Source organism: Pholcus phalangioides, unplaced genomic scaffold (assembly GCF_987345545.1).
Source record: "Pholcus phalangioides strain wild (caught in Gottingen) unplaced genomic scaffold, Ppha-v1.0 ptg000004l_1, whole genome shotgun sequence".
NCBI lineage: Eukaryota > Metazoa > Arthropoda > Arachnida > Araneae > Pholcidae > Pholcus > Pholcus phalangioides.
In genome coordinates this window covers 31,121,204-31,182,959 of record NW_028301597.1, presented here as the reverse complement: position 1 = coordinate 31,182,959, position 61,756 = coordinate 31,121,204, and the positions used below count along the sequence as shown (strand labels likewise).

General features: G+C 34.4%; 2 protein-coding genes across 8 annotated transcripts; one reads left to right on the top strand and one right to left on the bottom strand.

The window, feature by feature from the left end:
• Positions 1-8,114: 8,114 nt before the first annotated feature.
• Positions 8,115-42,640, top strand: LOC149087092 (glycerophosphocholine phosphodiesterase GPCPD1). 7 transcript variants are annotated; one of them, XM_089231337.1, is made up of 18 exons: positions 8,115-8,393; positions 21,630-21,870; positions 21,968-22,164; positions 22,364-22,521; positions 23,823-23,900; positions 24,123-24,233; positions 29,042-29,192; positions 29,302-29,440; positions 29,828-29,882; positions 30,894-30,986; positions 31,099-31,176; positions 31,510-31,528; positions 32,782-32,912; positions 33,101-33,231; positions 35,740-35,875; positions 37,200-37,360; positions 37,626-37,703; positions 41,861-42,480. In XM_089231337.1, exons 2-17 carry the CDS (start codon positions 21,725-21,727, stop codon positions 37,654-37,656), a joined length of 1,815 nt encoding a protein of 604 aa, XP_089087463.1. In that variant the 5' UTR covers positions 8,115-8,393; positions 21,630-21,724; the 3' UTR covers positions 37,657-37,703; positions 41,861-42,480. The 7 variants fall into 7 exon arrangements, with proteins under 7 accessions (XP_089087463.1, XP_089087465.1, XP_089087459.1 ...); XM_089231339.1 differs by having other exon boundaries at positions 37,626-37,693; positions 41,861-41,948; XM_089231340.1 differs by lacking the exon at positions 8,115-8,393 and adding an exon at positions 18,211-18,457.
• Positions 42,641-43,194: 554 nt separating this feature from the next.
• U4-U6-60K (U4-U6 small nuclear riboprotein factor 60K) lies at positions 43,195-60,257 on the bottom strand. The gene is made up of 16 exons (XM_089231341.1): positions 60,020-60,257; positions 56,826-57,079; positions 55,149-55,222; positions 54,786-54,858; positions 53,857-53,987; positions 52,379-52,458; positions 51,859-51,952; positions 50,567-50,661; positions 50,393-50,451; positions 48,491-48,614; positions 46,988-47,080; positions 46,518-46,640; positions 46,297-46,404; positions 44,974-45,092; positions 44,489-44,538; positions 43,195-43,375 (listed from the first exon to the last, which is right to left on the bottom strand). Exons 2-16 carry the CDS (start codon positions 57,037-57,039, stop codon positions 43,232-43,234), a joined length of 1,581 nt encoding a protein of 526 aa, XP_089087467.1. The 5' UTR covers positions 57,040-57,079; positions 60,020-60,257; the 3' UTR covers positions 43,195-43,231.
• Positions 60,258-61,756: the final 1,499 nt, after the last annotated feature.

The window sequence follows — 61,756 nt, the reverse complement described above, 5'->3', positions numbered from 1 at the left end:
ATTGCTGATTTTTATGGAATATAACATAATTAAATTTATTGTTCCATGGTCCTTTCCGAAAAAAGTTTCTGGCTACATCCCTGAATTTCGGGGATGCTCGGACCCCCCCACACCACCCGTAGCTACGACGCCACTGGTATTCATAGTATTCTAATGTCATTCATAGCTCCATGGCTTTCCACTGAACTGAGAGGTCCTCGTATTCTTCCCTAACTCTAAATTCAGGCGAAAATATGAAAATGCTCCATACCACATAATTTTATAAGTGCTCAAATGCGGCCTTTCTATATATGAGTCAGAAATATAAGAAATAAATTGCTTAAAGAAATTTTAGAATAATAAAGTAGTTGAATGAAATATCCAAGGTATATTTTTATTTTGGACGGTAAATAATATTTGCCTGATAGAAATTAAACATCGCTTCTAATTTAACCTTGAAAAAATATGAGCACATGCATGTGATTATTTGAAATTTTTAATCTTGTTCAAAAATTGTGTTGGATTTCTATGGTAAAAGGACTTCGATATCAGCAGGAATCTATTTGACAAGATTATTGAAAACAAAGAATTTTACAAGCATTTTTTTCCACGTCTAGACACAAAAAAACTTCATATACGTTACGCCCGTCTAGACATAACAAATAATTTTAATTTCATGTCAAAAGGTCTCTTTTGATTGTGAAATTCACGAATAGAAGCTGTGATTGATTTTGAATATGCAATTGAGCTGTGAGCTATTGTAAATTAGTAATTCATATAGCATTTGACTTTGAAAAATATTGATGATAGAAAATAATTTTAACAATTACTTTGTAATCAGATATAAAATAGTTTTGCGCTATATACAAAAAAAAAGAGGAAAAAAAATTGTAAAATGATAAAGGGATGTATATGGTTTTGATTGTGCATATTAAGTGTAAATAGGTACATATATAGGCTGACCATATTTCCTCGAGAGAAATACGGAAATTGGGATTCCAAATACGGGAAAATACGGGACATCGCCAATTATCGCCAAGAATAACGCCAAAAGTGCAACAAGTTGCCAAATATTGCTGAAATTACGGAAAAATCGCAATATCGGGAAACGAAGCGTTACTGCAAATTGCAGTGGATTAAAATGAATTCGACAAAATAAAACATTCAACAAGACAAACGTGGGCAATTAAAGTTCTTATTTGTAGCTGTAATTATCATAATATAGTTTATGAGTTGAAAAATAATTTCAATCTTTGATTTCAATAAAGAATTAAAATCCAAGTAGGCGTCATGTAAAAAACAGGAAAAACCGGGTCACTTTTGATAAAAAGTCGGGACAGCCAAAAAAAGAAAGAAAACCGGGACTGTCCCGAGAAATACGGGACGTATGGTCACCTTAGCTATAAGGAGTATTTTTCGATATTTTTCTTTGTTTCTGCTACTGATGAAGGAACTTCATATAGTTCCGAAACGCGTATAGCCGTGGTTCTTTTGCAATTTTGGGTTCAACTACGTCGGTCGTTCAATTGTATTAAAAAACGGTTTGCAGGGTTGCATCGCTAGGTCACTGGAATTTTTTGACAGGAAAAAAAACTAAAAAAATAGCCGATAGGTGGTGCGAGCGACTTTGATGGAAATATGCAAATGAGACGTTCATAAGAACTTGCGCTCCTAATCCACAATCAGTTCACTGTTACAAACCGTGTGAACCTGCTCCACTCTGCCGTTGCTGTATTTGTGACTCGCCTGCAATGTGTTATCCCTCTGCAGTGGTAGTCATATGGAACATTTACTGCTGATTTGGCGGCATTTGGCCGTTATTTGCGTATCTTTTCTTTGACTTGTGTAAGTCAGAATCACCTATCGGCTGTTTTTTGAGGTCCCTCCCTGTCTTAAAGAAAATTCCCGTGACCTAGCAATGCTAACTCTGCAAACCGTTTTATATTTCGGTTATTTTTCCGGTTTCTATTTGAATTTTAAAGTTTCAATGAACTTTTTGCCCACCCTGTATATATATATGGTTTGTAATGTACTAACTGATATTCACAATAAGTAATTTAATTATATAACCGTGATTATGACTCTCAAAATGAGTAATCTCGGCAGTGTGTGGATGCCGTTCGCAGGGTGACTGTGGCGTCGGTCATGCTCAACAGGCTAAGCCACAAGCACTCAAGTCTTTCAGTTCGAAATAAAATTATATTGTACAAGATGGCGATCAGACCGATACTGTTGTATGCAGCACCTGTCTGGCTGTTTTCAAAGAGGATGAATATCACCGCATTGGAAAGATTTCAAAATAAAATCCTGAGGCGTTACACCGGTTTACCATGGTTTGTCAGAAACGTCAACATCAGAAAGGATTCTGGAGTGACTGATGTAATATCTTATGCTAAGAAGCTAGCGAAAAAACTATACGATAAACTTAGCAACTCTGAAATTCCACATCTCATGGAGATTTCCTCATATGACAGCAGAGATAAAGCACGTCTCAAAAGACCAAAAGATTTTCTTCAAATGCCCAGGCCTGCGAACATTGTACGAAGTATACAAAAACATTGCACATTGCTCTTGAAAACGAGGTGATGCTGCATGTCGGTACATCTATTTATATATATCAATACTCATATAATTATAATTATGCAGTGAGCGTACTCACCTTGGCCCTGATGAGATTCCTTTTTGAAGGGGGGGGGGGAATTGTAAATACATTTAATCATTTTCACTACTCGCATTTATTCGTAATATTCAATTTTATCCTTGTGAGATATGTCTTGCGAAAGCAAATTGCACTGGAACAGTGTAATACTCTCAGGAATATTCTCAAGTATTATTTCTCAAGAACTTATTTATCAAAAAAAAAAAAAATTTGCTACCCTTTGGGTCTCAGGTGAACTTAAGTCTTTCACCCACCTCGTTGATCTTTATTTTCTTTTTCATTTGCAAAGCGCACTACTGGCAGAGTCATGATGAAGGGGGTTTGATGGGTTATAACTACTCATTGGAACCCTGTTTCACCAATTATGGTTTTCGGTTTTCGGAAAATGAGTAATCTAACCTTTTGACATATATCGTAATCATAAATATATAAATAAAAATACAATATAACATGCCTAATCATAATATGCTGTTGTCTGAACCATATGTGTTTATAACTCCCTTTAGACCTGCTGGAAGGACTTTTTCAGTCCCTTGGGGTCACAAAGTGTATGTATTTATGTATATTTATGTTTGTAGTTATGTATGTATTTGTATATATGTCTGGTTTTTTTTGGGATTGTTCATTAAAAAAATGTAATTGCTGATAATAACCACATTTTTTTTTATAGTAGGAAAAATGTAGGTTGCTCACTGTAGAATGTTTTCTTTTGACCTCAGGGAGTTGAAAGCCCTGGCAAAGGATTATGTAAATTGAGTTAGAAATATGGTGAATATATGAACTTTGAGTGCTTCCATCAAAGGGCAGGACATACAGTTGAACTTTCGGGGGTTTTTAAAATGGCTTTTGGGAAAGTTTACGTTTGCTTACTTTTAAGCTGTTAAAAATACGAAGGTTTTTAACAGCTGGCTAATGCGAAGTTATATTTAGGAAAGAGAGGCCCTTGCGGGCCATTGCCCTTGCGGGGAATCGAACCTAAGTCCTCTCGCTTTCCGGGTGAGTGCCCTGGACCACTAGACTACAAAAGCAAAGGCAACGAATGTCTCAATCTTTCCTTGGAGCTCGTGTGCTCTGAAAGGGGACCGTACATGGACGGTCGGACCTAACTCAGGCCAAAAAGCTCGTAATTGCTGACACTGCCACGTCATGACAACTTATCCGATGATGATGTCACTCTCTGCTATCCATACGAAGGATTTTAATTGTTAAAAACCTCCATATGGATAGTGGAGAGTGACATCATCTTCGAAAAAGTGTAAGATTTACGACATAAAATTTGGAAATAAAATTCTGGAAAAAATTGTACGCGAAGATGAATATATCCTGCATCATCTTGGCTGAAAAAAATTTGAACGGAGTGAATTATTCCTCTCCAAAAATAAAGTAAAATATTGTAAACTTTTCAAAGATTTGCTGACATTTATGTTTTCAATTCATTTTTTGAGTATCAAAAATGCAAAAACATTTTGAAAATTCCAAAAAGTGAATTCTCGTGACTAAAAGGGTTATAGGTTTCTTTGAAAGTATAAAATCAGCTTGAGGAATAAATACCACAATTACATTCAAAGACATTCCATATTTCGGTAGTTTTCAAAATAAAAAGTTCAATTGACCTTCAAAAAAAAATTTCTTCGAATTACCAGCCTTTGAAGCTTGAATAATTATAGATAATCCATAAGAAATCTATTTTTCCCCCCATGCTTTACTGCGATTCACATTTCAAGCAGTTGCTCCTAATAAGGGATTCAAAAGTCGTACCCTTTTTATGATCAAAAGCTCACTATGTTTATTTTCAAATCTGCTTTTTCTTAACCTCCATATTTAAATTGAGTGCTACAGTATTTTTTTCGTGCAAAGCAGTTTTTTCAAAAGTAATTCATAAAATTGAATAAATTTTGAATCATCATTTTTTCCCCCCTAACTTGTAATGTTATTCAAGGAAAAAAAAGTAATCGGTGTTTATATTTTCTTTCAACAGTACAAATTGATAACTTTCTTCCCAATTAGATATCAAGATAAAAACCAAAACAGTTTTCACATATGTATATCAACAATTAAAATCGACTCGAAAACACTGGAACTGACCTTTTCTTATTTTTTAGCGTCTTATCGACTTGTAGTTAAATTGTCATAACAGCGTGATGATGGAAGCGGGATACAAGAGCATTGACCCGAATAAATGATAATAGCTAATTATAATCATGATAAGTAAAAGTAGGCACGCGTGTATCTGAATGTACTACTAGAAAAAATATTAAAATTTAATTTAATTCATTTCACAATTTTTTCTCCGATTTTTTTCCGAAATGCATCGGATCAAACGGTGAATCATTAAAAACTTGAGAGAGGATACTGTATATTTTATTATAACGAGTATGACACTTTTATATCATGTAATAAATTTTCTCATGTAATAAAATGTTATTACATGGCCTTCACTGACGCAGCTTCACTCGGCTCTAGTCAAAACCGCCTAGATTCTACGACTAGTCTCTCTACGAGACGTTGCTCTAGCCCGAAGAAAATTAGATGAACAGCAGGGGACGGCTTAAGCGAGGGGGCAGCGGCTGCGATGCACCCGGGCGGCAGCTTAGCCTGTAGTTAGACATCTTATAACCAGTGATTCTTATAAGCGGCGGCTACTGTAATTACCACGAAAAAATACACCGAACAGCGATGACCCTGAATCATGCCTTTATATTTTTGGACTTTAGTCAGGGACCTCCAGCCACTACGTGAACTGGCAGGCTAAAGCCCGAAATTCAGACATAGGTTAGGTCAGTTTAAAACGAAATTGGCCAATTCGCGAACTGACCGATTGCGGACTTTGGCAGTAACATTGTCATTACGAACGTGTGTGCGCATACACACACACACTTTTTTTTTTTAATAAACAAATCACAAAAACACAGACATATATACAAATACAAACATACACATAGGTACAAACATAAAAACACATGAATACAAACATAAAAACACATGAATACAAACATAAAAACACATAAATACAAACATAAAAACACATGAATACAAACATAAAAACACATGAATACAAACATAAAAACACATGAATACAAACATAAAAACACATGAATACAAACATAAAAACACATGAATACAAACACTTTGTGACCCCAAGGGACTTAAAAGTCCTTCCAGCAGGTCTAAAGGGGGTTATAATCACATATGTTTCAGACAACAGCTTTTATAAAGATTAGACATGTTATATTGTATTTTTATTTATATATTTACGATTACGGTATAAGTTAAGATGTCAGATTTCTCATTTTGAGAGTCATAATCACGGTTATATAATTAAATTACGTATTATGAATATCAGTTAGTACAATATATATGAACTATACACGCTGCGCGTCTTATCTGCAGCATTTTTGCCTATGGGGGAGAGAGAGAGAAATATATTTTACAAACGTAATTTTTAAAGATTTATAGATGACGTGTGTGACTTTTGAAAATCTGCATATTTTTTCTACGTGACAAATAGCCCTTATGATTTCTTTTGATGAACGAAATTTTCACATGCGCCGGGCTATACGGTGATACTTTTTCTCAGATTAGTGAATTATACGGCAGGAAAATACGATACTAATACCAAAGATGTCATAGGAAATAAAGATTAATTTCAGAAAAAAAACAACAACTTAGTAAACTATTTTGCGAAGGTTTTCAACAGCTGGCTGATGCGAAGATGAATTCAGCGAACGGATGCGAACGAGAAAATTCAGCTGTCCTTGCGGAAAATCGAACCTACGTCCTCTCACTTGCCGGGTGAGCGCACTAGACTACAGAGGCAATGATTCTCAATCTTTCCTTTACAATGGAAGAAGAAAAAAACATGTTTGGGCTGATTAGGAGAAAAATATTATTTTGTCCACAATGCGCAAAAACGACGAGTGATAGCTATGGGCTCCCACAACGATGGGGCTAACAGGGCTCCAGCCCTTGGGCCTGAGATGGTTCTTGTCAGTTTTTGTTTTTTCGCACTATAAATACACTATAAAGAGGCCCGTTTTAACCTGTTTCGGGGCTTGCCAAAAATGCTAACTCTGTGTTCAGATGGCAAAATGTAATGTCACTCTTTCAAATCTTCTCGAGGGCAAATTTGTAAACAACATTTTGTAAAAATCTGATACTGTGGCTTTTTGACTTATTGCAATTTGCTTCCATTGGTTCCTCATAAACCGAAAGAGATGGACGAAATTTTGATGAGCGAGACACCAGAATGCGAACAACTCAATTTTTTGGGAAAAGTAACTTGTGACATTTTGCCATCTGACCACATAATTGGTCCGTCACCAGGGCCTGTTTAGGTCGGGTCTTGGGAAAATATGAATTTTTGACCCCCCTCCTATATATATGGTGTTCTATGAGGTTAAGGCAGCCAATTTCAGGCCACTGAAAATTTGTGGGGCCTGGGTATATGGTAGGTGGTTCTGCAAACTCATTCTCATATTGCCTTCTCCCTCCACAAGAAAAAAATCAAATATCTCAATTGTGGGGCGTGGGTTCAACGTTGGGAATAACCATCCTAAAATAGGCAGAGACGTATGCCCTACCTGGCAAATTCTAGAAAAATTCAACTACTTCTAAAATTCTTCTGAGGACCCCACTTCTCTTTAGGTCCCCCCGGTCGTGCCCGGGTGAGCTCATGCTAATTAAAACGGCATTGCATTTATAAGGATCCACGGAAAAACAATGTCTCAGTGCATTGTATAAAGGTATTTCAAGGAGTTCTTCAGCAAGGACAAAATTTGGAATTGTTGAACGCGCACCTATGACACGGGTACCCCCCCCCCCCCGACTACATTCTGAAGCAGGGCTTCTAGAATGGGATTTCTAGTGTACTCCCCTTCAGACCAGACTTTCACGGGCCCTCCTGTAGCGAATTTATAGCATGAAAAAAAAAAAAAAATGATGGTAATTGTCCCGGGTCTTCGGCCATGTTAGTCTCATCTCCCCCCCCCTCCCCCCACAAGGGCAAGGCTCTAGCCCTGGGGCGATTCTTATCATTTTCTAGTTTTTTCACACTATAGAGAGGCCCGTCAAAGATCGCAGCCTAGCGGCCCGGCTGCAGGATGTGGGGCCCATGGTTAGTCCGTCCCTTGGGTGGGGGAAGCCATGACCACAGGTTGGGAACTATCCATCTTGATACACACACATATGAAACTAAAAAAAAAAGCGCCCTTGCCGTGGCGCCATGGTGTGACAAGTTTCCAGGAAATAAACGAATGAGGACAAACATCCAGCCGGGCAGGAAATTAATTTATGGAAAGAAAAACTCGTCACACAGAAGCGATAGAGGAGGGAGGAGAAAAAAAGAAAACACGCGACTACCCAATAGTAAGATGGATCTATCAGAAAGCGGCCGACGCTATTGGTCTTTCACCAGACGCTCCTCATACACGCCCTCTGGCGAGTTTGAATTTCCGCTCGGGATTGGTTAGTGGTTGTGCTGACGAGGGTCGCGAGGCCCTGTTCTGTAAAGTGATTTGGTCCCTCATTGTAGTGATCTGCTCTCCACCGCAATTGTTGTTTTTGCTGCAGTGATTTGACATATTTTAGGTTGGACTCGATTTTACCATTGAATTCGATTCTCGATTGAAATCAGTGAGTTTCAATCGACACAAAATAATTCTCTTTGAATTGATTCATCGAAGGCTTGACCCGTTTTTTTTTCGTGTCAAGGACAAGAAATGGCTGAGATGATCAATCATCATCTATGTGATAGAAGGTAAATTTTCTTTTTTTCGGTGAAAAAACATATGGAAATGATTTGATATTTGAAATTTTTATATTTTAATTTCATGGGAAAAAGTTATCAACTAATTTCAGAGTCTTTCTATTGATTGCGAAACTCTTGACAAGGTGTTTAAATTTTTAGTTTGTTTCTGTCACAATTATGAATAGAATAATTAACATAGTGTGTGTGTGCATTCAATGATTAGCATTTAATTATCAAAATGATTCCGTATTCGCGAGCGATTAGTTTAATTATTTCATCTTGAATGGTATTTGTTCAGTTCAAATGAATTCAAGCACATATCCAGGGTCCGACTTTGACTTGATGGGGCCATGGCCCCCCACACGGGTGGATTCCCATCATTTTTCGTTTTTTCACGATATAAATTCACTGTAGAGGGACCCGTGAACAGCCTGGCCTAGGGCCCTGGGCAAGAGAGGTATGGGAGGGAGGGGGGGGGGAAGCCTAGACTGGTTGAAGAGACTGTGAGTTAGCAAATATACATTCATGGTCCCTGGACAATTACCATCACTTTTTTGTTTTTTCATGCTATATAAACTCGGAAGAGCCCCTTGAAAATCTGGTTTGGGGGCCAGCTTAAGATTTCAGCCTGGGGTAGGGAAGCCATGAATACAGTATATGTAGATATAGACTGGTTTTTTTTCCTCAGCCCAATATATCAAAGAAACATATTTTCTGGATTTTATGTTGAGGTGAACTTGGAAAGAAACCTCATCTGGTCTCCTCTTGCCTGGACTGCAAGAGGCCGTCGATTCGTGTCCCAGCAGAGACCAGATGGCCTTTCTTTCCAAGTTCATCTCGGCATAAAATTCAGAAAATGTTTCCTTGACAGTGCATGTTGTCTCCAGACACACCACAAAATATGATATACACTATTTTAAATGAGAAATGCAATGGAAATTTCTCCACATGACATATACAATAGATGCTTTTTTGTCACACTCTTCTATCACGGCTGTCTTAAGAGTATCGTGGGCCCCCGGGAAAGTGATTTTTCAAAGTGTGAATTCTCAAATTTTAACCAGATCTCATTTTTATGAGGTCTTCCAGGCCGTGCGAAATAGACCCATGCATTAAGAGTCTCATATGAGCAAAATCTAATTTTTGAGTGATCTCAGCTTCAATACACAATAAAGCTAAAGATGACAGTTTTTCTTGTAAAAAACTTGAGCAACATGATGATTTTATCTTTTTTAATAAGAAGAATGATCTCTCTCTAGAACAGTTTGATATTGGTGGTGATGCCAGTGACGATTGATTCAATGCTGTCTCAACATTTGGAAACGTCTTTTCTAAACATCTAGCGCAGTGGTTCCTATCTTTTTTTTGCTATGCCCACCTAAACATCTTGTGGAAATCCTGATTCCCCCTCATAGAGACACAGAGGGGGGGGGGGGCAAGACTATCTGAAATTGAAAAAAATTAAAATATTGAATGAAAATTCTTTAAATGCTGTTTCGATTGATTTCTGAAAATTTAAAACACGCTTTGAAAGTTAAAAACTCAATTTTTTCCTGGAGAGATTCTCTTTGTGCTCTTCTGAAACCTCAAATTATCCCGTGTGCTTTCCCCCTAAAAAAAAGTAGGTCCTACTTATGCTTCTGACCTCTTGAGGCATATAGCACCTTGATATGTATACAACTCTCGTTAGAAATTTTGTCTGTTAACGAGGACTGTCTCTTAATGGATATCAAATTACATTGAGGCTTGTTAATGTATTTTAAAAGTGTTCGTTACTAGGAGGTGTCCGCTAAAAGAAAGTGTCCGTTAAGGGAAGAATTTACTTCAGCCATCATTTGGAAAGGGATCTTCTATCCACATGTGGAGGAAGCCCAAAAGACTATTAACCTGGTCTATAGCAAGTGTTTTTAACCTTTGGGATTGAGGCTGTACGCATACCAGTTAGACACGGCTAGACAAGACGGCTTCAGACAAGTTTAATAATAAATGTTTACATTGATTTTTGTATGGTGCAACACACACAAGCTAGTCATACAAATTGAAATATTGTGTCATACAAACCAATGTGAACAAAAATGAGTAAAGTTGTCTGGTGCAAGACCAGCCTGAGGCAGTGCGCTGGTCAAACATAAAATTTCCATAAAGCCCAATGGGGCCAACAAACATTATGTGGTATCTCTATTCACACAGCGGCGTCTTAAGGGTGGTATCCAACAGGCATACTTCATTGAAGAACTTTATTTATTCTAAGATAATTTTTTGTATTAAATATAAATTTTTCATTAATTCTGAGAAATCATTTTTCATTATATGTATAGAATTGTCGTAAATCTTGATTGCTCCCACTAACCCCCCCCCCCCCCCAACGTTAGGAACGAGGACTAGCATTATTTAAAATTTGTAGCATTGTGTCATCAACATGAACCACAACCAATGCATAAATAAGCAATTACTGTATGTGAATCAGAATAAAATAAGTTTTCACTATATCAAATGTGTTGTCCAGGAATTTGATAATGAAAATGGAGCATTTATTTATCTTATTTATCGCTGTAACTTAATTATCTCCATAATCTCCATACTTCAGTCTAATACAAAATACAAATACTGTTTTTTGCATGTTCTAAGATTGAGAAAATATGCTGTTGCGTTAGTATTACAACAACATGTTTTGCACCGCAATTCTTGCTCTGAGCTACTATAGGCAATTGCCCAAGGTAGTTGGCGAAAAATAAAAAATGGAGACGCCTTTATATTTATAGGCTATATTTTCATTTTGTAATAAATATTTGGATTTCTCCGTGGAACTAAAATGCTTGAGATATAACACATTTGGCCATGAAAATGTCATTCATCTAAGCATGGATATCATTTCTCCCACCAAAGTGAAAATTGTATGTTTTAGGAGCCAGGCACATTTTTTTGTCAGAGCTTGTAATCATACATAGAAAGTTTTAGGTTCCAATATCAATTTTTCAGTTGCCATGGCGACCTGGAGCCTGGGATTTGTCAACCTCTGCTGGTGTGTCCTTGTCGAAGCTGACAATGTATCAGTATTTCATGGCTAATTTTATACATACTATTGAGAATCTTGAATACTTTGATCATATCTCCCTAGGGCTTATGCTCTTCCAAATAAATTGTAAATTCAAAAGATTTAGTCTTTCTTCATAGCTCAAGCCCTGCCCTGCATACCAACTAGTGCTCTAGTGGCTCTCTCCAGCACTAACATGGCTATTTATACCCAAATATATTTTTTTGGCATTAACAAAATAGTAAATTTTATTTCAATCATTCATTATCTATTGTTCCTACATTTATTTTTGTTATAACTCATCACAAATAAAATTGTTGTATTTTTAATGGAAAATGCTAGTTATACCAATGAATACTAAATGAGAAATACTGTCATGCATGACTATTTTTTTTAATATTTCAAAACTGGCCTTTATTTTAATGAGTAGAAAGAAAGTCTCTCAGCTTTTTTACTTATGATACACATTAGTTTCTCCAGCTGGAAAATATTGTTTTCCAGATGCTTTTGATTCTGTTCTTTCATGTCTATATTTCTTGACTATTCGTTTAAACAATAGCTTATTTACACGTGTTGGGTAGTGTATAGCTGCTTACAAACGTTAAATATTGTATGTATGTTCTGTGATGTTAGCACAAACCTTTGCAAAACAGATGAGAAAAATAACATCCATTATGCCATATTGAGATATCGTCTTCACAAAATTTAGTCATAATGACATACAGCTGAAAAATGTCATTTTGGGCAATTTTATCAGGGTTCTCTAAATTTTTCTTGAAGCTTCATGAATCCTATTTATCATGCCGATCAATTATCACGTCGGATGATTTTATTCAATTTTTTTTTGGTAAAACGATTGCACATCGAGAAAAGTTCATCAGTGTCTGAGCTTTCACGATTGGCATGTCCTTCTAGGATAAAATAGAATCGTTTGACGTGCCGTAGCCAAATTTTTCATTTGGGGTAATATTTATTCAGCTAATCCATAAAAATATTTGTAGGCCTATATATATAATCCGGCCAGAAAACATTTACCCTTTTGACATAACAAACTAGTTGGTTATCTTTTAGTATTTCCAGACCTCTAATTTTTCACTATTAGACACTAGAATTATTTTTCATATGCAGGGCTTGACTTTGATACATGAAAAAAACTCGGCTTAGCAAGAATTAAGGGACCTCTGCAACTAGAGTCAAAAGTTATTTGACTTGTCGATGAATATACTGCAAAGTTCAGAAATTTCCGAAACCATACATCGAGAACCTCTCCCCCGTTTTTCCCGGCATCACAGTTTCGGAACCACTGCTGTAGGAAATTTTCAGTAAGGTAACTACTCAACTTTCAGAAGCTCGAAATTACCTGACAGTTGATAAAAACGATTAATACTCGTAAATAGCGCGTATAAAAACGTATTGACTTGAGAGAATCGCTGAAATTATACCATTGACATTTTTTTGTCAGAGCTTTCAATCAATGCAAAAAAAGAGCATGCTGATTTGCCGGTCGGTCGCCTTTTCTGTCCTGTGTATTTTTCTTCTCTTTAGCTGGCAAACAGCCAGTTGATTTGATCGAGTGTTTGAAGGAAAAATAAAAAGCTGTCAGTCTACCATTGACAGTCAGTCGGTAACAAATAGACTGAAAACTAATGAGACGAGACCGGACTCAAGTGTCGAAATGTTATGCCCTGAAGCAACATATCGAGACGTAAAGAATGTCTTCCAAGGTTTAGCTGTCATCATTCTGTAATTTTGAGAGGTATGATATGATAATACAGTAAAAACCTCCTCAGATGCGGTCACCCTTCCTTTACGGACAAATAATAATTTTCCCCTGTATAATTAAAGTATGCATTTCAAACCCCTGATTAAGGGCCATCCCCCTCGTTCACGGACAAATTTTTTTTTGTCCCGTCGTTGTCCAAAAAAGAGAGGTTTTACTGCAGTAGTTCTTTCAATGTAGTGGTTGATTTTATCGTGTGTATTCCGAATTTCGAAGTGCTTCCTCAAACTTGATTTTCTAGAATCCTCATCTGGAGCCAATTCATTCGACGTTTTTTTTCTTTTTGGTCTTTGTTTAAATTAGAAAGTTTCAAATTGGTTCCAAAGTTCTGCGAAATAATAGTTGGAAACAACCAGAATAAAAAATTATCGCGAAAATCTCGAGAAGACATATCATCACAGCCGGGATGAGAACGAAATAAAATAAAACTATTCACGTTTTGTGACCTATAAATTTTAAATAAAATCATTGAAGAATGCCGCGAGCGAGACTCGTGACCTTTCGACTTTCGAGCCGAGGAAGTCCGAGATAATATTAGTCAAATGTGATTGATACACGACTTCTAAAGTCGCTGGAAAAGATATCGCTTATCGATTTGTTATCCTTTTTGGAGTGGAATGAAGTTTTTATAGTTACTTTTTTCCACTTTTTGATTAATGTTTTTTCACATTTATGTCCTTCTCAATCTAAAGCGTTTAATGCGTAACGATAACTTTTATCTATATATATATGTCGTTCAGCGATAACCTTCAGATAAATCTGATGTTATTCATACGAATGAAGTACTATTGTGTAATATGAATTACAATGACCTTTTCTTTACTTTTTCGATAATTTCAAATTTTTTTGTTTCATTACGAACTTAGAGGAAAAATTTATTTTCATACGCGTGGTTAATGAAGTAAAATTTTTGAATCGCTTGATGTGTTGGACAAAAAGAAAAAAAATCAATGAAATAACCAGGGCTTGACAAATCTCGGATGCCAGGTCGCCATGGCGGCTAGAAAATCTGTATTGATGCTAAAATATTCAACATGTGATTGCTACATTAAAGTCTAAGGATGATGCAAAATTTTTGATTTCATTACATTACGTCTTTCAACGCGGAAAAGACGTGAATTATTATTATCAATGCAAGGAACTATCAAGTCCTAGAAAAGTTGAAAAAACATTATTTAGGACTATTTTTCTTGACCAAAACACCATGTTTGATTCCTAAGAAATTTGGCCTAAATATTTTTTTGATTTGCCAAGCCTTGGTGTAACCAAATCTCCTAGGAGTAGGAACCAAGCATTTTTTTCCCCTCGACAGTCAAAATAGTTTTTTAAAGCTTTTCCAGGACTTGGTGAGTTTTCTCCAAGTGTTGGTGAACTTGTCCTCAGACTCCTATATAGGCTACAGTGGAATCTTCCTTGACTACAGTCACCCTTGGGACCGAAAATTTTGTCCGCTAACGGGAAGTGTTTGTTAATAGGTAAGGAAAACGCATTGCAGCCCGTTGATTTAATTCAAAAAGTGTCTGTTAACGAGAGGTGTCCGCTAACGGGGAATGTTCCTTATATCAGGTTCCGCTGTAGTAATCACGCTCAGAAAATTTAGGCTCGAATGTTAATTTTTTAATTGCTATGATGACCTGGCATAGTGTATGTGCTATTGTCAGTTTTGTTAGGGAAAAAATTGTCTTAATGCGAAATTTCAGCCGTTTATGTCCATCCGGTATACTTGGACATATGCAAAGTTGCATAGAGTGGCAAAATACTATGTAGTGCGGTGACTTTTAGGTTCGTATTTTTTTTTTCCAATGCTTTCTAGGTTGAGGAGTCGTAAGATATTTGATCGCTCAAAGGACTTATACGAGACAATATATTGAGGTCTCTCTCTCTCGCTCTCTGTGTGTGCTCACGCCATTGTTAGTCGCTAAAATATGACTTTATAGATTTCGGATCTTACTTTTGGGATGAAGGCGTTCAAGCAAACATTGGTAACCCAACATTCAGCTGAGTTGATAAAATAAATCAGTTAAACTTCTGATTGAAGATTTGCTTTCAGTTGGAAATCGCTGTGGTGTTTTCACATCATTAAGACAAATTATTAATTCAAATTTTAACTCATTCTCATTTGGTTGGCATGCGATGTAAAAAAACTAACCCTATCAGTTCAATGAAAGGGTTGATTATACAGATTAAAACAACCTAAATTCCGTACGTGTTTATGCGTGGTATTCTGCTGATTACGCGAAGACGATTTGCTATCCTTGAATTATCGGAATTTTGTTTGTGTTTTTTTCCTCCTTGCTTTACCAAGATGCATTTTTGTACGTATATTGGAGGATGGCGCAAAGGATACTTAAGATCAAACCAGCTGGAAGGATCCATGAACTTTTAAACGTCCTTGTCTCTCTCCCCCCCCCCTTTTTTCCATATCTAGAACTTTGACTGTTTTTAAATATTTTTGTGTGTGTATTGAGATAGACGAGATTGTTTAATCACAAGCAGCTCTGTTCTATATCCCCTTACTAAATACTCCCTCTAAACTTCAGATTATGTGTCCAGTTACTATTTACTGTTAGCAATGGACTTACTGATTCATGAGTCAATTAACTCATGAATCAGTGACCCTAGATCAGTGTTTTCCAAACTTTTTTCGCCATGCCCCACAAAAGCATCTTGTGAAATCCCGATGCTCCCCAATAAAAGACACACACTGTGGGAGATATGCGGCCCAAGATGTTCGAAAATTGAAGGAAAAAAATTTTAAAAAGTTAAAATACCGAAAAAAGTCTTTAAACACTTTCAGTCGATTTCTGTGAATTTCACTGTTTTTGAAGGTTAAAAACTAGAACTTTCTTTGGATAGATATTTTGTCTGTGCTCTTCCGAAACCTTAAATTAGTCTGTGTTCCTCCCCCCCTCCTAGAATCTACTTGGAGGAAGCCCTGTAACCTGGTCTAAAGCATGAGTTTTCGACCTTTAAGACAGTGCGGGCCAAAAAAAAATATATATTTCCACGAAGCCCAATGGCCAATAAGTCATATTGAGGTATCTTGGTTCTCACAGTAGCGTCTTAACGGGTGAACCCAACGGGGTCCAGGCAAATGGGAAGCCCTACATTATTGGAGAATTTTACTTATTCTGAGATAATTTTTTTCAATACATATGAATTTCCCCTTTGATACTCAAATTATTTCCTCATTAAATATGATATTTCATTAATTTGTGTGAATTATTTTTTTAATTGATATAAATTTCTTTAATTCGGAAATTATTTTTTCATTAAGTATGTATTTTCATTAATTCTGAGATATGAATTTTCATAAATCATTACTGCCCCCTTAAAAATCATAATGTGCCCCCCACCCCCATGTTGGGAATCACTGCCCTGGATCTAAGATTGCACTCCGTCGCCACTTTTGATTCATTTTCATGGCTTTTAGGCCAGTGTCTTTCAATTTATACATATCCCTTTAGTCCATACATATTCAACTTATCTTGTGGCTTTTGGAGTCATCTGTATCCCATGACCTCAAACCTAATTTTGTAAAAATGAACTAAACGGGACATCAACAGATCATTTTAAGTAACCTTTGGTGCAGTTTCACATGCACTGACACACATTAGTGAACTGCCGCACATATGAAGATCGCTTGAGTGACCCCGCAACGAATTCCCAGATCACGAAGTGCCCGCGGCACATTTCCATATGACGCGTTTTCAAACTAATAAAGTTACCCGCACTTCCCTTAAGAATTTTAGCATTCTTTCCTTAGTTCAGTTTTCCAAACTTTTTGTTCCATCGCCGCCTCCTTCAAAATTTTTATTTTCATCGCCTCCCCCCAACCCAAGCCAACCCATAGGATTCTATACTGAATTCAAAGCTTCTACCGCCCCCGTGGACTTTTGCATCGCCCTCCGGGAGCGATATTGCCCACTTTGAAAAACACTGATTTAGTCGAACACCAAGGATAACCTAGGACAACCCCCCCAACACCGTTTTATGTAATGGTCATTCCATTATTTCCATCCAAATTTTGAAGGCACGTCTCACGGGAGCCGTTTCAGATACCCGTCAGGTGTTCACGTATCACATTTTGAAAACTTTGAAGTTATTAAAGTTTGTGCCGCGAGGCATTTCATGGTTGAAATTAAACTTAATTATAAGGACTTAGTTGAAGGATAAATTAAATTTAGTTATATATATAAGGATTTTCATAGCCAATCGGTGTGAAATATCTGTATCGGACAGGGGGATGGGCAACACCAGCTAGAGCAGAGGTTCATATTGCCCCCCCCCCCCATGTTGGGAATCACGGCCGTGGATCAAAGACTGCACTGTCGCCGCTTTTGATTCATTTTCATGGCTTTTAGGTCAGTGTCTTTCAATTTCTACACATCGGAGGACCCTTTAGTCCATACATATTCAACTTATCTTGTGGCTTTTGGAGTCATGTGACCCGTGACCTGAAACCTAATTTTGTAAAAATGAACTAAACGGGACATTTAAAACGGGAATGGGCCGTACAGTATATGAAATGGGATCCCGAATGGGAATACAGTATATGAAATTCTTTGAGAATGCCGCTAGCGCTGATTTTTCAGTATAGTTCGACGGAATAGAATACGGACAATCCGAAGTGATGTGAATGGGAAGAGACCTTAATTGAGCCGATTTAATTACATTATGTCGATGTTGAAACTTGTAGGAACAAAAATTTTTCCATTGAGCAATACTTACATCGTCGTTTGTTAGATAGGTTTTAAATGATCCATATACATGTAATTAGTCGTCGAAAAAAGCGGCTTTGCATTTACCGCGTTGATTGTTACTCGTAAATAATTATCTTTCTATGAGAAACTGATCTTAGAGAAGAGACTACGAGTTCTCATCACAGCGACGTCTCGTGGCCCAATGACAAAAGGACGATTTTCTTTGAAGTTATTACGCAACTGCAACGTGAAGAAATTGTTATGGGCGTGATCAGTGTCGTCATCTCTGACTTCACAGCGATGTTTCGTAGTTATATTTTTCTCCTGAAACAGTAAATAAAGAAAACTATTTCATGTTCTCTATACCTTGTCCCGATCTCTAGAAAAGACTAGCATCCTTATAGAAGCTTTGTTTCTTGCTGTCCGAGTGCGATTTTCGGTGCTCTCATTTAAGATTCACCGAATATAAAATATTTGGTATTTTTACCTTATTTTTTCTTCACTTCAAGGAATATCTCAAAGAAATGATCTTAAAAAGAAAAACACACTTATTTTAGTAAGTGAGTTTTCCTCTTAATTTATAGCCTACTGGTTTTCTTGTATATTGAATCGACTTAGCTAGAAATTTAGAAGTAAATGAAAACTTTGTCCGTTTTGAAATTTCATCTTTCTCTTATTAGGTGAATGTAGATGAAATCCATTGATAAATTCTACTTATTAAGGCTTAAATTATGGATTAAAATAATTACTAAAGGAACGAGATACTTTTAATTATTTAATGCAATGGAGGTGCGATTTTTTTTTAATAGAAGATAGACTAGAATGTATTTTCAGAAACCTATTCGAAACCGCTACAAAATTCTAAGATGTACACGTATTCCAAAACTAGGATTCTTATCTTCTCAGGCCACGATAGAGGGCTGAACTAGAGATTGCAGTGGTATTATCAATCTTGAATTATGGAGTCGTGAATATTATTCGAAATGAAATTATTAAAAAAAGATTAGATGAATGAACTTTTTTTTTAATGGTGTTGTGTAAAGTTTTACAGCCTTTCGTGTAGATTTATTTTTTTATATACAATTATAATACAATTTACATAACTACTATGTATAATGGATGCCGTGGCATTCTGTTATCTCACGTTATCGCGTCGGATTTCACCTTACCAGGTTTTTTTTAAATAAATGCTGTGCTTTTGTTACTTCTTTCTTTACTGGTGGAAATCGATTTTTTTCATGCGCATTTTGTTCTTATACATGCCTACGCGAATTTAGTTCTTCAGAAAAGATAAAGATGTATTTTTTAAAGTATAGCGATGCTCTCTCGAGTTCTATATAGACGTGTAGCATTTGATTGTCGGGAATGAATTTAGATTGTTATTAATTAATTTGAATGATGAATTATTTCAGCATCCAGTCAGTCATAAAGATGTGTGCAAACTGAATACAAAATTATTTTGCTAGAAATCGTACGCGCAAATCTTATTTATTTAGTGACCTTGACGTGTTTGAGAAAATGGGAATGAATACATATTTGTACGTGCTGTACGTGGAAAATTAGTTGCTGTGTGATGCAAAAGAAAAAAAAAAGCGTTGCAGAGTATGTGTAGTATGCGTGCTTAGCGTAAAATCATTTAAATACCGTTCTTGTTTTTCTCATGATACACTGAAGTTGCTTATCACAAATAAATTTGGAATTTCGTCTAAGCTGTTCAAACATGTATAATCAGAAACCATTCCTATCTTCTTTTTTTTTTCGGCGTTTACTCACCCTGTTGGAAATTGAGCTGTTTTTTTGTTTGCATAGTGTTTTCGCGTTCTAGAGTTCGTGCAGTTTTGGATTTATCTATTGAGTCTAGAGCACACGAGTATGACCAGCAATGCGTTTTCAAGGTCAGGGGTTCATTTCTACTACTGACATCACCGAAATGTTATTGGATTGATTGGGTTATCCGGTGCCCAATGATGACATTCACCTCTATGACATTTGCAAAGACTCATTAAAGTTGAATACCGAACATGAATCAATTGTGAAAGAGAGATCGTTGCATAAAAAAAAGTTTTGAAAGAAAATACAGCTAAATTTTTTTTTTTTTTGATGCTGGTAGTAAAAAATTTTACGTTTCAAAAAAGCGGGAAGTAGATGTTCTGTTTTGTTTTTTTTTCACTCTCACTTCGTTACGTAAGTAAAATGTGTTTTTTCCCTCTCCTTTCGAATTGGTGCTTTGCCATTCTGAGAATTTTTTTTTCTACTTGGAACTAGCTAGCTGTATGCAGAGCCGCTGCGTCTTGAGGTTATGAACTACGGAGCAGAAAATAACCCCAGGTTACTCACGCATCACGAGTGCCTGCATTAAGTTTTTGAAATAACACGAAGCGTGAAACGTCATTCGTCTGAATGTTACTACCCAATGGTGGTGTTGGAAGATTGCCACTATCGCAAACCTCTATTTTGGCATCGTTTCAGATCTTCAACATTTTGCAACTGATCTGGTTTTAGATACGTTTCATGTAGTTAATACGCGCGATCGACAGTTAAAACCTCCTTAGAAAAACTCCACTGATTTGTGGTTTCCACTCACACAGGTGGTGTCAAAATAGTGAAAATGTTTTGGAAGTAATATATTCAATTGCGAGCAGGGCCGCATTTAGGGAAGGGCAGAGGTCTCTGGTGCCCCGGGCGCTGGACCAGGCAGGGCGCTGAGTTTACTCTTTTTCCGTTCGAAATTACGTGAAGGGAGGGGGGCAGCGTGCTCCAAAATGTATGCTGGTACCGGCGACTAAATTTACTTTTTTAGTTGCTAATTAATCTCAAGAGCTATTATGATAAATTAAGGTAATGGTTATAAAAATCACACAACCATTATATTCTTGAGGAAGGACTTATTTATGGCCACATCAATTTTGCTTTAAAAGGTTTCCTGTTATTCGTTAGACTTTTTTTCAAAACAGCAGCAAGGTGCAATGTTCATTGTTTTGCATTTTAATTTGTATCTGGTAATTGTAAATTTCCCAAAAATATAAGAATACAGGAAAATGAGAGATGCATAGTTCAAACATTGGTAGTGTTGGGGGAAATACAGGGTGTCCCATAAATTCGTTAATAGTTTAAAACCTCATAAAAATTGAAAGACTATTTTTGAATGCGGTTTGCGAAAAAGTTATTCTCATGAAGGGAGATTTGTTTTTTTTTTTTGATAGGGAGCGCTGCACCTTTTTTTAAAATATCTCCTGTATCCGAAACATTCATAAAACTTCAGTCGGCGATTCGTGGCTGAAGTAAAAACTCCACCAATAGTGCCACCAGTGTTCGCATCAAAATGAAAATTGTATATAAGCGCCAGTAACAGGAAAATTTAAAAAATGAACTGTTAATCATACACCCTGCATTATATAGGACTCTAATTTGCATTTTTAAGTGATTTACTTTCGTGCAGCGCCGTGTTTAAAAAATTTTTGAACCAATTTTTTCTGTACCCAAAAAAGAAGTCCCATTTCTGGAGTAACTTTTTGGCAAACCATATTCAAAAATATACAAATTCCTTCAATTTCTATGTATTTTTTTAAAACTAATTACGAAATAATGAGGCACCCTGTAGGCCCCATATGAAATGCATGCAAAATATATGAGTAAGATGTAAAATATTTTTGAAAGTATGTTGTAATTCAGTCTGTATATTGCTCCACAGAACTTTTAAGTAGTTCTTTTTTTTCTTTTCTTCACAGGTGAAAATGCTACTGTAAAAATTTGCAACTGGTCATTCCAATTTTTCCAGCTTAGCCTAGTTTTTTTCTTAAACTGAAACCAAAAAAAAACAGACATGAGATCCGGACTGCAAGATGTTGTGATACAAGCCCAAGTGAATACAGATGCTGGTGAGGAAGTTCTCATCAGTGGGAATACTCCTGAACTTGGTTCTTGGCAAGTTCCACAAGCAGTTAGGCTTACAAAGCTTGCTCCTGAAAGGTATCTTGTTATTTAATTGATCAGTAAATGAATCATGATCAATATTACTATTAAAATGACTTGTTTTTCAACACAGGTTTCTTCCTTTTTTTTGTAGTGAAATATGGTGTGGTGTTATCAAGGCTCCGGTGGACAAAGTTATACAATACCGTTTGATTGTTGCTATTGTTCTAGATGTAGATGGTAAACAGGAAAACATAGTCCGTAGGTGGGAAAGCCACCTTAGGCCAAGACTGCTTTCACCTTGTGATATTATAGACGGGAAAGCACCATTAGCCATATTTGGACTTCTTAGTGAGTGGCAGTTTATTTTGCTCAAGATAATTTTTTTGTGAAAATGAAGATGTTTTTCCCCTTTTAAATTAAAAATAATTAAATGTTAATGTTCAAAAATTATTATTTGATTGATTTGAAAATTTTGCTGAATATATAATTCAAATAAGCTTTTTTTTCCCATTGAAGAATTTTTGACTTCTTTCTCCCTTCTCTTCAGATGGCTTTGAAAGCATAGAGACTGGGTGGCTTACAGTTGAAACTGTCGTGCAACTCAAGTTATTTAATAGTCCGGTCGCAATATGGAAACGTCGATATAGAAATAAGCCTCTTTCGATTCATGTTTCCACTATCGACATTTCCAGAAAGGATTCAGAGGTATACTTTCTTTCATATTCTTAAACAAAATCAAAAATTCCAAATCATCTCCGAGTGAAGTTTATTGTGTTTTGCACATGTATAGTTCTGTATTCATATTATTATTGGCTGTTAGTAGGTTGTAAAAAAATTCTCTCCACGAATGATTAAAAATCCAGTGAATATTTTTTTCTTTCCCTTGTTCAACTTCGTAATGAGCAGTGGATTGAGGTATTTTTCTAGTGATCATGACTTGTAAATAATGAATCCTGCCATATAATTTAGGCCCTATAAAAAATGTCCTGGGGTATATTGAAATAATAATCCCTTATTTATGCCATATTTATTGACTTTATGTAGTAGGCATTTCCCAGCTCAATTGTGAAAGTGTAGCCTAGACCAGAAAATTAATGCATTGCTGTGATTTTAACCATGTTTTTGTATGTGTTATCACAGCTCATTTTGCTTTATCCAAATGATTTTTTTCCCTCCAGATTTTGGAAAATAAAATATTTTACTCTGTTTGAATTGAATTCCCATAATTTTAAACTCAAGAATTTTCACTTGAGCATGTATTATATGTATATACAGGGTGATTACTTAATTTCCCTTGCCGCATTTTACTGGCGAACTGTTGTTCCTAGGGGCATACTTCCAATTAAAAAAATTATCCAAACAACGTGTAAAACGCGGATGTCATTCGTGTTGCAAGGGGTTGTATGCTAGTTATAGTTATCAAAACAAAAAAAAAAATTAACTTTTTATACGGACACTGTCTTCAAAAACCCAATTAAGAAGTTGTTGCCCTTGAGACCAACAGAAAAACTTTTGAGTTTCTAAATCCAATATTTGCAGACATATTTAAATTCAAAAATTGGAGGAAATTTGGCGGGAAAAATAGCATAAACTGATGGACAACGCTTCTTTCCCTGATTTATGCTGTTCTCTCCCAACTTTCCTCCGATTTTTTAATTTAAATATCCCTTAGAGTTTCGTTCTTAGAAACTGAGAACTGTTTTTTTTTTTTTTTTTGGCTTCAGGAGAGACAGGGGAAACTTCTAGTTGGGTTTTTGAGGACAGGGTGTCTTTATAAAAAGTTAATTTTTTTTATTTTAATAACTATACAACCCCTTGCAACTTGAATGATGTATCTGAGTTCTGCATTCTGCACGTTATTTGAATACATTTTGATGTATGCCTCTAGGATTAACGGTTTGCCAGTAAAATGCGGCAAGGGTAATTAAGTAATCGCCCTGTATATTGATAGCATTAAAATTCAATTTTCGAGTGCAGTCAGTAATGATTATTATGTATTTTTTCAGATTGTTGTGAGCATGGAGGAAGATAGTACTCTTCCTGAGTGTCAACCACAAGCACAATGGCCTCTCATAGAAATAGCTGTGAGTTGAATTTTTATTTCAGTGAACTTTTTTATCCAAATAAATCTTCTCTTATTTTCTAATGCCTCACATTTTAGTCTTTTATTGCATGGTTATTAAACTACTCGCTATAGATGAAAAATTGTATTTTGGTTTATCAGGTATAAAATTAAGTCAATCTTGAACTTTTTCAGTAGTTCATTTGGTGGTTATGTATATATAATGTTTTTTTTTCTTTTTTAGGTTATGAATGATGAGAAATGGATGTTTTCCCCCCAGGACCAGTTTGGACACGTATATCAACCAGAAGATTACATAATTTTTCAAGCTAAAATGATTGAGCCTGAAACCATAGTTAGTATTTGTATTTTCATAATTTTAATCAAATGGTTATATTCAGATTATTATGTATATAAGTATAATATGTTCATTTTACTATGCATATGACAATGATTTAGTGTGAATGTGTAAATTTTTCTTTTACAGTTTGTACGTAAACTTTCCTATTTATGGATTTTCTTTTTCGTAGTGTAGTGCATATTAATGCTTTGTATGAAAAAAAAAAAAGGTTTTAAATATTACTAGGTGTGAAATCCCTGATTATCTAATAGCACGATTTAAAAACATTCCTCAGAGATGTCATGTTCTGGCAGAAAGGATCTGAAGTTTTTTTAGTAACTTTGAATTTGTCATTTTTTCTCGAAAACTTTGATGCTGGTTGATTGATTTCAGATTTTGAAATTTTAGAATTGGAAAATTAGTAACTAGAAGGGAGTAGTGTTTTTATGAGTAATTTTTTCTTGTTTTTCAAACCCAAAGATTATTCATTAATTGTATCATTATCAATCAGACAATTTTTCCTTCACCAAATTTACCGTTATAAGAGTAGAAATCTTTGCCAATTCTATTTGAGATTGTAAAATCACCTCTTATAACTATTTGAATCTGTGTTGATCACTTGAAATGCTATTATCACTTGTTGGTTATTGGATTGACAGGAAGAAAACATTCACTCGATATAATTAACCCTAATCTCATAGATTATACACATTCACATTCTTATGTTTTATTTCATTGCTAAAGGATTCAGTTCATAATCAACTATTTACTATAGTTTCCCTAATATACTAATGCAGGTGGTACTTTCAATAAATGCATGTTTTCAATCCATCAATTGATTTTTCTGCTCTTTTTTTGGTGATTAGTTTTACTGGTTTCACTATATTTCCTGTTTTATTCTTTGGCTGACTGGTTTTGATATCTCCTATATCTCTCATAATTTGTTATACTATGAGGCTTTTTTTTTGTGCTATTACTAGAAATTTTAAGAATTCACTAACATGAACCCTATAAATAAATAAAACACAGATATCACTTGAATGTTGCTCCATTACTAGCTAGTGATTTTCATTCTCTGCAAGAAATGTCACACTTTGGTTGCTCGTTTTGTCAAAAATCTGTGTTTGAGTGAAGTGACATTACATTTCTGGAATGCTGTGGTCTGGGAGAATAACTTTGAACATTTGCTTTCCTTCTAAGTCAGCTGCAGGGTAAGTAATTCAAAATGATTTTGCGGGAAAACCAAGAGGATTGAGATTTCATTAAAATACCTGATGCATTTTTTAAGCTTTAGGAAAATGGGTAAAAATAGATGTTTTTGGTGCTATAGAAATCTTCTGAAGCTAGTGATGAGGGATTAAACTATGTATTTTTCTCCTACAGAAAATATGGGCTGATGAAATTTTGTTTATATTGTGTTTGTGGTACTGGTTTTTCACTGAGTTTTCAAAAGGAGAAAAACATTAATTACAAATAGGAAGTTTTGGGTGAAACTCATAGTGCTAATACATACAAGTTTTTTTTTCTTTGCATGCTTATCTTATACATCTATCACCTGATACATCAATATACAATAGGTTTATATGGTAGGTTTATAGGTTCAAGTTTACTTTCATGATGATGTTGAAAAAAAAAACTTGGCATTCAAAGAGCAAGCACGAGGCAGTCCTCTGCCAAAAGAGGCTACCACGATTAATCCCCTTGATTTATTTATTATTTTCAGGAGCACTCCAATGAACACAAAAGCATGAAAGGGTGGCATGTGACTTGAAAACAAATCTGTCACGTTCCCCCCTTATAAATGAGGAGAAACGAAGATTGCAAGTGATGCATACATATCTCACCAACTTCATGTGCACAACCAACATATTCACCAATTAACAAGACTTATTTCTTCAGTGAAACTGGAAGGTATCGTCGCTTTTTTGCTTGGAAGAGGACCCAGCAGGCACTGATTTTGAGCAAATTCAAGATTTTTTTCCTTCTCATTATTTGTTGTCTTTGTTAATTTTTTTTTACCTTCCTATGTTTGTATTTTCCTTCTTTACTTCATTATGGAAATTTTCAGGAAGCGATTGGTTTTGGGCAAAGATTTCCTTAAATTTTCCTTTTTTCCAGTGTTTTTTTTCCAGGGTAACAGCCACTGGTAAAAAAATTAACATGTGCTGTCTGTTAGAAGCAGGACATGCACTATGTTAAAATTTCCTTTGTGTTTCTTTGATATTTAATTTCACATGATGCATGAATTTTCATGCAATGAAATTTTATTAGATTTTAGTTTTTTACTCACTTTTTCCTGATACTTTGATTATGTGACTCATTTGTTGGAAGTTTTTAGATTGTTTCCATTGTTAATCAATTATTGGTTACATTTCAGTAAATGAATCTAGTTTGGCTTTTTGTAAAAAAAAATTTATTCGTATATTAGATATCAAATTATTGATAATTTTTATTGCATCATTGTTGCTGAGTTTAGAGCACAATCAAGTTTAGAGCACAAAACAGTCAAAATGAAAAACAATAATATAACTTAATCAGTCAACTAAGAGATCTTAGCCTTTACCATTCTGATCTCTTTTGAAAATAATTTCCGCCAAGAGATCAAAATGGTAAAGGCTAAGATCTCTTAGTTGACTGATTAAGTTATATTATTGTTTTTCATTTTGACTGTTTTGTGCTCTAAACTTGATTTTTATTGAAATGAAGGTCTTTGGTACTTCAGGCATCCATTGCCTAAAGCAGGGACTCTTAACCTTTTGTGCTCTTCAGACCATGATAATAAAATGAAGGCCACTAGCCTCTTTTCAGAATAATGATTAAATAAACTTGATGTAACTTTTATACAGTAACAATGATTCAATTTTGTTTTCACTTCAAGCTCAGGATGTGAAAACAAAAGGGACCAGTAGTTTAAAAACCTTTGGCCTAGAGTGTGTTGAATTTTAACAATCTGTCATGGAATATATAAGTGTACATAAAAATGTTGAAAGAAATGTTCCATTACTGTACAGGGTGTTTCAAAAAGAATCACCTGATTTGAAATGTGTATATTACGAAAAATATTGAACACATAGACACTTAAGATTCATTTTATATTACATGGCTAATCATAGTTTTTTTACAAACCAAATTAAAGGTGCTCAATGTGTCCACCTTCAGATGTACAGCATATGTCCATACGGTAATCAAATTTGTCCCAAACTTTTGAGAGCGTGTTTGCATCCACTGCGAGTAGATTTCTGTGAACTACGTGTGAAATTCTGTCGGATGTGCTCCACATTTTCATCTGACGTGTGGGGATGGCCAGGGGATTTCCCTTTACACAGACAACCCATATCTTGGAATTGTTTATACCATCGCCTAATGCTCTGAGCAGTAGGAAGTTCAACACCAGGGTATTGTTGATAAAAAGTATGATGAGCAGATGTTATGGACTCGCACTTCTCAAAGCACAGAACATACACAAAACAATTTCTGTTGTTCAGACGCCATCTTGACAAACACTAAAGTGGCGGCCAAATGAAGAGCATTAGCGCTACCTGTCAGCAATTGCGTGAAACTTGATATTTCTACCTATACATTATAAGATCAAAACGGATTGAAAGCTGAATAGTTTTTTTTTTTTAAATCGGATGATTTTTTTTGAAACACCCTGTATTTTAATGTATATAAAGAACCATCTGATTTTTTTTTAGAATTTGGAAAAAAAGTTTTCAGATATATTTTTTATTTTAAGATATTAAAAAAAAAATTTTTTTCATTATATAGAAATCATTAAATTCCTCATCATTCTCATCTAATACATCACAAACAGCTGCACCAACTAGTTCATCAGAGCCACTCTGATCGTAATTGCAAGGGATTGAGTAATTTGTTAATATATATAACACTATCCATGTATCAGACCACCCTCCTATTTTTAAGATTCAATCTTTGGCAAAAACGGGTGCCTTATACACTTTAACATATGATATAATTATCATCCACATTACATTAAAAGGCAAATCTTAGGTTTTCACAATTAATTTTCAGTAACTGTTGATGCATGCAGGTAGATGACTCTTGTGCTGAGACAAACAAAATTATGCTTACACATACTTTTTTTAATACATAGGAATAGTAAGTATAAAGCGATATAGCTAACCATTTTCGTTGGGCATTTTGCCTGTTGTGGCTTTGTATTTGTACTTGTACATCTGGAGGGAGGTTTGAGTTCTGTGGTGGTCAATGTATGTAGCCAGACTGAACTAGTGTTATTAGATGATACAAAGCAATGATTTGCTGTTGTCATAGATAGTGACCATAATAAAAAAATATGAAATATAACATTAAAACCAGTGCAACAAACCTTTCAAGCAGTTTTTCTTTACTTTATGATCACTTTTTTTCAAAAGAGCATACTTTTTCCAATGGAACATGGTCCCGATTATATTCAATTACTAAGGTATAATTTATTTTGGTGATATCTGACATCCATATTTTTATGGACATAATTTTTTCAGCCACCTCATTGGGCAATTTGCCTGTTGTGGCTTTGTATTAACACTATAAAAAGTATCTGGAAAGTAATATTGTCATATAGGCAAATAGTTTTATACTGGCCGTTGCTGCATAATGCTGTGTGTTTTCTCAAATTATGTTATTTGTTCTATGTGATATGAATTTGCTATTGTGTTATTTTGGAAATATGTACAATGTTCTTGTTAATTAGTTTTGTCTTTCAAGCATCCAAAAAGAAAATTTTTCATTATTTATTTCCTTTCAAACTTTTATATAAGTATTTGTTTTTAAAATTATTTTCTTCTATCCTGTTTATTATTTAGGCTTATATGGTTGACTTCTACGTCCATGAATCAGACATTCCAGAACACATAGGTTTCTGTTACATTCTACCAAGCAATATGAGAGACACTTCGGGTACTTGTCACATGCCTATTTCGGGGAAGCAACAGAAGCCTATCGGCCAGTTAACACGTGAGTTTTGTCTCCAGGAAAACTTGTAAGAAAATGACTGGCACATTTGTTGTGCAATTATATTCGATTACATAATGGTATCTTTTTTGCTTTTTCTTTTTTTTTGTAGTGGAATATCTTATTGTCAAGCCTCTGAAAGAACATCACTGTGATTTAAGCATTACTTATGCCAGACACTGGAAAACATACAATAAAAAGGGTATTGATGTTGGTCACAGAGGAGCTGGAAATTCTCGAAGGAATGATAAGTAAGCCACTGATTTTTATTGCATATCCTTAGATAATATTCAAGAGAATATTTTCTTTGTTTGAAATTAGTTTTTAATTTACAACAATAAAGGGTTCTGATCGTTTACTCTCACATTCCTAAGATCAAAAACTTTTAGAAATCTCCAACTTAGGGTCTAATTGGCCTCACTGGATTTAGGTCTGAAAATGAAATGCTAGTACAGGATGATCCACATTCATTAGGGATATAGAAATCCAATTTTTGGAATATTTATGATCAATTGAGTCTCAAAGGAATGTTTATGAGGTTTTGTAGTGGAAATTTGAAAGTATTTTGAATAGAAAATTATTTCTTGTGCTGCACCACTTGTATTAAAAATATTTTTACTCTGACATTCTTTTTTTAGAGTTGAAAATGTCTTGGAAAATACTGTCGCATCATTCAATTATGCTGCAAAACATGTATGTATAAATTCTTGTGGTCTAATATTTTATGCTTGCATGAAACAGTTGAAATCAATTTATATCATGTCAACTATCAATGCAAGAAGTCCTAACATTCATGAAGTTCAAATCACGATTCATTTATAATCTTCACTTCACATGATATATCTGGGCTCACCATGTTTAGAGAGGTTTTCAGTTTTTGAAATTTTCTATGGACCTTGTTTGTGGGACTATGCTTTTTGTGTGCGCCCACATACATATACAGAAAACACTAGATATATATGATGATATAGATATATATACATACACACATATAAATATGAAGATATCACTCTTCACAATTCATACATTGACATTGATGTAAATCGAGGTGTTACCGATACATCTCCAAGAGGAGATTTTGAAGCATTTCCCGGGTGATCGGTACATCCAGAAGTCCAACGAACCACAATTCATACAAAGATTTTGACTGCTGCCTTTTTATGTGAAGATGAATACAGGGAAGAAAATTCAACTGCCACTGCCAATAATCAAACCACCACCACCTCGCAAGCAGGGCGAGTGTGCCAGACCACTATGTTACAAAAGCAACAAAATTTTTCTTTCTTTAGAGCATATATATATATATATATATACTGAGCGGGACAGCATATTGAAGAGAGTGACGTCTTTATGTATGTCACCATCTGGTGACAGCCTATATGAGCTATTAGCTGAGTTACACGTGACTGTCCATTCTGCGGTCCCATTCAACATCTGTATGCCCTAAGGAAAGAAAAATATTCGTTGCTTCTGTAGTGTTGTGGTTTAGCAAACTCGTGAAGGGGATAGTGGTTTGATTCCCTGCAGAAGCTGTTGAATTTTTTTTCTTTCCTGAATTCATCTTCGCATAAAGTCAGTTATTGAAGTCCTTCCATATAAATATACTTAAATAAATAAATGCAACTAATTGCACATAAACAAAAAAATGTAATGCTGTCTTACACTACATCCTAAATAACTTGACTCAACACTTTTTTTTGGCAGGGAGCAGATATGGTAGAGTTGGATGTTCAGTTATCAAAAGATATGATTCCTGTTATATATCATGACTACTATATCTGCATATCCATGAAAAAAGTGAGTTATGTCTCATGAATGTGGTTTTTTTTACGTTCTTTAAAACAGAATTTCACTTCTTGATGCTGCACTTTTTCTACCTGCTTGAAACCTTGTTACTATTTTTCAACAGAAAAGAAGCCAGCACGATCATGAATTGTTGCAATTAGCTGTGAAAGATCTGACCGCTCACCAACTACAAATGTTGAAGGTAAATGTTCTTTTATTCATTTTTTCACGGACACTTCTTTTTTACTTTTAGAGGATGCTGTGTAAAGATTTCTTCAAATGTATTGACATTTCTTTGTTTTGGTTCGAAAACTTTTTCCCCCACATTTTAAAAATATTTTTCTCCTATTTTTTCCCATTTTAAAATATTTAATGTCATATGTTGGATTGCAAATGGTAATTGTATTCAAATACATGATAATTTGAATATATGCTTATAAATGATTTAGCTTTAAGAAAACTTATTAAATAATAGTGAAAGAAGTATTTTTTAATATAGTTTATGTCCTTATTTTTTATTTCTAATTTGTTTCAGCTGAGCCCTGTAAAAACCCGTAAGTATTTCTGCCTTTTTTTTTAAATCTTGATAAAAAATGTTATTTTTGATACACGTATGCTGACATTTGTTCAAAATATACAGTGAAAATCAAATCGTGCGTAAGAATACTCTGTATACCAATCGTTTGTATAATGATATCGCTCTCCTGTCCTCCTAACCAGATCATGGCCCGCCGCTCTGTCTCAATGAAGAGATTTTAGCAGTTGGTCAAAGAAGACCTGGGCCATGCTGGAAGCTATGCATGTATGTGTTGTGAACCTAACGTGAAGTCTGTTTCTGTGTAATGCTTGTTATTTGTAGTGCTGCCATCTGCCGGCAATTTTTCTAACTATGAGTGAATTGTAATGATTGAATAATTGTATCGTTGTAGGCCTGTTGCTCTCTGTGGTGAGACTTTTCAACGGGGAGATCGGCTCGCATTCGTGCCTCGAAGTTGGGAACCACAGGAAACCAACTTCGGCCGTCCACCACTGTGGCAACGGTGGGATTCGAACCAGGGTCCTCGCGATGCGAGTCCGTCACTCTGACCACCACAGCAGCGCTCTCCTGTCCTGGCACACTTCCCATAGTGTTGATATATTCCATCTATAAAGATGAATTTTATGTAAGGATACTTTTCTCTGGACTGCGGAGCATCATATGAGTTTCAAAGTATTATATTTAACCTGGGCCGGTTGTTTAGCAATTAGGCAACTAAAAGTGCGAGAACAATGGGGTACTTGTCGATTGGACAAAATCACCTTTCATTGGATTTTTATGATTTGCAATTTTTTATTTAAAGTTCAAAAAGTTGATACGTTTTTGTTTTTGTTCATTTTAAAACATATTTGGCTATCCATGTGAGTATGCAAACATATATTTATAAGGGGCGCATATAAATTTTTGTTTAATGGCACCAGGTGCTGCACCTGGCCCCAAAGTTTACTTTAAACTGAAAAAATTCTGATCAGAGTTATGCCAATTAGAAAATATAACTTTAATCTTTTCTGAAAAAAAAAGGAACATGCTCTTGCATACAATGTTTGCAATGAAATTTTTTCTAAGCGTTTTAATTCCAAAATTCTAAACTTTCTGCATGCTTTATTGCTTTTTGCTATCCATCTCTGGTTTACAACATGTTCGTTTTTAATGTTTGTTTGAATCAGATAAGCGCATCATATTCACACATTTTTCTAGGAATATACATATTTGTCAGCACTGAAAATAGTTGTAATATATATTCAGCTTATATATTTTGTGTTCATTAAGATGATGGACATGATTTTCATGAAGATGACTATGAAGATAATCAACCATTCCCTACACTCAAACATGTCCTTGAAGCTGTTGATCCAACAGTTGGTGTCAACATTGAAATCAAGTGTCCGATGCAGCTCAGGGTAAGTGACGTGAACATTGAACTGCTAGTACAAAGGCTGAATATAAATTAACCATTGTTATGATTCTACATGCTTATGAATACATTTTTATTTTACTCTCAGAGTTTGATACTCTGACATTTTATCTGATTATTCACTGAGTATTATTTAGGAGAATGTTTAATTTTTGTTTTCCCTCTCTTAATAAGGATGGAACTTGGGAAGTTGATCATAGGTTTGAAATGAACACGTATGTGGATATCATTCTCAGGGACATACTGGAAAATGCTGGTGACCGATACATCATCTTATCTTGTTTCCATCCTGACATATGCACAATGTAAGACTAGCTATTACCCATTGCTTTCCTCAAGTGGATTTGGAAATTTGAAAATTACTCGGCGATGATTTCCCCATATAACATTTGAAGGCCTCATGCCCCCCCCCCCCCGAGGGTTAAATTTTCATAAGTCCCATCTTAGTATGTATATACATTATAAAATATAATACTGGCCAAGTTTCATATTTATAGCTTTAGTGCTTGCATATAACTGTTTGAACCGCCTTATGACCTCTCCCTCCCCACCAAATCAATTTTGAAAAACTGCTGACCAAATGTTATAATAATTTCATCTGTTTCGGCTCTGCATGAATTCTCTGTAAACTTTGAGCCCTCTTAGGATTCAAATTTAATAAAAACAAAAAACACTTAGTTATTCTTTATATCATGAAATAAAACTACCAACCAAATTTGCTTTGTCTAATTTGACTCACCGTGATTTCTATATGTTACTTTTGAACCCCCTTGTGAGTCCCCTTAGGGGGGTTCGAATTTCGAAAAACCTCTTCTTAGTGTCTTTACATCATAAAATGAAACTGTTAGCAATATTTCATATTTTGTAGCTTCAGTGGTTTCGGCTCGGCGATGCTGAATCAGTCAGTCAGGACGTTATTTTATTTTGACGTTAATTAAGCATTTGAGTGAACAAATTCCACTTATATTTCTGGTAGCAAATTACCATTTCAATTTAAAACTCTCCTTACCCCTTATCATTACTTAAAATCTTTTTCGAACTTATCAAAACAAGTAAGGTGTTTACACAAAAAAAGAGACACAAAAGAGTTTGAAACAGCACTAAGATTCTGAGGGTATGAAAATACAAAGATAAAAATCGACATATTTCTGTTTGGAATGGTGACTCAGCAATTCATGCATAGCTCCAAAATTTTAAAAACATACTAGCACAATATATTGAAAGGAAGAAATCTTTGTGCACGTGTGTCATAAGTGTTTACCATTGAACAACTAGACCTTAACAAGGAAAAGTCTACACCTGACCAATCACAGGAGTCCTTCTTCCTGAATGTTATGGTAACCTTGTTAGAGAGATGAGCTACCATCTCTGTATCCAAACTCTTGGTGATTTTCAGAATTCTCTCCCACTATCAGGATTATTAAGTATTTTTCATGAAGACCAATATTTCAGGCTATAGATTGATCTATTATTATGCCAATCAACAATCACACTGATGTTTGTTTCACACTGAAGCTTATAGACTCATTTTTCTCCTTAAGGTCTAGTGGCTGAATGATTCAAATGAGTTTATAAGCCCATAGAAGCCAAATCATTTGAATTATATTGTTGAATGTTTATTATACAGTAGAGCATAGATTATCCAAAACAATTGGGGACTGGGGGTTTTTCAGATAACTGATTTTTCGGATAAGTATGGATAAGCTTCTCGAAATACAAATACAACAGGCAAAATGCCCAACGAGGTGGCTGAGGAAAAAGATTCCCATAACCAGGGCCGGACTTAGGCAGGTGTGAAGGGTGCACTGGGCCGCAAAACGAGAGAAAAATACTTTACATTTCAACTTAAATGTTTTTAACAAATCAAATATCTCAAAATTCTGTCCAAGGACTCTAAAATTCAGACATCAAGCCCTCTGGCCTAGAGTTTGAACAGATAATCAGTTCTCTATCCTGACAGCCCCCCCCCCCCACAACCTTTAAGTGCCTGGAGGCACACTTGAATGCACTATTGTTCAAATTTATTGTCAAATGGCTTTCTCAAATGTTTTCTTTATGACCATGGCAAAAAAATAGTAGTTTGATATTAATTATTGGGTGCAAATGTGAGCCTGGCGTGCACCAGGGAATCCATGGTTACTGGGGAGTTGCGAAATTTCGTTTTAGAGGGCTGCAAAGCTGTTTTCGCACCGGGCCGCAAAATATTTAAGCCTGCCCATAACAAATATGGATGTCATTTATCGAAACCGATCATTCATGGAAAAAAATTGTACCAGTGTCATAGGAGCAATATGAAACAAAGAAACAGTGATATTAAACACAAAACTAAACATTTTACATCACAGGTCCTACAAATAACACAGAACCGACGTGCCTAGTTCGATAAGTTCAAAATGGCCATTAAATTAGGTCTACAAATTAGGAAAAGAAGTCAATTTTTTTTTTTGCTTCAGAAGCTGCAACTCTTTTTTTTGCCACTAAATCTTGCAAACGTTTTAAAGAGAGCAATTGGACAGCATCTCATTCTGCTTGTTTTAACCACTTTATAGTTGTCTCAAGGCAGGGAATTAGCGGACTAGAACACTTTCTGTTAATCGATGTTTGAGTTGATCGGTATTCGGATAATCTATGCTGTACTGTACTTGTTATGAATTCTTCACCTTAACGTTTACAATGGTAAGTTACAACAATTTGGCATATCCTGTCCTTAATTTTTGTGTGTATTTGCTATTGAAATTTTTTTATTTCTTCAGGTATGTAAAATAAGTGTCTTAGGGGACTTGAAACAAAATTCCATTTATTTAATCTTCTAGGGTCCGTCTCAAGCAAAACAAATATCCCTTACTTTTCTTGACTCAAGGTCAAACTGATAAATACCCACCTTACCTGGATACGAGGACGTCATCTATACCGATGGCTACATTCTTTGCATTAAATGCTGGTCTGTTGGTAAGTTAGTTTTGTTGGATTTTACATATCAATATCAATTATTACATCATTTTTTTAAAATGATCAAAGTTGCTTGAAAGTACAGTATTTACTGTCATATACGACGAGGATTGAATTTAATCAGCTAGACCTACCTAGGAATATGGACAAGGCTGTCATTCAATAGAGAAGTTAGTTCTGTCTTAATGCAACTATGCACGCCCAGGCATGGCCCGGGAGCTTCACAAGAAAGGAAAAACCTTACAAAAATAAGAACTGGTTAAAATTCTCGAGTAAATGTGTAAATTTGTAGGCAGGTATTTTTAGCAAGATAGAGCCTCATACAAATCATTTGGTTGAGAGTGGGTGTTCTTAAGATGGCTCGAAAGCCAGTCCATGCACAGTTTCTACTCACGACTTCAAAAAAATTACTTAAAAAACACTGGGAATCCTTCGCTTACAATTATGGGACTTTTGTCCTATATACGGAATAACAAATAACCGGATTTCTTCTTTGTCTCCCAATATGAAAAAAAACTTGTATATTTCCCAAATTTTGACCGCAGTTGTGAAAAATTCCTACTTTTGGGGAAAAATTATCTTCAAATTTACTTTGAAAAAAAGACTTGCTCCCCTTTTTAATTCTCGAAATGGTGTTGCAAGGGTAAGTGAATTGTCGCCATTGCATCAAATAGCAAAATATTTCATTTTTGGGGGAAAAGACAAAATTTTCGCCAAACAGCCAACTCAACTTTTTGACGTGTGTGCAGGATTTTCTTGGGGGTGTTAAATTTTATTTCCATTCTGAAGGGGGGTTATGTGTTTTCCTGCAAAATAACACTATAATTTTGGCTTGGGGAGGGGGTTAGAACCCTAAAATTTTCCCTTTACATACACCAATGACCATATGTCTTGTTAATGTTTATATCCCGTTTTGTGGGCCCAATAGTGATTATTTTGTTGGCATGATTTTAATTGTGAGCAGTAATGGCAAGTGATTTAATCTACTTGGTAGCACTGATTGGCGTTGGCTTGCATGATGTCACATTTTTACAAAGGAGAAAAATCTCTATATTTTTCAAAATCCTTATTTTTGTGTGGAATTTGGATCCTTGCGAAAACCTCCCGAATTCTTAATCTCCAAAGTTGGCAGCTATGTTATTAGTTTGTTTAAAGCTTACAATGTGAAGCAACATGGTGATCAAATACAACTTTCAAGCATGATGTCGTGGTAATTCATGCATAGCTTGAAAGTTTTAAAAAAAAGTACAAACCCATTCTCATGTATGTGTGAATGCTGTTAATTTGTATCTAGTAAAAAAAAATATATATATTTCTATTTTAGGGCATAGATGTCCATGCAGAAGATCTTTTACGAGACGGCTCTGTCATAAATTTTGTAAAGGAGCGAAAGCTTGTTCTTTTCTGTTGGGGTGAAGATATTAACCACAGTGATGTGATAAAGTCACTGAAAGAGCAAGGTGTTGATGGCATCATTTATGATAAGTAAGTTGAGCATGCATGTATAGAATTCATTTTCCTAACCTTTTGATATTCAGGTACTGCTGCATAGTTCCTGGGGATCCTCCACAGTACTACTCATATTGTTGGTGTATATGTTACTCTGTGTGACATCAAGTTTGTATACAAACTTCACTTTTTTTTCACAAGATATGATCTTGAGCTTTAAACTTGAATTGACTTCTGGAAAAGTTTGGACGGATTATTTTTAAAACTTTTATGGTTGAGTGATGTTTTCCCTTTTCTTCAGGTGCCCCATCGAAGAGAGCATTGAAAACTGATTATTTAACCGTCAGGTTGAATCTTCAAAGCCCAAGGGTATTGATTGGTTGGCTATCAAACATATTCCATATTTTTTTTATACCTTTTCCTTATCATCTGACACATTCACTCTGTGTGAAACCTGTGTTGTTTTTTTTCAATGAGAATGCATGCTTCAGCATAGTTATCGCACTAGCAATGCCATCTATTCAGAAGGCCTCCGTGCGAAGCTTTGCAGTCAGTGAAGAAGTGCGTGGAGGCCTTTTGTTACAGATGGTGTTAGCATTGGTCTCCCACTTTGCATGAAATTCGAAAGTAGTGTAAGAACTCTGATTAATTAAACGTGTAATTTTTTTTCCTCTTAAGGTACTAAATAACCTTTAGTAACATTTATTTGCAGTTTTTCTGCATGGTTTTTGATCACTTATATACAGGGTGTCCTGTAAGTGCTAGCACAGCCTTTATCTCATCAACATTACCCTGTACCAGTTTTAAGAGTGAAAATACAGTGTTTAACAAAATAACAAATCTAAATTTTTATACGATCCCCCTGTGCTCTAACTTCCAATTAGAAGGTTGTTACCCTGTCTGTCAACAAAAAAAAAAAATCCATATTTCTAAGTGCATATGAACACACATAAATGTGGAAAAACCGTTTTACCTGCATTTAACACTTTTTTTTTTTTTGCAAATTTTCTCAATTTTTAGAATTTAAATTGATAATTGTGAATATTGCACTTAGAAACGTGGATTTTTTTTTTTGTATCAGAAGCGATAGAGGGATAACTTTCTAACTAGAAGTTAGAGCACAGGGGGGAACACTGTATAAAAATTAGATTTTTTATTTTGTTACACACTGTGTTCTCATTTTGAATGGCTGTTGAGCATTTTTTAAATTGGAATCATGTCTACAAAAGATGGTTGATGAGATAAAGGCCATACTAGCACTTACGAGACACCCTGTATATAAAACATTTGTGTGCCTGATGGATAGGGTGATGTTTGGCCCTTATCCAACTCATGTTAAAAAAAAAGTTAGCACTGAGTAATGAATGTTGTTAGACAATTCAAAGATTTTGAATAAGCAACAGAAATGCAGTAATACCATGATTTACGCTGGGTTACAGGATTTTCTTTGGAAAAATTCACTTTTTCTCTCTGAAATTCAATCATAATCACAGGATTATTGCATGTAATAGTAGTGATAAGCAAGTAAAGAATTGTTTTATTCAATTAGAATGTTAAAATACACTGATTTTTTTGACAGTACATAGGATGGAAACTGCCAGGATTTAGAAATGAAATCACGCGTGTCTTGTTTGGTATCTGCCATTTTTACAAAGAGCCAGTTTGAAAAACATTTTTTTTTTTAATTTATCGCTCTCTGATGACTGCACTGGGTCTAACTTTCAATTAATTTCAACTTATGGCTGAAAGTTGATTTCTTGCCTCCAAACACAAGCAGCTCATTTCTTTCAATGGGACATATTATCAACGCAGTTAACGCACAACTTTTATTTACACCGATTTTAGAGGCAATACAACATTTTTTAATGAACCAGACTGCAGTCACAACGCAAGTTCAATTTCATGAAGCCATAGAAGATCACCATAGTATATATAGTCATAGTGTTAAATAAAAAGGTGTTCTTCCAAAAATTTGGTCTCAATTAAGTAATATTTATATGTATTTAAATAGAAAACTGTAGCTTACTGGGTTGTTATCAGTTCCATCTATCACATATAACTTTGGGTATTACCATACAGTGAAATTTCAATCTGAAAATATTCTGTGGACAAAAAGAATATTGTCATAGAGGCATTCTCGGTATATCGAAAGGCAGCATATCATTGTCATGCAAAACCTAATTTATGCTGCTACTGAGAGGGGGCAAATGGTGTAAATTGAAGAGTGTAAATTGAATTAGATGTCTTCAGAAGAATAGAAACTAGTAAGGTATTCAAAAGAATATTGAAGGTGAATTTTGTATAGAATATTAAAAAGTAACTATGACATGAATGTCGCTCTCCACTTGTTAATACAAGATATACGGAAGACTGGATGTTGTGAAGATATTTATTATTTCAGATGTTTATTTTTTAAGGAAGGAAAAAACTCATCTCTGCCTCCACCGGGAGTCGAACCCGGGTCCCTCGATTGCACCTTCAGAGCCCTTCCATAGAGGTCCTTCAGAGCACTCGTCCGGCAATCGAGGGACCCGGGTTCGACTCCCGGTGGAGGCAGAGATGAGTTTTTTCCTTCCTTAAAAAATAAACATCTGAAATAATAAATATCTTCACAACATCCAGTCTTCCGTATATCTTGTATTAACAAGTGGAGAGCGACATTCATGTCATATATATAGCCCTCTGGTGGCTCGTCGTCAATGAGCTATTAGCTGATCGGTTTCACCGTCCATTGCACGGTTCCGTTCGGCATATATACGCTCTAGCGAAGGAAAATCTCTATCTCCTCTGTAGCTTAGTGGTCAGAGCACTCGTCCGGCAATCGAGGGACCCGGGTTCGACTCCCGGTGGAGGCAGAGATGAGTTTTTTCCTTCCTTAAAAAATAAACATCTGAAATAATAAATATCTTCACAACATCCAGTCTTCCGTATATCTTGTATTAACAAGTGGAGAGCGACATTCATGTCATATATATAGCCCTCTGGTGGCTCGTCGTCAATGAGCTATTAGCTGATCGGTTTCACCGTCCATTGCACGGTTCCGTTCGGCATATATACGCTCTAGCGAAGGAAAATCTCTATCTCCTCTGTAGCTTAGTGGTCAGAGCACTCGTCCGGCAATCGAGGGACCCGGGTTCGACTCCCGGTGGAGGCAGAGATGAGTTTTTTCCTTCCTTAAAAAATAAACATCTGAAATAATAAATATCTTCACAACATCCAGTCTTCCGTATATCTTGTATTAACAAGTGGAGAGCGACATTCATGTCATATATATAGCCCTCTGGTGGCTCGTCGTCAATGAGCTATTAGCTGATCGGTTTCACCGTCCATTGCACGGTTCCGTTCGGCATATATACGCTCTAGCGAAGGAAAATCTCTATCTCCTCTGTAGCTTAGTGGTCAGAGCACTCGTCCGGCAATCGAGGGACCCGGGTTCGACTCCCGGTGGAGGCAGAGATTAGTTTTTTCCTTCCTTAAAAAATAAACATCTGAAATAATAAATATCTTCACAACATCCAGTCTTCCGTATATCTTGTATAAAAAGTAACTGTTGAGCGGTTTCAAAATCTCTTCAAGAATATTGTTGCAGAGAGATTTCTTGTTTTATCAAATGTAGCAAGGTTTCGCTGTAAGATAATTTTGAAGCAATGTTTTTGTGGCTGTAAAAGACCATGGTGTGTTGCAATTTTTTTTTTTGAATCTCATATTAGCCTATAGTCAGAATAAACACTTGTTGAATTTCAAACTTTTCAAGTATCATTGTTGCTAACAGTGCTATATCTAAAAGTATGAGGATTTCGTACTACTGCTTTATGTTTTTATTGAATTCTTAACAGGATAAAATATATTCAGAGTTCTTGTAGAAATTGTGAATCAAACTTACAGAGAGGACGTTGCCAAATTCTCAAAAATATTGAAATAAAATTTTTCTATCAAACATTATTATGCTCATATAAACTTGCGAAGCTTTCGGTGAAGGACGCAACTAGACCCTATCCTTGATCATTTATTTGAGGTTATCAAAATTTAACAGGAAAAAAAAATGTGTGGCCTTTTTAAATAACTTTTTTTTTTTGTATATGCAGGTTTCACATCTTGCTTGCCTTTGCATTGAATTAGATGCAATAGTAGTCACGAATTCACTGTGGCATACTATCTATCACTTAAGATCTGTTTTTTTCAGAATCACACATTTTTTCTTTTGTATTTGAAAATACGGCTGTTCTGAGCATTTTCAAATTAAGATTGAGCTTTGTTTAATTGCTTTGAATGCATTCTATCTATTTTTCATTTTATAGCTTTTTATCTTTCGAAATGTACACATAAAAATATATGTGTGTTATTTTCTTATCTATGAATAAATTTTTCTTTTCACACAAACTATTTGCGAGCTATGACTTGTTCGCATTGCTGTGGATGTCTGCACTATATAATTCAATGTGTCTTTAAATTAGCTTTGCATGCAAGCATGGCATGAATGTGATCATGGGAACATCAAAACATGTATTTGATTGTTTTCTTTTGCAATGTTAACAGGGTCGACGAATTCAACACTAGCAATGAAAATGTTTTCCTGGTAGAACCTAAAGCGAGGATTGGGCTGTTGGAAATAGCCGGCCATTGTGAAGAAAACTTAAGTGCTTGGTCCTCAACTTCTACCAATTGAGTCTTCTCGTCTGAGTTAATATATAACTGCTGCATTTTCTTTTACCTGTACTTATAACTGCTGTGATTGTGCGAAATTGTTTAGAAAGACAGGTCTAAAGAGTTATTAGTGCTGTAAACTTCTATACAGGAAAAAAGGTTTTAAATTTGTATATTCAAGGTTCCGAATGTGTATCTGTTTGATAATGCTTTGTGTCAAAAAACAACAGCACATGGTAAAATATGTGTATATAATAATTTTAAGTTGGAACTTAATTTCTTGGGAACAGAACGTCCATTAAAGATGTTTGGTTTTTTTCCTCGTTGTAAATATTTCATGAGGTTTTTGTTTTATTATTATTTAAACATTGGGTTTTCCCTCTTGATTTTGTTTAACCTTGCTCATTTTGAATAAAAACTGTTTTCATTTTTGTATATTTTTTTGTTCTGTCGGTGATTAAGTTAAATTGTGCTTAGTTTTGACTTGCATATTAAAAGATTTTGAAGTTTTCTTGGTCTGATATTTTCTTGTATGATCATGTGTTGCAGCTGTCATGATTAAGGTATGGATGTTTGTTATTTAGAGACTGCTGCATAAGTAACAGATACTTTACTGGAACACTTGTATTTCTTTAACGATTTTTTTGACAGAATGAAGTGACTTTGTTACATTAGACTTAACTGTGATTTGGTTTTTAGCTATATTTTTCAATTTAAATTGGAAGAAATACATCTGCAGTGAAAAAAAAAATGCAAGTATTTCAACACAATTGTAGAAAATATACAGTGAAAACCACCTTTAATGGCCACCTATGTATTTACTGGTTTGTCAAAATTCTACGCATGTTCGAAGAATCACTATTCCTATTAACATACTTTAATTTCTTATCTTTAACACTATACCAATGTGATTTAACAGACTTCGTGAGGATCCAGGTTTGAACCATATTAGTAGTCAGATGAAATTGGTTTTCTAACTTCAAGGCGCGAATGTGAGCTGCTCTTCCATTTAAAAAAGTCTCTCAGCAGAGAGCAGGCAGACCTACAATATGATACATTTGATGAAAAATTCAAGCATTTATCTCTACTTCAAAACATGTTTGACAGCACACAAAACAAGCACAACTCTGACCATATATTATGGCATGCAGCAATTCCACATTGGGATGTGTACGAGACGCATGTACGGTCAGTCAAGTAGTAATAAACAGAATATTATAGCAAATTGATAAAAATGTTTTTATTGAAATGATACATGCAAATTTATTCTGGAGCCCACAGTTTATAAGTTCGATCAAATGACACAGTGGCTATAAACTGTCCATCAGGGGAAATATCTCCATACATAACTTTACCATCATGACCACTGAGAGTTTGTATTGGAGACCATCCTGGGTGTGACCATATCTGATAATACAAAGACATGATTTTAAACCAACAAGAATTTCTACCTTTATAAAATGAAGCAATTCAATTTAGTTCAGAGTACAAAAAAAACATTAACCACCCTTGATCATTACCTGAACTAGAATCGATTATACAGAAAGTTTACTTTTGCTCCACTCTTATATTTTTCAGACATTGTAATCTAAATAACCAAATATATACTTGATTTTTTTTTTTGTGTGTAGATGTGTACTCTATACAAATCTACACGTAGCAAACAGGACCCAACTTGAACGATAAGCTACTTTAAAAACTTGTCTGAGCTTTTAAAGCTTTTCGTTGTTTAGTCTTTCTTTAGTTATAGAACTAATTTTGTTATTAATTAAATAACCCTTGTATATCTAAATTTCATGCAACAGCAAAATTCCCTTTAAAAGTATCTATTCTCCCCACTTAAACCTTGTCTGTTCTCTATATTTTGGTATGCTTTTACGAAATAATATATTTGGGTAGTTCAAGCTTTATATTTTTTCCATATATTAGATAAGTTAAATAGAAATGTGTGTAGATTGTGAAGCATTTTTGTATTATGAAAACACATTTCATTATGATTCATTTATTCAGCATTTAATACAAATTGATATCGGCTTTTTGAATGTATTTTACAATCATTAAACTTTAAAGCTTTTCCCTGCATGGACCAGATTTCTATAGTTGAAAAAGCTGATATCCACATGCGTTTTACGGCATGCTGTCTACTGCAGGGGAATAAAGCATTTATTACTTACAAGAAATTTACAAATATTTCTGTGCTCAGTTTTGTTCTGTAAAATGAACTCTATTTCCTTGACATTTATATCTAAGCAGCTAAAATTTTCATGCTTTGGGTGTTTATATACCACTTTCTCAAGAGTCTATCATTTACAAGAGGTTCATAACTCTTAAGCATAAATGTTGTTATGCTTTGAAATTATAGAAGTGCACTTTAGAATTACCCACCTCTTTTAAAATTCAGTTTAGTTACTTTTTATATTTAATGATATCTGAAAGAAACAAACTTCATGACAGAAGCTGGTGATCTCGAAATGCAGCAAGCAGTCTTGCTCTATAACAAAAATGATGAATCAAGCTTACCTTCAATGAATTATCATATGATGTCGTGACTAAATATTGGCCAAGATTTTCTGAAATAAAATGCATTGATTATTATTTTGAATATATAAAAAAAGATAATTTTGCTACAGAATAATCATTATATTTAACAGTAACTTTTATTACAAGCTGCCAACTCGTAGCAAATTTTCCTTTGGTCGTTGAAATCAGTGCTGGCCAAATTCCTGTTCACCAATTACATTTTAGAACAGACGTAAGGAACTAACTTCTACCATGCTCAAAACATACACTACTAAACAAATCACAAATTTTGTTAAATCGAGCAGTAACTGCCCAAAAATTTAAAGAAACTTAATTTGATGCAGTTAAAAAAAATATTGCATGTGAAAATAATTAAATACTGCATTTATTAGTCTATTTATAGTGATTCATAAAAACTTTTAGAAATAAAATCTACGTAAATTAAAAGCCATGTGATATATGAGGAAAAATAAAAAAGTAATTACTTTCGAATGCAACGGTTGAAACCAGATTCGTGTGAGCTGATATAGTGTATTCACATTTCTGTCTTCTCAAATCCCATATTTTTACTGTATTATCTGCACTCCCAGTAGCCAATTGATAACTTGAAAAATATTTAAAAATAAGGATTAGTGTTTGCTTCATTTACAATAATTTAAATTTAAAAAAAAACCACATGAAATAATTTAACTGGCAATTGCTGTTTTAAAATAAACCGAATTTTTTCCAGGTAATATGATGGTTGTACAACGATGGGAGCCAGTTAATTCAGACTTCCCTATATTATCAAAATTTCATGAAAGCAAATTTAACAAATTCAAATTACAGTTGGTCTGCATATAATAAAAAAATTTGATGGAAAACTCAACATTTTTGTTAATTTACAACATATTTGAAAACATTTTTCTAGAACAAATACCTGATGTAAATAATTTTTTGATGGGATAAAGCAACGCTACATGGTGACTTTATATTAATACTGGTTTTATTTGGCTCTCTAAAACGTATTATTTTTCTATCTCAAACAGTTTTACACAGCTAATGATTTTTCTTTTCTAATTATTAGAATTTATAGAATATTTCTATTGTTCACAACAAGACTATTTGATCACTAACAGATGTGCGAGTAAACAGGTTTGAAATGCAAATGCACATTATAGCGAGGCTGGGAAAGTTGCAAAAAAATCTAGGTGCCTAAAAAATTTTTACCCGAAGAAAAGAGTCCAAAATAATGCTTTTTTTTTTTACTTTTTCAGGGCATAGGGACCCTTTTTTATGATGGCAGATAGGCTACTATAAATTCCGAACATTTTGTGCTGCTCTCAGCATGCAATTTAGTAACTGCACAAAGAAAATATTGGCACCAATGCCAATTTTTTAGTCAACCTAGCGGCTGAGATTTGCCCACCCCTGCATTATAGACTGACAAAATTTTTAGATATATACAAGGAAGATTTTGATGCCTTTCTTTAACTAATCTTTCTAATCAGTTACAAAATCGCATCGGTGTATTTATTAAACAGTTTTTCCCACTGACACAAATTCCATCAAAGTAAATTGTGTTGCTGATCAACTGTCAATTGTGTATATATTGTTTAAAATTTTAGTTAATTGAATTTTCAATTCGGTTGCTATATTTTTGAAATATATGACATCCATATTTTTATAGGCATCTTTTTCTCAGCCACCTCGTTGGGCATTTTGCCTGTTGTGGCGTTATATTTGTATTTGTAAATTTAGTTTATTGAACTTGATTAAAAAATGTTTGTTTCGAAAAAAAAATTTATAAAATAAAAAAGATTTCTAACCCATTGGGAGAGAAACAAACAGAGAGAACAGCTTTTTGATGGCCATTCAAGAACATAATGCATCTGCCAGTCCGAAGGTCCCACACACGACCAAAAGCATCCATGCCTCTGTAAAATAAATAAAAAAAATGCATGTTTTAAATTTGACTTGCATTGAATCAGATGACTTTATAACTAGCTTTTACTAATGGCAATGTAAAAAAAACAGTTTGTGGACTTACCCAGTTGCTGCTAGGGAACCATCACATTGAAAACTGACATCATAAACAGGTTTGCAGTGACCTTCCTGATGCAAGATCTCCTCTTTTGCCTCCAGATCCCAGAAACGCCAAGAGTTATCAAACCTGCAAAATACATTTTCCATAGCATAATTTTAGATTCTTTTGAAAGAAAGAGTGAATAAGTGAACTGATAATTTATGATGTCCGAATTTTATAATTATTGGAAACATTTTGTTCTAAATAAAATCAGAGAAATATTTTCTCATATAAAATCTTTTTGGTACTACTTTTAGACTACGCAAATTTAATGCTACACAACTATCAATAAAATTCAACATTCAAGAAAATATTGTTGTCGCCCGTATCTTGATCACATCACGATACTAAATAGAATATACAATTGCATTTACAATAGAATAAAAATTACATTTACAGTAGAATAAAAATCCAATTTTCAGTTATATACATACACACAAGTAGCAATGAATCGGCCAGATGGATGGAACTGTAATCTGGATACCCTATGAGGAGAATGGCCTTCCAAATCTGCAATTGGCTCATCACTGCAATAAAAATTTATAAATACAAGAATGAAGATGGTCATTTTCACACAGTACAATAAAATCAAATCTATATATATATATATAACATGTCCAGGCTGATTTATTCATCATAGCTGAGCCAAAACCACTGAAGCTATAAATATGAAACTTGGTCAGTAGTTTTATTTCATAATGTAAAGGCTCACTTGGAAGGCGGGATTTTTAAAATCATACAGGGGTTAAAAGGTTATATATAAAAATCGCCCCAAGCTGAAGCGAAATATGCAATTTGGTCAGTATTTTTATTTTTTAATGTAGAGATTCACTAACTGCTGAAGCTATAGATTTGAAATTTGATCAGAATTATATTCAGGGCTCCCACTCAAAAAATTAGAATGGGGAGGGTACCCCCCCCCCCCTCCCCCCAGACAACATATTCATAGCATAACAAAAAAAAAAAAAATCCTAAAATTTTTTTTTTTAATTTAAAAGTTTTTTCCCCCTATTAATTTTTTTTATAGCACTAATTCAGCATCCTATACAATTTGACTTAAGCAAAGCCAATCAGGATCATCAAACGTAGAATAGGCCTACGCATCCAACTGCTTTGTAATGCAAACTGTTGTTTCACCCATTTGCAAAATGTGCACCATAATTTTGAATGATGACTGCTAGTTAGTCCAAGACCATAAAAAAGTAAATACAAAATTATTTTTCCATCCAGACCGAAGTTTTTAATGACTACTCTACTTGAACCCTCAAACTAAGCAAATGAAAAATTAATAAATCGTCCCCATATGCCCCTCCCCAAATAACATTGAAAACGATACAATTTCTGCTTTGGCAGGATCATTAATTGCAATCTACAACATTTATACTATTTGGCAATATATCGATGATTCCCCCGCTCAATTAAAACCTATTACACAAATTTTGTATATAGGATTTGGTAAAAAAGTAGGACAAAAACCCCAGAAAGTAGGACAAAACTAGGACATTTCACTAAAAAGTAGGACGAGTGGAGCCCTGTATATTTTATATTATAGAGACTCACTAAGACAGGATTTCTCAAAACTCAACCCCCAAAAGAGGGTCACGAGGTATTCAAATGTAACAGGGTGAAATCATCGCTAAGCAATTTCAGATCACTAATCCACGGGTAACAGCTATTTTACTGCCACGGTAACAGCTATTTTAAACATGAGGTTGAAATATTCTGGTATAAACTGTCATTAATTCAGAATGGATAAAACATGAATAAACAGCAACTTATTATTAGTCATAAAATGTACCATATTATAACATGTATATGAAGCCCCTTTTCTGCAAAAAATTGGATCCACAAAATAGGAGAGGGGGGGGGGGGTTTCTTATTTACAAAATTTTAAAACATTTTTTTTTAAATTTGATCAGTGATTTTTTCCCACATACCTTTTAAGATCCCACAATTTGACGCTTCCATCTGTTGAACAGGAAGCCATGTTGACTGAAGTTTCAGATTGTGATATGGTAGCTTGAGGATGAAAAACTATGCTACCAACATTGCAGTTATGACCTGGGAGAAAAATTATTCGTGTTTGATCAATATATAAAAAAAAACATGATTTTTTTAAAATATTCACATATATACACAAATAACTTACGACATACCAAAGTTCTTGCCATTAACCCTCCATCAGACGCAATGTGTCTGTCAGGCACATCACAAACTCATTTCACATTTTATATTGCACCCGACGGAGAATTAAGATGATTCCTATGTTATGTTGATAGTTTGGAAGATATTTTTTATGGAAAAAAAAGATACAAAATATAAAAGAATTTAATAAATTCTTTAGAAATTCTTTAGAAATAAATTTTAAATTTAATTTAAAAATTAATAAAGAATTAATTAAAAAGAATTAAAAAAAAAATCCTGTCTTCATACTATCATGAAACTAACCTTCAATTATACTTTCAGTTAGATAACATTGCCATTTTAAGTGGGAAAGTGTGTGCAGTGACAGCATCCACACACTTGAAAAAAAAAACCAGTACCAAATGTGAATGTAGAGAGTGTGTGTGACTTTGTTTTATTCTTCCACATTCAGAGAATGATTGATGATACAAGGTGATTCTATAATTCCCCTTGCCGCATTTTACTGGCAGACCATTGATCTTAGAGAGGCATACTTCTAATTAGAAAAAGTATCCAAATAAAGTGTAGACCTTAGATACATCATTCATGTTGCAAAAGTTAATTTTATAGTAATTAAAATATATAAAAATTAACTTTTTTTATACGGACGCCCTGTCCTCAAAAACTCAATTAAAAAAGTTGTCCTGTCTTTCCTGAGGCCAACAAAAAAATTTCACATTTCTAAGTGCAATATTCGCTGAGGTATTCAAATTCAAAAAACGGAAAAAGTTGGGGGAAACATAAATAAGGGAAAGAAATGTTGTTCGTTAGTTTTTGCTGTTCTTTCCCAACTGTCCTACAGTTTTTGAAATTGAATACCTTAGAAAATGAGGAAGCTTTTTTAGTTGGCCTCAAGAGTGACAGGGCAACAACTTTGTAATTGGACTGACGCACAGGGTGTCCATATAAAAAAAAATTTTTATTTTATTTTATTAACTATACAACCCCTTTGCAAAATGAATGATGTATCTGAATTCTACATGTTATTTGTATAGCTTCTCTAATTGGAAGTATGCCTCTAGGATCAATGGTTTGCCAGTAAAATGTGCGGCAAGGAGAATCATGGAATCATATCTTCTATGTGCCTTCATGGTGTGTTACTTTTCCTGTGTTCATAAATTTATGTTTTGGAATAAATAGTGATTGTCTTGTAAGAAAATCAAATTATTTTTCTGAATTAATTGAGGTGACAATTTATGACAACTGGTCCAGATTGCTTTCCCCTTCTAAGACTGTGATGATGTCTGACTTCATAAAATTTAGATGCTAGTGACTTTCAGGAAGGAACCAAATTAGTAAAATTAGAGATACTAATGTTTTGCAAATTGTTTTGCTCAGAACAGCTCTGTTTCAAATGAGTAATGAATTCAGTTTTAAATTAATTTCATCCAATGTCAGCGAGAGTTCAATCAGTCTATGAATTTCACAATTTTTAAAAAATTGCATACTGTATTTCATATAATAAGATTCGTGAAAATTTTAAATATCTTTAATTCAATTTTTAATTTTATCTCATTGTGTACAATGTTTTATCACTAACTTTCTTTGATCATATAATTTTGATACATTTTTCAATTACTGAGCCAATAAGTAAAATTTATAAAATAATTAACCAAAATTCATTTTTACAGAAGCTTCAGAAAATCCAAAAATACCTCTAAGTGTCCGAATATGTTGGCAGTCTGGTATTGACCACAATTTGCAAAGCCCACTCCTAAAAAAAAACGTAATATTTACACAATTTACACACAAAATTTCAGTCAATTAGGAAAATATATACTGCATAATAATAATGTTCAGATGAAAAGAAGAAATATCACTATTCTTACCATGATGCTGTAGCTAGCAACTGTGAATTGGGACTGAACTCGCAGAAAGATAATGGTCTTGTATCTCCTATTTGACTGCAGCTGATATTCAAGGACTGCATTAAAAACATCATAAAATCATCATTAGCAAAAACAATCTAAGCATTTATAGGAATCTTAAAAAAAAAAAAAACACATGCACACACACAATAGCAATATTTTGATTTTAATTAGTGTTATTTAGTAAATAAATCAATTATAAGGGGCTATTCAAGTATTATGTCAGCAGATTTTTAGCCATTTTTGACCCCCTCCCTCCCTTGTCAGAAAAATTTCATCAGCGGCTTAGAATATTTCATATCTTCAAAAAAAGGGCAGTTGATGACGTAAGCAACATTCAAACCCCCCTGAAGCATATTGTAAGGAAACCAAAGTAAACATTAAAAAAGTCATTGTTGAAGCCTATGAATCATTGTTGTGATAGAAAAGTTTCCCCATTTCAGGAGTTTGTCCAGCTCTGAACCTTTAAACTAGCCTGTCGTTGAAGTTGAGTCCTAATTGGTATGTATATGTGAAATCTGGCAAAGATTATTGTAGAATTGTATAGAGAACATACAGGCACAGAGAAAACCAATTTTATGTACATAGATTGAAATCTTATAAATGACACATGGTAACCAATGCACCCTCTAAGCCACGGATTCTCAACCCATGAGTCTTGAGTCACACGCAAGGACTGCTGAAATGAGTAGTACTAGTCACATTCCTGTTCTAAATGCATATGTTACATGTCACTGGTTTCACTAATTTCAAAAAACAAACAGATCATTGGTTGCAAAGTCAATCACTGCTGAATTTGGATCACAGCTTAAAAAGATTATGAACCTTTGCTCTACATGTATTGTATACAGTGGCATTTTGCTATGTTGTTATGCAGAGTAACAGCAGGTCTGGACAAGTCAAAAAACAACTAGAAAGTTTTGGTGTCAAAACAGTTATTTCCGATGACAACTAATTGTTTAATATTGTGCATAAATAGTTATACATGAATTATCCCATAAATATTTCTGATGAAACATTGTTTTTTCTTTGTACTTCCCCCCCCCCCCCATTCTACTGTATACATATGAAAATGTGATTTGCCAGTAAGACCTATTTGGGTTCTAGGCAATTTCTCTTTCTCTGTATTTGTGTGTTCTTTAACTAGTAAAGTGTGTTATTATTATGTGCAGCATAAAAGTAGCAGAAAATATAATAAACACATTTAATAATATTTCAAATTAGTTTGTATTTCAATGTTATTTGAAGATTACCCTCAGTTTTTTATAAAGGTCTTGCTTTCTCGCTGCTTTTATTGATTCTGGTTCAGCTTTTTCTTTTCTAGCTCTTTGAAGCCGTTCTTTTGCTCTAAGTGTGGAAAAACAAGAGCACATTGAGTATTTTTTATTAATCACTATGTTCATGTTATTGATATAAAAATGTATGAAAATTAGCAAGTTTATTATTTAATAGCTTAAATGACATTTTTGTAAGTTACAAAAGAATAAGCATGATCTGGTATGGCTCAAGACGAAATTTTCACCAGTGTGAGATAAAATGACACAGAAAACTTGATTGGTATACGAAATGGGTATGCATTCAAATATCACTGTTTTCCCAGAAAATTATTCTATCCCATTCATAGTTATAATTTTACAGACAAAACACATTTTCTTTTCAAAATTTTCTGCAGTTATTTATTTCTTCTTAACTCTAATTTGGCACCAGTGCAGTCGTAGAGATACAAGGCCCTTGTGAAATGCAACAATCAGTATATAAAAATAAGTTCATTACCTAGGCATAGAGTATGATGCAACCCAGAAACGAGCTTTACGCAGGTTTTCTGTACCTTCATGATACCAAGTTGTTTCTTTCTGGGAAAGAAAATACAGATTTTTAAAAGGAAAAAAAAATTACATAACTTTTTGAAAAACATAATTGTTTTGGACTGAAAATAAGCATTGAGTAGAAAGGTTTTGTATATTAAAACAGTACCAACTTATCCGATTCTCCATTGCACTGGTTTCCAAAGTGTAGGCTGTGTTAAAGAAATGAACTGGAGGGGGGGGGGGGGGGGCAAAGAGATTCTCAGAAATGAAAACATCCGACTAAGAAATTTATTTCTTCCCAATGTAAGTAAAAATATGTCAAAACTAAAGAATGCCTCAACTCTGCTGAACAGCTACTTAACATTTTACATGCATCATATAGTGTAACTTTATCAAATTTTAGATGTATAATAATCAATACATCAAGTTGATATTTTTACAGGGAGATTCAGAAAGAATCAACCAATTTTTAATGGACAATTAAATATTTTTAAAAATTAAAAATGCAGAACGATGAGTAGTGTGTGAATGTACAATGAGAATGTCTACACTTTACATTATGAACCGTTAAAAATGCTAGTGTGTTTGCAAAGCTCTTTTGATGAAAAAGTGGTCATTGAAAATATTGAGAGTGCTTAAAAATATCAGGAAGAGAAAGGACAGGGGTTGAGATTATTGGGGGGGGGGGAGTACATTGCAGGTACTTGCTATAATATAAAATACTCCTGTAGTTGAAAAAAAAATTGCATAAAAGCAAGGGTGGCTTGCCACAACCATGAAAATGATATGAATATTCAAATAATTTAACACAACAAAAATTATTCTACCTACAAATGGAACCTGAAAATATTCTTGCACTGGTCCCTACGTTTGGTAATGGTGACCCTGAGTTTGGTTACCCACTCTGCACCATTACAATATGCAATATAGGCATTCCGTCCTAACTTGCAGCTCTGTTGATGACACCCTTCACAGGATTCAAAGCTAAAAAACATGTGAGTAGTTGGAAATCTCACACTGAAACAGTTCTGTCAACTAAATATTGAAAAATGATTTGATTTCATTCATCATTGATTACGGAAATTAAAGCACATCCATTAACAAAAATGAAGAATGTCTTGGGAAACAGGATATATAGTCGCCCTATGTGGTGGGAAGGGGGGGCGGCGGTCGGTGATAAAATTCTTGTCAAAAGGGGGTTGAGCTTCAAAAAGTTTTGGAACACCACTGCTCCATTGGAATTCGGGTGGGACACAAAAACTTACCCACTTAACTGATCCATTTTTTCATTCGCTATCCACTTACAAAAAGAACTGACTATAGCAATTTCACACGCCATCAATGGAATTTAACAATGACTTGAGTAAGGCGCAAATAGAACATTTGTTTCAGATTACATCTTATTTATAAATAGGAAAATAATTCAATCTTGATATTTTTTACCTCTTTCTCCTTAACTTCTTGCTTCTTTTCTTCTTCTTCTTGGTCTTTCCCTTTGACTGCATCTTCGCCGATCCTAGCCAGTAGCTGTCTGAGTCTCTCTCTGCGCTCTGCAGGACCCTCACCGAATAAACCTTCAAGAAACAAAACAAGTTTCAAATGCATTTTTAATGCAATATAACATAGGCCTTAATTGCATTTAATGCAATATACAAACCAGTGAAATTGAACTCAAGTAACAAAATAATAATGCTTTCAACTAAAGCATTGCTTTTCACCCATGGGAGAATGCATCAAACAAATTATTTTTCGCCACTAATTTGCATTTAAAATTATTTCCCGCAACAGCCAAGTATGACTAAAATTTTTGTAACAAATGAATCTATTTCTTTTCAATACATGAAAAATCGAAGTTGTATGCCATCACTCATTTATATATTACCTATTTTTGCATCTGCAAAGTGGAAATGGATATAACATGGGCAGTATGTTGTATCCCCCATTATTTCATGAAATTTACTTTTATGCACTCTAAACTGTGGTTAGACAAATATATATGTCTACCAGAGTACACACTAGGGTTCCACCATAGGGGCCATTCAAGTATTACGTAAGCAGATTTTTAGCCATTTTTGACACCCCCCCCCATTAGCAAAACACTGACCCCCCCCCCCCGTCAGCAAAATTTTGTCAGCAGCTTAGAATATTAAATATCTTCAAAAAGGGGTGGTTGATGACGTAAGCATCCTTCAACCCCCCCCCCCTTGTCATCAAATCCGAAACCCCTCCCCCTCGATGCTGACGTAATACTTGAATGACCCCATATCACTATTCTAAATTTCAGAAAGAAAATCTCATAGCTATCTATCCAAAGACATTTAAATATTGCAGCATGAAGGGGGAAAAAACTTGGTTAATTTAAATGAACTTACATATTGGTTCACCAATTTGTCTTAATGTAGCTTTCACTTCAGAATCATCAGTAGAAACATTAATTTGCCTCGCCTGGTTATAAACAGATAAAGATTGCATTAATATCCAAGCATTACCATGAACAATATTGAAACATGGTTTAACGTGAATTGAAATATTTTCTTTACATAATCAAAATAAGTGATAAAAGATAAAATTTGCCGAATAAGAAAAACTTGTTAAAATTGTCAAAACTAATTTTTTTTCAAAAAAAGTTGCAATGTAAACAATTTTAATAAGATACAACAACAATAATAAGAGAAATGGAAATCAAGAAATTTTAATATTCCTTTATTTGTATTAGAGTAAAAGAATAATGGTACTTTTTTCCGCCTTTCAAATTCTTCCAACAGAAGCTGCTTATCTTTGCTGATCTCTTCTTCCATATCCATATATTCTGTTCAATAGTAGGAAAAAAAATACAACTTTTTGAATTCAGAAAGAAAAAAAAAATTTTTACATGGAACATAATTCTTAAGAAATACAAAAAATTTCCAAAATTTAATCCCTGAAACTGCACAAATACGTGAAGATACACCTCTCCAGGACTCGACAAATCTCACATCAGGTCGCCATGGCGACTGGAAAATCAGTGTCTGTGCAGAAAATTTCCTAAATATGATTGCTAAATTGGAGTAACGTTCTAAGCTGGAGTCTAAGGATGACACAACATTTTCTGATTTCATTATGCTACGTCTTTAACAAGTGGGGTAAGTAAAAGAAAAAATTATTTAGGACAGCTTTTTTCGAGCAAAATACCATGCTTGGCTTCTAAGAAATTGAGATCGCACTTAAATGTTTTTTGCTCTTTTTTGATTTGTCAAGCCCTACAACTTTCCTGACAGACTAGAGATTTTTTTTCACTATAAATTGTAAGTTAATAAATAAGAAATTTAGCAGTCTAAAATCAGCATCTACTTAGCATCAAGCAATGTTTTACTTCTGAATGAATTGTACTGGAAATGTGAGTATGTATACCTTACAGTCTGAGTGTGTACCTAGTGTTGTGTCTGATTTTTCAGTGCTGGCATCTACATTTAAAATTCTGATTGAATATTTGTACCATTGTAGATACGTTGCTCTCTGTGGCAAAACCTTTTAATGAGGAAGATCGGCTCACATTCACGCCTCAAGTTGGAAACCACAGAAAACCAACTTCAGCTGAACCAACATTCTCTCTCTCACAGTGGTATCAGTGGGATTCGAACCCCTAGGCTCTCTATCACTTTGACTCCGCCCATTAGCAATTGATCCGACAGGTAAGGAAGATCGAAAACATGTTCTTAAGAGAAGCAGAATTCACAAAGCTCTTTTGGATCATCATTGTCAAAACAAGGTTTTAAAGAGGCAAGATATCTTGTAAAGGCTGACTTAGCTGCCAAATTTGGAGAAGGACAATTAGAGAGGTTTTTGAGCGGATCCAAATTCAAAATATAAAAAGCAAATATAAAAGGGAATTTTGAAAAACAATGTAGGGATCTTTTATTCATAAAAGTAAAATTTAGGGATTTTTTTGCCTTTGCAAAAATGTGACATATTACAAGCGACTGCTGATTAGTACCAAATCACCAATCATAGTCAAATAGCAAGTTAAATTACCTGTTATTACTGGCTTTTTGGCAAACTTTGTCTCCCGCCCCTGGGAAATGAAATATTTTTATGTGATTTGATGTAATGGCGACAATTTACATTATGCTTGGATCGAGGATTAAAAACAAAAGCATATTTTTTCTGGGTAAATTCTTTGGGAATATTTTTCCTAAAAATAGGGATTTTTTACAATCACAGTCAAAATTTGGAAGGCGTAAGAGTTTTTCAGGAGATTAAATTCGGGAGACTTGGCAGCTACGGACAAGTCATCAATTTGAGCATATCTCGTAATTGCTACTGAGAATATTTAAGGTGAAACACATCCCCATAATTTTAAAACCAAAAATTCAAAGAAAAAAACTCATTGTCTATAGATACAGTAAGGTACGGTGAGAAAAAAGTGGCTGAACCTTCAGATATATTGATGTTGCCTTCCGAAGTAGCAGGCTTGTTGGAGTCATTGCTTTCATCATCGCTTGCTCCTCTGGCAGGTTCATCTGAATCACTACTGCCATCACCACCTCCTTTTTCTTTCTCGATTCTCTGTCTCTCTTTTTCTTCCAAGCTTCCATAATGGATGACTTTGTCTCGTTTCACATATGAAATATCCTCATCATCAGACATTGCTAATGAGTTTTTCAAAAAAAGTATCTGCTACCTGCAACTTAAGGGAAAAAGAATTAAAATTTATATAAAATAACTATCGCAAACAGCAAATTGTATATTATTTAAATCTATAGGCATAAAAAAGTTGAAAATATCCAAGTCTTTAATTGTAAACACAGTCCAGCTTGAGTATAAGGAAGTCGTATGAGAACATGAAAAACATTAGAAATATCAATATTCGTTGTAACTGATACATGTTAAATGTTCAGGTTTAGTGCGTCAAATCAGCGGACTATAGGTGGTGAAGATGGGATGGATGATTTCAGACAGACTTTCAAAATTTAATTACAATTAAAATTATTTATAAAGCTTTTTTTGCTTGAATAAAATATTAGACCCATATACTGAGACGTCAGTGATTATCAAAGTGTGCATCACGGCTCCTAGGGGTGTTGCCAACCTTTTTTAGAGATGAGCTATTCATATTGATATATGCCTGTTTAGTGCTTTAAAGTGGTTTTTTATTTGACTACAGTCGGCCCTCTGTATTCACAGATTTCATATTTGTGGTTTTCATATTTGCAGTCTCTTTCCCAGTTTTCTGAAAAACACTTACAGTGCTAATTTTTGGAACAAATTGGATTTGTTCAAACACTGTTTCATTTTAGAAGCCAGAAGGTTACGTGGCATTAAAGACATGCTATTCAAAGTTCTTTGGGTATACGATAATGTCTATGAACACCATGGTGTTCAAATCCTCTACATGCCTTCAAACTCACCATGTAGCATTCAGCTGCTTGATCAGATGTTATGCAAACATTTATGGGTAGCAATAAACATTGCTTAATTATGATTGGAAGCGATTGAAGAAGATGTATATACATCTTCAAGAAAATACAGGAAATGTCTTAAAGTTAAAAATGAATTTCACTAATCAGGGTTTAAACCATTAAGGCAGTTTTTGAAGGTCATGTCAAAAACCTTAAATATTAGTTTTGAATATGAAAATTACAGTTGAAAACAAACATATTGATTGCATGTAATATTCAAAGTCAATATTTTATACAAAAGAATAAATACCTAATATGATTGTAAAATAATTTTCTGCTCTTTACAGAATTATTTTGGGCAATATATTTGTATTTTATCATGCAAAATATACAATTTAAATAGAGCATAACATAAAACTTGAAGGAAAAACTATGGCACTATTTGATATTCCTTAATTGAAGATGAGATTCTCGATCTTCAAAAATTTCTTCAACCGCTTATGCATGTGTATTTATATAAACCATCTGCTGTACTCTTTTCATAGCAGATGGGTGTTTATAAAGTTTTTTTATGTGAAAAATGTAATGTTGATCTCTGTTATTATTAAATTATGTAAATAGTCACTGACACTTAAAAGAATACCCTCATTATGCATAACATTAGAATAAAGGTAGCAATCAAAATACTAAATTGTAGGACTGAAATGTCCTTTAATTTAGCAGTGCTGATTGCATATGATGCTTCCGAAAAGCTCCTATACCTTATTACAAGTGAAAAAGTAAGAATGGCACCGTTGACAATAAGTTTTTGACTATTAATACTAAGTTTCTGAGGTCAAAAACCTAACCCTGTGATATCCTATCATACATATTTTGAATAAACAGCTCTATTTCGCTTAGTAAATTGAACACAGGTAATCAGTAGGTTAGATAAAATAGACCATAAAATTATATATTATCTGCTCTAGACTGAAGCTGAGAGTCTGTGTGTAAGTCCACTGCAATGTTCTGATTGGCCACTTCCAAAATGGAGCTACATGATTGGTCTATTCAAATTTTCTTAAAATTATTGCTTGTTATTGAACTTAAGCCATGGCGATGTGATAATTGGTGTTGACTTATTATTGTTTGCTGATGTTTTTGAAAGGCAGAATATATGTGCGTTCGTAGAAGTCTGAATCACACACACACAGCCATGGACTTTACTTTTTAAAACACTCTCGCTTCCTAAAATTCTTGGCAGCAAGCAGTAAGTGGAGATGGTCAATTTTTGACATTCTCGATTCTTTTAACACTGTAAGCATGTTCATTTATTCTTGTTTTTAGTTGTCACCCCCTTGCCTGTCCTATTAAAAAAAAAGGGCAATAACCACATATTTGTCCTCCAAGATTTTCTATTCAACTCAAGTCAGCTCCTCAGTCAGCATGATTAGCGATTATATATTTTTCTCCGAATATGACACCTACTGTGTGCAGGAAATGCATTAGGAGTTTTGTATTTTCTGTGTATTTAGCATTGAATACATAGATTTGTTAATGTATTTCTCTCTAGATAGAGTATGACAATGCAATAATTTGCTTTATTCGTTGGTGATCTCCAAGTAATTTCAATGATGACAAAGACAATAACGAAACCTATGATGCTGGTGGCAGGAAGAAATGAAACTGGAGCCAGGTAAGGATAGCATGTTGGCTTAAAAAACATAATTGCCACGAATTCAAAATTTTGGAAGAATCAAAGTGTCAAAATAATCAGTTGGCTACAAAAAATAATCGCAAAATTTGGTGCGAACCCACCAACGGAATCTTGGCTCACTTGAGAACCCTAACATACTGATATCATGTGGCTAAGTTTCTAACTAATGTAGTTTTAGTGTCCCTCTAAGGATTTTAGACTATAAAAATTTTATAAAAATATTTTATAAAACTTGACAAATGAAACCAATAAGCTGAACAGTTGCATTTGCTCGAATTATTATCGGTTGAATTTTTCCAGTTTTATAAAATAATTTTTATAAAACTTTTATTGTGTAATCCCGGCTTAAAGCACATTTGTAGTCATTCACCATGTGCGTTATATATATACAATCAAACCCATAATAAACAATCCTTAAAACTTAAAGATAATTCATAAAGATCTGTTACACTCGGATAATTGTAAAAACAAATGTAATTGAAAATACACAAATTGTGATTCACAAAAATTTTCAATTAAAAAAAATACCAACTTGAATCTCTCAACGCGAACCCAAAACAAACACAGGTAAACAAACAGATGCTGTTGCCAAATCCCGGTTGCTAAGATTCACATCAGAGGTGAAAAACCCGGCATATTTGTACGGGGTGTGTCATCTATTGAGAATTTTAAATACTATAAACCAAAAAGTAACAGTCAAATTATGATAAAAATCTATCCATTAATAATTGTTGGCATAGAAGTGAAAAATAATTTTGTGGATCGACTGCTCTTGCTGCCCTCTATCAAGAAATTTAAGAACTTCATTGATGAACAAAAACAGCAAAATAGGATTGATGCTGCTATCTATTATCTAGCAAATAAACGAAAAACTACCAACTAGTACTGTCTCCACACCATAGATGACAGCAATTCGTGTATGGGGTATTTTTCATCACTGGTCAAAGCCGTTCCTATTTTCACATGTCAACAAACATGGCGACCCGCTCGCTAAATTTGCAGTCAAGCTCTGATGGAATGTTTCTGACGATATTACTGATACAGACTACCATCGTTGTAGCAAACTCCCCAAAAAAGGCGCAATTCGGAAAAAAAACACGCCAATGAATGGTCGTTTAGATAATCGATAAATACAAAATTATAGGCCTATACATTACTGATGTAAATATGGTCGGTCTTGACCGTAGTTTTTCAAGAGAGCTATACATGTAAAAACATTTCCGTGATGGGATTTACTGCCATCTAGTTTTCAAGGATGATATTAAACGCAAGTGTCATCCTTTATAAATATCAGATGGCAGCAGCTGTCCCATAATCAATTTCATTTTATTGATGTTTTCCGGCCTGTCCATAGATGGCACTAAAAATCCAGATATTTAGACAATATTCAAGAACCGCAGAGCAAAGTTGGTTAGTGACCTTAAATTCAAACAGCATTTATTGGAGGGCAACTATAATCAAACATCTTGAACCCCTTATGGAGGGGTGGAGAATCTCATATGAATTCTTCAGATAAGAAAGATTATCATAAGCCTTGAAGTCACTTGAGTCAGCCTGGCCTTATTATTTTAGAGAATCTTTCTTATCACCATTCTTATCTTAACATCATCATTGCACCTTCCCCCAGACCTTCAAGTCCATCTCCACCTATGTTTTGTATGCATAAACAAATTAAACCTTAGACAGGCTCTGCTTCTACATGCTAGAGATTGCTACATGAGAATCAATCCCTATCTTCTCAGAGGCATATGCCGCATTATGACACTCTTATAGTCTCATTAAACATAATTGAGGTGTTTGAACAAAAAATATATTATAGAGAATTTGACTTTTTTTTCCTTTGTCCCACACACATCGTCTGGCAAAATAAAACTCTACAAACCATTATTTCTAAAGTGTTCAGCTCAATATACAGGGTTGTCATAAAATAACTTCGCCAATATACAAGGCCCCCAAACATAAATGTGAATGAAATTTGGGATATAGGTATTTTCAAGTATATGCTCAAGAACGAAAAGAAACAAACTCTAGCTTTCACAATTACAGCAACAAAATTTTGAAGAATTCAAATCGCAACATTTACTTTTACATTGCAAAATGATTGCCACAATAAAAACCATAAATGGCATTGGAACGGTGCCTCAAGGACATACTCAGAAACACCCATATCTTAGAATTTCATTCACATTTGTTGATTTTTTGCAGCCGCTAGGGGGCACGTATATCAGCTAAGTTATTTTATAACCACCCTGTAGTTATATGATGTATA

Bases quoted from the DNA above. Each gene is read 5' to 3' on its own strand.
- U4-U6-60K (XM_089231341.1), bottom strand. From the start codon at position 57,039: ATGTCTGATGATGAGGATATTTCATATGTGAAACGAGACAAAGTCATC. The intron at 55,223-56,825 runs GTTCAGCCACTT...ACTATTGAACAG, and splicing joins CAACATCAATATATCTGAAG to AATATATGGATATGGAAGAA. The intron at 46,405-46,517 runs GTAAGTCCACAA...TTTATTTTACAG, and splicing joins GGTTCCCTAGCAGCAACTGG to AGGCATGGATGCTTTTGGTC.
- LOC149087092 (XM_089231333.1), top strand. From the start codon at position 21,725: ATGAGATCCGGACTGCAAGATGTTGTGATACAAGCCCAAGTGAATACA. The intron at 22,165-22,363 runs GTGAGTGGCAGT...CCTTCTCTTCAG, and splicing joins AGCCATATTTGGACTTCTTA to ATGGCTTTGAAAGCATAGAG. The intron at 23,901-24,122 runs GTGAGTTGAATT...TTTCTTTTTTAG, and splicing joins GGCCTCTCATAGAAATAGCT to GTTATGAATGATGAGAAATG.